At 32.8% G+C, this 72,089-nt stretch overlaps 2 pseudogenes; both read right to left on the bottom strand.

Annotated features, from left to right (window-relative positions):
- Positions 1-1,006: 1,006 nt before the first annotated feature.
- LOC149555333 (putative receptor-like protein kinase At1g11050 pseudogene) lies at positions 1,007-1,552 on the bottom strand (annotated as a pseudogene).
- A 43,809-nt stretch (positions 1,553-45,361) lies between these two features.
- On the bottom strand, positions 45,362-45,904 carry LOC149555332 (putative receptor-like protein kinase At1g11050 pseudogene; annotated as a pseudogene).
- Between the last annotated feature and the right edge of the window lie 26,185 nt (positions 45,905-72,089).

Below are 72,089 nucleotides of genomic sequence, written 5' to 3'. Positions count from 1 at the left end.
AATAGACAAGACTAGAAAAGATGTAGGGAACACGTAGGGTTGTATTGGACCATTTGAGTTTTATATACTAAGTATGCATTGAAATATATTAATTTCCATGCAAGGTTGGCATATATGTATATTTTAGCATACATGTTCATTTCTAGAATGATATTAATGGTAGGTTACCTGCTATGGAATTTCTTTATCATTTTAGTAGTTCTAGCTTCACATACAAAGCTCGGAAGTTTTGAAAGGTTGGAACTAGTCGAAATGAAATGTTTTATATATTACACTAGTATATCGAAAGATTAAAAATACAATCAGAAGAAATAAAACATTTGTAAACAAGGTAAAAATAAAACCAGTTTCATTTGCAGACAAAGACTAAATCACTTCAATTGCTTTGTACATTAACCTAATTTCATGAACTGAATTTCACCATCCCAAAAGGGTAAAAGCATGTTTTGTTATGCCATGCAACTGTCTTCAAAGAATAATATCCAAAATCAAGTTCAAAAAATGTACAGTGAATAAATGTGCCATCATATTATGTGTCCTACATCATAAATTTAGTGTCTCATTGCAAGTGTAAATGCAGAGAAGAAATACTAACATCAGAAAACCATTTTACTATACAATTTTTTTCGAAGGTGGTATAAAATATTTTCCCAGTTTAGGTAGCTACAGGAAAATGCATTAGATGCAGATAGAATGCATACATGGCCTCATATTTTGCTCTGACAGATGATTTGAAGGAAGGATTTGAAAATCTGAGAAAATCTGTCCCGTTGGCCTCTGCTTTGTGATTTGCTATAGACAAAGGCTTTTCTGGTATTGTGGGAATGACAGCCTCTCCCTACAACATCTTCAATGCTTCTGCCATGCTCGGCCTCAATGCCACATTTACATGAGCACACAAAATGACCACCTTAACAAATCTCTCCATTGTTTTCACCTCTTCCCTCTCCCGCATTCTCCAATCTATCACTAGATCCACTTTATTTTCTCTGAAAAGCTTCCATACCTAGTCGGTAATATGGCAGTGACAAGTTATATCCACAGCCTTTCTGCCACTCATGATTTCCAATAGTAGAACTCCAAAGCTGTAGACATCATAGAGATCTATAAGCAGTCCAGTCAGGCAATACTCTAGCGCCAAATACCCATGCGTGCCTGCTACTTTTGACCCAAAATTGACAATGCAAGGATTCATGTCATCATCTAGCAGAATATTTGTGGCCTTGATGTCTATGTGATATATCGGTAGCCGAATGCCGGAATGCAGGTAACACAACCCCTTTGTGATGCCCAATATAATCTTCTTCCTCTGCTCCCATGTCAGTCTTGCTCTCCCATTTCTAATTTTCTGTCCAAAGATGTGTTGATCGAGGCTACCATTAGCAAGGTAGTCGTAAATGAGAAATTGCTCATGGAAGACCTGTTTGTCGTCACCAACAACGTCGAAACCACGGAGAGCCAACAAATTTTGATGGAAAAAGCTGCTCATCATCTCCACGTCGTTCCAGAAATCATTGATAGAGCACTTTTTCAGTCTCTTCACGATAATCATCTGACTATTGGGAAGTTTTCCCTTGTACACATTGTCAAAACTCCCCTACTCGATCAAATTGGTGGTACTAAAATTGTTCGTTGCCTCCTCTATTCGCCGTGCATTGATTAACCGTGATGGGCGCAGGTTTTCATGGAAAGAGCACTTCATTTTCTTCACAGCAACCATCTCATGATCTTTAGCAAGTCTTCCCTTACACACTATTCCAAAACTCCCCTTCTTATTTAAATTGGCACAAGTGCTGAAATTCTTGGCATGCAATGGCGGACGTGTTGTCAAAGAGATAAAATATAGATTCATCCCAGAGCAGCTGAGCAAACCCAACTCCTAACAAACTTCTCAATGTGTCACTACACATTTCACGGTTGTTAGTGCTCGATATGGTCATAGTTTCAAAACCTCAAGTTCAGAGTTTTTGAACCACTTTGAACTTTAGTTCGAAGTAGTTCAAAGTGGTTCAGTGGTTCAGAAATGTTCATCTTGCGAGCTCATGATCGATGGAAGTTGAAGTGTAGATCCTAGCTTCTGATACGAATTGAATTTTGACATTTGAATGTGCAACATTTGCAATATCACATAAACAAATTAAGGGGCTTATAGTGTTGAGTTTGAGATACAGTTCAATACTTCAATTTGTAGTTTTAATCAGTTCAAATTCAAGACAGAAAGCTTGAAGTTCAACAATATTGGAAATGTGGCATATACAGGGAAGGACTCAAAGCTCTGACATTCATACATATAGACTGTGATTAAAATATCAGTTCAATGGAGCTAGAGAAATAACTATTGAAGAAGATGATATTGAAGTTTGTATAAGTCATCAATGGATAACTAAATCAATCATGTTCAGGGCCTACATATAATGAAAATTGGTGATATCCGAGTTGAGGACAACTGCCTTGCCATAAAATGGTGATGTCTTCGTTATGATTATAATGTTTCAAAGGAAATATAGATGGATAAAAGAAAGTTATCAGATGCAAAATGAATAAATATATCATTGTCAGATTTTCAAATGTTTGCTCATAAGGCTCTTGCATTTACACAAGGATTATGATGGTATTCTATGTATTAGATATTATAGGGAGAGATACTGAAATTCTTGAAGGATCGAGAGCAAAACCCATGCCTTTTTGGGTCCTTATGATAAAAGCCATGAATCAACACATTAAAATTTTTCCTTGCAAGAAGATGAACCTATGCCAAGATGAAGCCTTCATGCTTCTATGATTAGTTGGGCACCAACCAAAATGGAAGAAGAAGCCACAGCCTTTGTAATCTGCAATAATCCCAAATCCACATTTGTGGTGTCAGATACCAGTGTGGATGATTGGCAAAGGGTATCCAAGATGACACATAGTCAACCGATAACCTTCATCATTAAATAATTTTCACTGGTCCCTCTTGAAGGATGCTCGAGCATGGGAATTGATTATTAATTTTAGAGGCTCTTATGCATGAGCCTTTCCAATCTCCCCAAAAACAATATGCATTAGAAATCACTTCTAGAATGAAGTGGACAAAGTAAGATGTTGTGTGAACACAACTTATTGCTCTGAATGAGAATGGATGTATGTATTGGAGACTAAAGGGAGAATGGGCCACCATGGGTTTGAAAGGCTCTTTGATCATAAAATCCACAGGCTTCATCAACTTTGAAGAATGGATATCCAAAGGCTCATGTGGAGGTGTAAGCCAACTCATGTAAACATAATGAAAGACTGTGAACACACCAATGGTGTGTTGTATGATTTGATGATTCAATTTGAAGAAAAACTTCAAGTGCAGCAATTTATATGACTTAACAATTCTCATTCAAAGGTTTCCCATGAATTTACATAAAAATATGAAGAGAAGCTTGCTTTTTGGATCAAGTTTAGCAAGTCAGATTTTATGACAGTCATATAGACGCTCAAACAGAGATCTATAACTTTTGACTCAGGCATTATTTTAAAAATCGCCTCAGCGAGAATGTGGAAAACTAAGATTTGGATAACATATCCAAAATCCAGCAAGATCCAACAATGGGATAAATAGTTATGATTCCTGCACCGAGACCCATTGTTTTCGACAGAGTTATTTCGAATCCCCCTAGAATCAAAAGTATTTTCATATTGGAATAATATAATAATGTGCCACTTGTCCAAGTCTCATTTAATATTTCAAATTATTCTTATAAAACATTTACATCAATGTTTTATAAGATTATCAAAACATAAATGAGAGAAAAAGGAAGAAAGTGGAAAAATATAAACTTTAAATAAAGTTTATCATCGAAAACCAAGGAGGAAGGATAATTGAAAAGTTTCCATGGGAATGATTTGAAATAATAAATTTTCAAGAATTAGTTATGAACTGAAAAGTCTCGAGAAAAGAGCATGTTAAAGGAGCCAGCAAAGTTCAATGGAGGGGTTCCAATTTTTTGAATTTTGGCTGGGAGACTTTGAGCTACAGTAGAATAGAGGCTGTGAATACAGTGATAGGGGGGTGACACAAATCTTTCTCTTTGGAACTGAAGACTTTGTGCTTCAGCTAAGGGGAAAAATGTTCTAGATTTTTCAAGCATTATCTCATTTTCTTGTGCAGGTCGTGCGAAGCAGAGCTAGGGTTTTCTTTCTTTTTTTTCTGAACTGTGTGTCAAGAGAGTTGTATTTTGTTTAAAATGCAAAGAAAACCTCATGATTTTATTAATGGTGATTGTAATACTAATGCATTTTATGCTTTCAGAGGAGGGAGACTTGAGAGTTAATTGTTTGTCAAAACTTTGAGTTTGAGCAATCTACTTTCCACTAATTGTGATCTTTGTGTCACTTTAGTTTTCTTTGAAATATGTTGTTATATCTCCATATCTTCATTTTTGCACTTTCTCAAGAAGATGGATAATGTTTTTCTTGACTCCATCTTTTGTAGCATGTCAGGGTGAATGGACTTTGTGTCATTTACCGTTTAATTTCTTGTAGTTGTGTAGTTTTTCCCACATCTACACTGTATTTATAGGTAGATGTTTGATATCCTTTTATGCTTTCTGGTAAAAGCATTCACATTTGATTCATTAAATATTTCACACAGGGAGCTATACCCAATAAAAATTTAGAGGAAGGTTATCAATCCATGATAACCTATCCAATTGTTGGTGTTAGTTTGTCCTCTCACTTGGGCATTCAGGGTCAGAATTGCATACATTTTCTCGAAGGACAATCTGTTCACTAACAAAGGTCTTCGGAGGTCTAAATTGAATGACAGGTTGATGGGTTCCACTAAATTCTAGTAATGTAGTCGAGATTCATTGGGCATTCTGGTTCAGCATTAACTGCCAGAACTGGAACCAATAATAGCATCACAATGAACACCTCCATTTTCAGTGATACTTTCCACAGAGAAGGTTGTTACTTGATTACAGAAGAAATCAATTTCCAGTTGCTATAACTCTTATAGAACTAGTGAATAAAGGGCTAAATTTAGGGGCCAAATTATAGGTATTAGTTTCCAAATACACAACTAAATTATAGAGAGGAGATAGATTATAGACTTTTGTTATCCAATCCATAATCAGCTCAATTATAGAGACTCGATCATATAAAAGAGCTGAAGGAATTTTTAAATTTGAAATGCACGATCTGACGTCATAGATCTACAGTCCGCGGTGTCTAAAAACTATCTAAAACTTGTCCGCTATTGGATTTTGACACCCTTGTTTCGCATTTCTCGGCAGGGTCTCATTTTAGAATGTGATGTTTACATTCTCTATTATATTTTTCCCTAAACTCCAAAGGCTCCAAATGGAATGACATGTTTGTATGAAACCTTGCCGCTAAATTTGAAATAAACTCACACATTCTCTATTCATTTCTTGCAGCATGTGTTCAAAAAATTTAGAATCTTTATTTCTATCCAATCACTCTGTCTTTTCTATCTCATCGTCCCTCCCTCTCTACTTGTATTTTTTTTTCTCCCTTCATTTTTAAGGACCAGGCTAATCTTCAAACTGTACAAAAAGACAAAACAAAGTCAAATTTGTTTTTTTTCCAGATTCATTAAGGAACATTTTTTGGTCAATTTTTTTGGTTGTTTTGGACTACAAACTATCAAAATCACAAAGATCAAATGTTTTTTCAATTTTTTTGAAAATTGGTCAATTACATAGTTTGTCTAGAGGATAGCCACAGATTATTTTTGCTAGCAGCAGCTACTCATTGTTTTGTGGCACAATTTGTGGATCTTGTGGCCTCATGGATCAAAATATTTGCTTCATAGTTTTAAGCAGTGTTCTAAAAAATAAATTAAATCAACTTTTAAACATTTCTCTTGCAAATAATTCTAAAAAGTAAAATATAGGCAATAAAAAGAGGATGAAAAAAGTGTGGTGAAGACATGTGTCATTTTTTTCTAATAAGCAGTTGCTACTATTAGAATCTGAAAAGATTAATAACCCAGAAAACTAGTGCAAAGAATAAATATCTAAACTATGAATGCAAATGATGCAAAATCAAAATAGCATCATAGAGTTAGTTTCCAAGAGAGTAATGCAAATGCTGGAAGCAAAATAGCATTAAGAGGATGCAAAAACAAGAGATGCAAATACAAGCCAAGTAGCATGCTTATATAGGCTAGGAAGAGGGAGGAGGTGGCAACACCAACCAACGAGGAGCAACCATCTATCAGACTAAAGATAACAAAGTATCTTCCCAAGATAGCTAATGGATGCTCACATGTAGGAAGGTGACACCTCACAAATATTCACCTAATAAGACATGCTTTATTAAACTAAGCGAGATTATTAAAAGTGTAGGAAAAACCTAGCAAAATAGGAAAAATAAAAAACTACACTAACACCCCCCATAAGTGAAGCTTAGGTGGATGCTAACCTAGCAAAGCTATGAAAGCAGAAAAATGGGTCCCGGCAACAAGGCCTGATCAGGTACCCAATACAAGAAAAAGAACTAGATGAAGGAAACTAAGCCTCCAATCTAGGAAATGTCCCAAAGAGAGGAACAAAAAAAGAGCATGAAGCATCTCTGAAGCATGAAGCTGCAAACACTGTTAGAAGAAACTGCTAGGACCCCCACTGAAATAGTGCATGACCAAGTAGAGAAGATGAAGTCTGAAGAGCTGATCAATCGAAGAGGTGACCTCTAAAGGCAGGAATGAATGAGTGTCTATATAGTAGATGAACCATCTCACCGAAATGCATAGGTGCCTAGCCACTGCATCCGCCTAGTACATAGGAACAAAAACTGAATACGTAGATCACTCAACCGAACCAAAGAAGCAATAGAGCCAATAGGTGAACCCCCTCAAAATGGTAAATAGGGAGAGGGGTGACAGGAACACTAAAATGCAATGCCAAAAACATCTGCAAGAAGAAGAATCAGGAACACCAATAGTGCAATAGAAGTACAAGCACAGGATAAAGGTCGGTGTCACCAACACACTACATGGGCTATTGTTGTGGAAGAAAAATTCACTTGACAAAGGTGGATAAGCATAAAATGGCAAAACATCATGACCCCCCATAGCACTTTATAACTGAGTGTGAGTATAAACAAACACAAGGTGTACAAGATCTCAGATATGTAAAAGCAGGCACTTTATCTCAGTGTGTTTACAAAAAAAGGAATGCAATAGAATAGAAGCATACAATGCTCAGAAGTTAGAAAGAAGAGTGAGCCAAAAGAACAGAAGAAGAGATTCCAGGACCTGTAGAATCCAAGTAATCTACCAGAGTGCAAAAGTGTAAAACTCAAAGGAGAAAGAACCTGGAGTAGAATCTGGGTAAAATACCTCTGTAACTAAATAACTCATAGAATCAGCTTTCCAATGATATCTGGCGAGCCCAGAAAAGAGTCTGAATGAGCGAGATATGGCTCCCGAAAGGCAAAATAGAACATCTGGCTTTGACTGCCAAAATAGGCAACCAGATTGTAACAAAAATTAAAAAAACCTATACCATCATTTTCGTCTTAGAACCAGCTTTCTGACACATTTTTCAGATCAAAAAAATACATTTGTAAGCTCAAGTTATGGAAGAAAAATTGATAGGGCCTCCTCATGAAGAGCATATGCTAAAAGTGAAACTTGGGCACAATAATCAAGGAAAAAATAGCACCACTACGATCTACTCGAAAAATCATGCACTTTGAAAAAAAGAATCGCCTCGATACGAGAACGTATGAGAAAGTTATGATCCTCCAAAGTTTCCAAAATGAGAACTGTGCACAGTCACGGTTGAGAATCTGCAATTTCTGAAGAATTCATGCATGAAAATCAAAAAACAACTCCACTAATGGATAAAGCACAAAAGAATAGTCAAGTTCATAACAAGAATCATCAAAATCAGAGTCAGTATGAGCAAGAATGAGACATTTGAAAACTGCGTTCAAATCTGCGACTGCCAACGGAGAGGGGTATGGCTGTAGCTTTGCATGCTCGATTCTACAAAATATACAGCTTGCATGCAAAATCTAAAAGATACCTAGATGGTTTTTCGGGGCTGGAAATAAAACCCAGAAATCGTTTTCCTTGCTGATGTATAGAAGATGTTGATGTAGTGTAAATCAGACGCCTTTAACAGTAAAAAATGGCTCCAAAAATCAAGAAACGACCCCAGCAACCAAAATATGACATGCAAATGCTGGATCAGCTTCCTAAGTCCATTAATGGCATGCTGGAACCTGCAATACTGATTGAAAACTCCAAATATGCAAGTTGGTTGTCAGATTTGATATTGAAACCCTAGAGAAAAATCATTTTTGTCAAAACTTTTCTGATTCTCAAGATCATCCAAAGATGCAAGAGAAGAGCATACTTCATTTTTCAAAAACTACAATAAAATTTATTAGCTCCCCCCGAATCTCTCAAATAAGGAAACTAAAATCCACTCTTGCACATAGAAAGCTCTGATACCATGTTAGAATCTAAAAAGATTAATAACCCAGAAAACTAGTGCAAAGAATAAATATCTAAACTATGAATGCAAATGATACAAAATCAAAATAGCATCATAGAGTTAGTTTCCAAGAGAGTAATGCAAATGCTGGAAGCAAAATAGCATTAAGAGGATGCAAAAACAAGAGATACAAATACAAGCCAGGTAGCATGCTTATATAGGCTAGGAAGAGGGAGGAGGTGGCAACACCAACCAATGAGGAGCAACCATCTATCAGACTAAAGATAACAAAGTATCTTCCCAAGATCGCTAATGTATGCTCACATGTAGGAAGGTGACACCTCACAACCATTCACCTAATAAGACATACTTTATTAACCTAAGCGAGATTATTAAAAGTATAGGAAAAACCTAGCAAAATAGGAAAAATAAAAAACTACACTAACAGCTACTTATTTCCAAACCCCCCCCTGCACCCTCCCTTCCCCCACCCCCATCTTTTCCCACAGCTTATTTTTATTTGCTAAATAATAGTTGCTCCACAAAAGTAGGAAAAGATTTTGAATTTTTATTTTCTTACAATTTTTACATTGCATGGGAACACATTACTACTTAAAATGAAAACATGGTGTAATTGTATCTTTTTTTTCCTCCCTCCATTTCTAAATGCCTCATTTTGTCTTTCTATTTCCATTAACATGGAGGGAGTCATTTCCATTTCAAACATACAAATAACATTTTAATTATTAATTAATTGAATATATATATATAATTTTCACTATAATCTATTTAGTTGTAGTTATTATTAAAATTAAGAGAATTTTCAATAGACAATTGATGAATGTAAATATTTTCAACATATTTTTAAACATTCTTTTAATTTCTATTATCTTTATGTTATAACATTTTTATGGTATATTTATCTAATATATTCAATAGAACATTGGTTGAAGTAATCCCCAAAATAACACAAATAAATTTCTTGATGCTAGAATCTAATATGAATTTGTTATTTGTGTGCCCATATATTTATTATATGTTAGAACAAAACTGTAAAATAAATAAGCTTACCTAAAAAAAATTACAATTGATATTAAGCTAGTGTATATCTACTTCCTAGCAATTATGTATTCCCTAATTATCTAACAATATTCTTTTAACCACTAGATTTTGCACATTCACAATTTTTTCCTTTTTATTTGTAAAAAATAGGATAAGATAATAAAAGTCTAAAAATATTCTTTCAACCACCATATTTTGCACATTTACAAAAAAATTTCTTTCTATTTTTAAAAAATATATCATCGTAATTAAAATAAGATACTAATAGAAGAGTAAAATAAAAATCTATGTATCAATGTTTCTATTATTTCTAACTAATTTCTAGAAATGTTTTAAAAATATGATAAAATGTAATTCTACAATAAAATAAAAATATTACAATTATTCTACAATTTTATAATTGGATATATTTTATTTTTTGAAGATTTTTCTCCCTACCAACCAAACTATAAATAATAATTTAAAGTTGAGAATTCATAATAATTGCTTTAGTAGATATTTAACTAAAAAAAATTTTAAAATTGGTTTATTTCAATCCAAATCTTAGTCAAATATGTTTTTAAAAAATTGTAATTAATATTTAAGAATAGTTAGTATTAAAAAAATTATTGCCTTCCAAAAAAGTGATATGTAATTATACAATATTTTGTATTAGAAATTTATTGCCTTCCAAAAAAGAAATTGATATTAATTATTTTTTATTTTTTTGATCAGTAAGAGGTCAAAATCAAGGTTAATTATTATTATTTGTTGTGATTATTAGTTAAGCTTGAGTAGATTTGAACCTAAGACCTCTCAATTAAGAGGCTGACAATTTACCATTATGTTTATGTTGTAGGCTCTTGCCTACATAATAATGTAAATTATTTGATATTATATAATTATATAATTAATTTATATTATCTATTACATTTATGGGAGAAATTTTATAATTGAAGTTAAATTTAATGTTTATTATCATATAAATCTATACAATATTAAATCATATTATATTTTAAAAATTTAATATTTATTTAATATAGTTTTAAATTTCACTCATATATCATATTTGGCTTCTATCTTATCACTAATGAAAGTAAATTCATATCAATGATTGATGAACTTTTATATTTGGCTTCTATCTTATTTGATATCTTGCATGTTTTTGTCTTACAGAAATATTTCAATAAGATTCTAGTGAAGCTTTGGATTGTGATACCCCAAGAAATCATACTTTACATTGATGACTTATGCATATGTTGATTGGATGGATGTATTGAAGAAAGGAGGAGAATAGCTAGAGGTATATTTTTTTCCTTAAACCTAGGTTGATTTCTTTGTCAAGTAAGAAATAAAATATTGTGTCTATGTGTACTATTAAAGTTAAATATATTGTTGTTTATTTATGTAAGACTCAAATATTATAGATAAAAAACATTGAAGTAAATTCAAATACTATTTGATGAAACTATTTCTCTTTTATGTGACAATATCAATGTTTTTATCAATGCTAAAATTGGTTTTTTATAATGGACCGTAAACCCCACTTATTGTACATAAAGATATAAAATTTAAGTCCCAAAATTAAACAAAAATCTAGCCAACAAACACACTCATAGCCACAACTAGTAGAACCTGGCAACAACTAGTACCAAAACCAACAATTTACTAAAAAATGAACAACCTAACTAAAGCAAAAAAAAAATAAGGGACAAGAATAAGGTGGAAAAGTCTAGGCTAATTCTTCCACCTTATCTTTCAATTCTTATTGCATTCTTTTTATCTTCTCTATGACCTCTTTGATGTATTTTTGGTTAGTTTGGATCTCGTTCTTTTGCTTCTTCTTTGTGTTGGAATGGGTACATTTTCCAGGTCTAGCCTCAACGTCTTCCTTCGCAGCATCCTCAAGGTTGAGCACAACCTTCACCTCCTTATCCTAATCTATGTAGCTTAGTACCATGTTCAATTACACTTGATCATAGTATCTAACAAATCCTAGAATTTGTTCAGTATATCCTTAGTCACTTTTTCCATTTTTTAAATCTTCTTGCTCATCTCTTCTATTATCTCCATATTCCCCTTCTATTCACCCACCTTCTCTTTCTACCCTTTCTTGTCCATTTTCCCTACATCTCCTCAAATTTCCCTACTAACACTCTATACTTCAAATTTAGCATTTTTAAAGAGTGTAAGTCCATTTCTCCAATCCTAGCAAATAAAGAGAAATCGCTTTAGCAATTTGCAGAACACCATGGGGAGGATCAACAACCAGGTTTTTGATGTTATCCTCATTTAGCTTAACATTGATCTCCTCCTCATCCACCACTTGAAACATAGGAATTATTTCCTTCCTCTTCTTCTTTTCCTCCCAAAAAGATTTATCTATTTTCTCAAATTGGTTCATGCTAGGAGATAGGCCTTCATTGTCTTTCCCTTCAATATCTCTCAGAGAGATATACACACCATGATCAATAGATTATGCATAATCAACGAGCGTAATTGCTTCTCTAGGTTCTTCATCATCCTCTTCATTCTAAGGGGACAAGTTTTTCTTTAATTTTAGGAGTCACAGGGGTTCTCAACTCATCCTAAGTAACCCAAATATCTGTATCTTTTGTCAAAGGAGATGTTATCTCATTTTGAGTAGAACACAGAGAGTGAGGGGATCTTAGGAGATTGCCACCTCCAAACAGTCTTTCCACAGATCAAAATTTTCAACTTCTTCTAAGTTATCCATTTCCATCTCCTCTTTCCCATGTCCTTCAATCTCTTGTTTCTCTAATTCATACTTACTATTTTCTTTATTTTCATAGCCAAGTTCAACATAATTAACCTTAGTCTTCATGATTTTGTTGGAACTAGGGGATTCTAGCCCTGATTCCCCTAAAATCCTTCAACTGTTCCCCATTTTTTCCCTTGGCCCTAGATTTTTACCACTATGTTCTTTACAACTAGATCAGGGATAGATTTTTTAACATCAATATAAATCATTCTCATCAAACCCTCATACATTATGGGTTTGTTGGGATTAGATCTCAAAGCACTAATACTATGAGAGAAAGAACGTGCAATAAATAAAAAAGGAAAACACACCCTTTTTATATCTAAAGTGATTTAAAAGCACAAAGTATTAAGTATGGGCCCTATCATATCTCCCATCAAGAAAAATATATTCCATTACAACAATAAGAACATGCCTCCAAAGTATCTTAATAGATACAATAACATTAATACCACCCTCCCTTTTAATCAACTAACCGTCTGTTTCTTTGGGGAATTTCTTAACGGTCATTTCAGAATACTTAAGATCTTGGAAGAAAAGCTTAACTTTTTCACTGAGCCTTATAATTTCTACCATACTTGTAACATTGAGTTGCAATTTTCTGCCTCCCAAGTTGACTTCACCATTGTTCCAGCCTCTTAAGAAAAAATCTATGACCTTTGGTTTCACCATTTTTATCTTCTCCATATAAGAAGTGAGACCCCCTTCTACTAATTTCTCCCACATTTCCTTCTCTTTCATTGATTTCTTATAGCTATCAGGTTGCCTTTTCCTAATTTTCTATCATGTTTAACAAGTTGTAGAGCCAAGTTCAAAATAATTTACAATCAATGAAGCCTCGCCAAAAAGAAATGAAACTAGAACTACCCATAAAATGTGGGATAAAATTATTATCACACCATTCTAGCTCAAATGCTTCCCAAGATTATTACATTTTGTTTCCCAAAGTTCTTTCATTCTAAATAGAAATAAATGAAAGGTATTTTTTCTTGATCATGTCTTATCATGATTAATTAGCCCCTTAGTTTCATAATTAACCTCATACTCGTGGCTCCATGATGAGATGATTCCCTTTTTAATTTCCACATGGGAAAATGAGTCCACTATTGTACTCACCTCTCTAAATAAGTAGGATATGTAAATGTTATCGAATTTAACTAAAAGATATTTTTCTTCCTTGATGATATTATCAATGGACCATGAATGAACCAAAGCTTTAGAAAGACAATTTAGAATACTTAGTGAGTCCCCTTCAAACCATATCTGCTTAGCTTTGATATTATTGTTGGACATATAAGAGGAGTAACTAAGAGGGGAGGGGTGAATCAATTACCACTAAAAAAACTCCAAATCCCTTAGATGCCAATACAAACTTCTTATTAACTCAATCCTAGCTCAATTAGAACTAAATATTAACTATAACTCAGTTGACAAAGTAATCTTGAGACAGTAACGTGTATTACCCTTTAGTAACTTAGTTGTAGAAAGATAAAGAAGTAAGAAAATAACATGAACACAAGAGAACCAAGACTTAATGTGGAAACCCAATTTGGGAAAACCACTAGTGCAACTAGTTACAACTTTTTACTCTTCTGAAGTGAGCCTTGTTAGGAGCCAACCCTATTAAAGGTTACAAAATACACTATTAGGTGTGACCTTGATAAAGAATTTGAAGCACCCTATTAGGAGTGGCCTTGTTAGAAGTATTAAGACACTTCAATCTAGAAATGCCACCTTGTTAGAGGATTTACAAAATGACTGTTAAGAGGTTTTGTCACTACTACAATTGTTAGAGAGTAATAATGATTGACCTGATTAGTGAAGCAATTGATTTGCAAATTCAGATCATTGTTCTAGTTTATCCTCTGGATCCTCCATGATCAAAATAATCTTTGTAGCTCCTTGGATATTCTACATCCTTAGGTAATGGTTTGGTAAATATGTCAGCAATATGCTCCTTTGTGTTCACATATTCTAGTCTTACCTCTTTATCTTGAACTAATTCTCTCATAAAAAGATAGTTGATTGCAATGTGTTTTGTCTTGGCGTGCTTTACTAGATTTTTGGATATATTGATTGCACTTGTGTTATCACAACAGATAACCATTGGATCCTTGATTTCTTCCTTCATTCCTAACAATAGTTGCTTGATCCAAATTATGTTGGAACAATTAACTATTGTAGCAACATATTATGCTTCAGTTGTAGACTGAGAGATGTCTTTTACTTGTCCATGATACTAACCTCTTTCCAAGAAAGAATGCTCCTCCACTAGTTCTTTTCATATCATTAATTCTTCTAGCCCAATCAACATTTGTAAAGGATTTCAACTCAAATTTTCCTCCTCTTTTATACCACAGACCATATTCTTGAGTGCCTTTTAGATATCTCATGATCATTTTAACTGCCATCATATGACTTTCTCTAGGATTTGCATAAATCCTTACAACTATATCAACTACTAATGAAATATCAGATCATGTGTGAACAACATACTAAAGTTCCCCAATCATAGATCTGCAAGTAGTTTGATTTATCTCTTTTGAATCATCATTCTTAGATAGTTTATGTCCAGTAGACATAGGTGTTCCAAGTAGTTTGAAATCTTCCATTCCAAAGGTCTTCAATATCTCCTTGATATATTTTGATTGAGTAAGGTAAATGTCATCCTTCATTTGATGGACTTGCAAACCAACAAAGATTTTTATCTCTCCAAACATTAACATTTCAAATTCTTTCCTCATTTTTTTAGAGAATGACTTGCATAAGTTATCATGATTTGCGAATAATATATCATCCACAAATATTTCTGCTAACAATGTCTTATTTTGTGGTCCTTCTTTAATATACAGACTATTTTTATCATTGGTTCTTTCAAAATAAATCTTTACTAGTTATCTATGTAGCCTCTCATACCATGTTCTAGGAGCTTGTTTAAGACCATACAAAGCTTTGTGTAACTTACAAACCATGTCTCTTTTATTTGGATCAATGAAACCTTTAGGCTGATCAATGTAAAATTCTTCCTCTAGAATTCCATTCAAGAAAGCTGATTTTACATCCATTTTATACACTTTGAATCCTTTAAATGTAGCATATGCAAGTAGTGTTTTGACCCCTTCAAGTCTAACAATAGGAGAAAATATTGCTCCATAGTCTGTTCCTTCTTCTTGAGCATATCCTTTACGCACTAGCTATTAGAATTAAACCACAGACATAAATAATGATTACATGCAAATATAACCAATATTGGAAAATAATAGATCACACATAAAATAACACAAGACACCAAGATTTAACGTGGTTGACCCAATCTCTGGGCTACATCCACCAAACAGAAAGTCTAATATTATTACGATCTAGTGATTACAACTTAATTACAATCTATAATCCCTTACAGCACAATACCACCGCAAGAACCAATTTTTGCATCACTACAATGAAACAATCCATAACCCTAAGCTCTTTTATACAAGTATCTTTTCTTCTTTAGGGTTAAAATTAATAATTATATGTCAGCCCAAAATCTTCATAAAATAGGGCCCTAAAATATTTTTTTGGAGTGATGCCCTAAGCCCTAAAGAATTTATGAAGTATGTAAAAAACTTCCCTGATCAGTCACCACAAACTAACACTAGCCTTGTCTTATTTCTTGATACTTCATCATTTACATTCATTTTGTTTCTGAATACCCACTTTGTACCAATTACATTTTTTTCCTTGGGTCTAGTAACATGAGTCCAAGTTTTGTTTCTTTCAATTTTCTCAATCTCTTCATTCATTGCCTCTATCCAACTTTCGTTATTTAATGCATCTTTAACAATTCTAGTTTCAAATTCAGTAAGTAGACATATAGGTCCTTTATTTTTTTCCTTTCCATTGTGCCTCCTATCTGATCTCCAATTATTTGTTCAAGTGCATGATGTCTTCTAACATATCTAGCAAGTACAAGTTCCTTTCTTCTAGATTTTGGATTTGTTTCAATTGGTTCACCATGTTCAAAGATTCTATGAATTTGTAGACTATGCTTAGATCCCACTATCTAAGACTTAGTTTCCTCTTACTGTGACTTTGGTTCCTCTTTCTGGGACTCGGTTTGATTTATCTCCAACTTGGGTTGCACTGGCTACAACTCAGGTTGCACTGTAGACTTAGGTGACTCGAGTAGCACAATCTATTGTGGTGGAGCAATCTGTTGTTGACCAATCACATTTTCTTGTGTCTTTGGTAAAGTATCAGGCTAAAACTAAACAAAAAAATTATATTCTTTAGGTTCCTTTCTACTTTGTTCTTTACTCTTTTATGAAAACTCAACAATTTTTACATGTACGCTTTCTATAACCTTGTGAGTAGCAAGATTCAAACATTTATATGCTTTGCTCTTGTTGGAATAGCCTAAAAGTATGCCTTCATCACTTTTTTCATCAAATTTTCCTTTCCTTATCTCTTTCAAGATATAATAGTTACTTCCAAATATTTTAAAATAATAGACATTGGGTTTATAGCCATACCATAATTCATAAGGTGTATGATATGTACCTTTCTTCAGTTGAACTCGATTCAAGGCATGAATTATAATGTTGATTGCTTATTTCTAGTATTTGGATGCAAAAATTTTCTCTATCATTAGTGTTCTTTCTCAATCCATGATGGATCTATTTCTTCTTTCTTCTATGTCATTTTGTTGAGGTGTACCTTGTACAAATACTTGTCTTTGATTCCTTTATTGTATTTTGCAATGTTTTCATCTTCTTTCACCTTCATTTGATCAAACTAACCTCTTAGACTCTCTACTTTAGCTCTTCTCACATTATCATCTCCTCCATAGATATTTTCTAGCTTATTCCACATTTCATGAGTAGTAGTCCAAAATCTTTGACTTCGTCAAATTTAGAATAGTTGATAGAGGAAACAATATCAATCATCATTGTGTTGTGATTCTTCATGTCCACCATATGATCCATAGTTAAAGGCTTAATGTTCTTGCATAATCCATTCTTGATCTATTTCTCCTTTCAGTTGTTCCATTCTAAGGAGGGGTCCTTGTTGTTGACATCTATCTTTTTATTCTTCTATCATTGTAGAATGTATTGAACTCCTATGAAATGAATTCACCACCTATGTTAGATCTCAAACACTTTAGACTCTTTCCTATTTCTTTTTCAACTCTAGCTAAATATCACTTAAATAATTCAAAAAGCATCAAATTTAGCTTTTAGAAACATCACAATCATCATTCTAGAGTAGTATTCCACAAATAGAATGAAATTTTGATCTCTACAATATTTTTAAACACCAATGGGTCCACATAAATTAGTATGAACCAATTCCAAAATATCATAAGTAGTACATTTTTTGCTCTTAAAACTAGACTTAGTCATCTTTCCCAATTGACATTGTTTACACATAGCATTGTCAAGCTTCTTAAGTTTAGGCAACCCTCTTACTTTCTTCATCTTACTAATGTTCAGAAAATTGTCAAAGTTCACATGATATAATATTTTGTTCCATAACCAAACATCTTCTTGTTGTGTAAACAAACACGTCTCATTTGATAGGTCTAGATAGAATAAGTCACCTCTTATGTGCTCACTGGTTCCAATTATCTTACCATCACCATCACGTATCTTGGTCTTTCTAAAATTCAACTCTATGACATGATTTATTTAGTTGTGAAACACTCAAAAAATTGTAGTTAAGTCCTTCAACCTAGTAAATATTGTCACATGTTATCTTCTCAGTCAGTTAAATAGTACCTTTACCTTTTATAACACATGGGATATCATTACCAAATTTAACACATCTACCAATGTATGGACCAAAATCTTCAAAATTATCTTTATCACTAGTCATATGATTGGAACATTCACTATCAATTATCCATCTATAACTTTTGTTCACATAAGAAATTAATACAATTTTCTAATCTTCATTAGAATCTTCTTTCATAGCAGCATAGACAACTTCATCATCATCACTCTGAGATTCATTATCAGTCCTTTCTTGAGAAATATAGCAAGATTTCTTACCTTTTTCATCCTTTCTTCTCTTATAGTCTTCGTCATCTCTTCTTCCTTTGTACTTGCTTTCCTTCCTTTCATCCTTATCTTCTCTGTCAGGAAATCTAGCAAGAATATGACCAAATTTGTTGCACAAAAAAAAAAACATGATAGGTAATTTACCTTTGTATTCACCTCTTCCTCTTTAAACCCTTTTTGCAATGAGGGCTTCAAATTCATTAATCTCATCATCAGAACTATCACTTTCACTATTCACATGTTTTCCTTTCTTCTTGCTAAGAATTAGTTGTGACTTGAAAGAAGATTCAATAGTAGCAGCTGTATAGTTATCAAAATTAGACATCTCAAATGTAGTAAGTCTACCAATTACACCTTCTAAGGTCAAATTGTTACTTGGTATGCATCTCAGTTCTTGGATTGTAGAGAATCTAATGGCATAGATAGGGAGTATAGTCCTCAATACCTTACTTATCACTGTTTCATCTTTGATTTCTCCATTTTCACCTTGAATAGCATTAACAACATCTTTAACTCTTGTGTATTATTATACTATGTTCTCACCTTCCATCATTCTCATGTCATCAAATTCATCTCTCAAGCTTTCCAATTTTTTTCTTAGAATATTGTCATTGCCTCCATATGTGGTCTTCAATCTGTCCCACATTTTCTTTGCATTGTCATGGTCTTTTAGATCATCAAACTCAGCATAGATTAGGGCTAAGGAAATTTCCAACATTCCATGGTTGTGTTCTAGCTTCTATTTCAATTTTTCAAAAGTCAAAGGAGTAGTTGTTTCCTTTGCATATTCATTGTCAAGAAAATTGACAACAACATCACTGATTCAAATTGTTTACCATGACTAGAAAGAAAATAGTAGGTTTTGATCTATGTGATTACAACTCACTTTTGAGTTGTATATGTATGCATGTGTGTCAAATTCTCATCAATTTATGACTCTTTCAATAGATATTGATTTCGACATCATAAGGAGGTCCAAGAAGAAACAATCAAGAGGGTCCAACTAAATGTAATTTGTTTTTATCTTAGTGTTTAGTACCAACTTTAAAACTATAGTGATTTAAGCCCAAGACCCATATATAGACAACCTAATTTTGATTAATAATTAGAGGACTTTAATGGAAGATAAAATCGTAAGCAAAAATTTAGATGACAGTGCTCTAGATGCTACAAATTTGGCAACCAATTATTCTTTCTTCATTCAGGATACCACCAACAAGATTTGGTCAATCTTTGAATCTTTGGAGAAAAAAAAATGTATGATTAATAGTTGAAAATAAAGACTTGAGAGCATAATTAGAAGTACTAGAAAGTTCTCTAATATATATAATATCCACTCTATCGTCAACACAAGTATTTCCATCTAATATGAAAGTATTTATCAAAAATTAAAGAACTGGAAGACTAGATATAATAAATAAAAGAAAGTAAATTGTAAATTGTATAAGGATGCCACCAAAAAGATTTAGTCAATCTTTGAATATTTGTAAAAAAAGTATGAATTTTCTAGCTGAGAATAAAGAATTGAGAGTATAATTAGAAGTACTAGCAAGTGCTCTAATATATATAATATCCACTCTATCTTCAACACAAGTATTTCCATCTAATATGAAAGTATTTTCCAAAAGTCAAAGAACTAGAATATTAGATAGAATAAATAAAAGAAATTAAATTGAAAATCATATAAGATGGTGATTAATATAACCGCCCGATAAGTGAAAATTTTGATGATTCCCAGAATAGGTAGCTTTCTATAACTTGGAGAAATAGAGATATGATCATGTCATCATGATATGATCTTGATAACTAGTGGAACTTTAAAGATTCCTTGAAAATGTGGGAAAAATAAGTTATGCATATAGAAAAACTTGAGAAGAAATTTAAGGAGAAACAAAAGATAATTGATCAAATAGAATATGAGGTGATGCCTAACATTTATGATGAAAATGATAATGGAAAGACTTCAAAAAAATAGAGATAAAATTTTAGTACTATGGGTGCAAAGGTGGTATATCTAACTTTTAAATATTAGACTATCATCTAATTTTTGGATGAAAAGAATGCTTTTGAATTGATATGTCATAAATATCAAAAAATAATCTAGATAATTCCTATGTGTAAGGTACATTAAACATAATAAATAGATTGTTAAGATTCAAGAGTTTTAATGGCTAGAAGATATAACATATGAAACTTTTGGGGAGGGGGGAGGGGGTGGGGTGTGGATTTTGAAGAATAAATTCACATGTACCATTTTAATGAGTCAAACTAAATAATTTTGTAGTTGACATGATTTTTAACACTTCCCTCCAGTAATATCAATTTCTATCTTTTTGGTTATGAAAATTGTTTTCTACCATTGGAAGTTTACTTGTTTTTATCACAACAAGGTGGACATAGTTTCTCTTTCTCTAACTTCATTTTTTTATAATTCTTAGATAACTAAGAGTGAGGGTGAATCAATTATGTCCACTTATCCTACACTCCCTTCAAACATTTTAGTACCAATAAAACTTCACAAACAACAAAAGAAATCACTCGATGATGAATCCAATTTCACATTTAACTCTTATAATCAATTTACTCCAAATTGCTAACTAATTGTCTGTGTTATTACTGAATATCAGAATTATAACTTTATTGTTACCTAGTTGTTATTGAGTTTTATTTATAAGTATATATCATGAAAATTCAACTTGCAACATAACAACATTCATACATTTGACACCAATATTTTTAACATGGAAACTTTGTAAACCAAGAAAAATACCTAGGACTAACAACCAAAAATTTTTAGTCTTCTGAAGTGAGTTTTGCTAAGAGCCAACCTTGTTAAAGGTTTACATACACACTGTTAATGTGGCATAATTAAAGGATTTACACCAAAGATCACCTAGACCTTATCACTCCTTGATCCTGTCTAAAGAGTGGCCTACTCTAAAGGACTTTAAAATATCACTAATTGATGTTACCATATAGGATTTTATAGACTTGTTAGATCTGTTGAGTTAAGAGATATTTTAGCTACAATTTTTAGAAGTTAATAGCTCAAATGATATGTTTAGGTTCAACACTACCTTGCTTGTTCAGATCTTTATTCTGCTTGGCCATTTTCTGATCTCTTTCTTTTGATCTCTTACTACTTGATTCATGCCTTCTCACTTTCACTTTTCACTTAACTCTTCTTGGTTATCCTTTCTTCTTTCATCTTCTTCTTTTTATTCAATAGTTTGCATCCATTCAGCATTCAATCAGCAATTTCATTAGCAACCAAAAACTTGCTCCAACGTCTCCTTAAATACTAATCTATTTTCTTCTAGAGTTTTCTACTTAACGACAATTTTCAATCTCATATTCATACCAAATACAATGAATCTAGACACTTGGAAAATAGAACTTTGTGCTCAACCTTATCCTTCTTCAATCTCCATCATCAAATCTTCATTGTGTTTTTCCAACTGTAGATCTCATAACAAAATTTGACTTTAGCCTTCAAACTTCTTGAACATTCTTAATTTTACCAAAATTTAGCCTCAAATTCCATCTTTATAAAAAAATTCTTCTAATTGCTACTCGGTAAATAGAACACTTTACTCAGAAAAAGAATTAGTTGGTTAATACTACATTTTTTTTATTAACACTAATCTATTAACTTTCCTTGCCAACTCCTCAATGATAATTGTAATCACTTAGTGAACACTATCCTCCTTCTTTCACCTTTCCACTTAGTGTATCTTTTATAGCTCATTACATTATAAGATTACCTGATTGTAAAAAAAATCAAATCCACATTACATTTCATTGTCGAACTCATTCAAGTGCTCATTGAATACCACACAAATCAATACTTTGTCATCATCATACTTTCTTCAAATCATCTTCATGAATCAAATAATATGGTACTCTACTGAATTAGCATAATGTCTAATAAACTAGGACTTGAGATCAATGGCAACATAAAAAGTAATATGATTCTTTTAGAAACATTCATAACATTCTTAATTACATCATTAGTTGGGACTAACACTAACAAGATTTTTGGGACATAATTTATAATTGATTGTCAAATTTATATTTTACAAGTGTACAACTAGCTTTAAGATTTTCTATTCCCTTGTTATTAAGAGGGGGAATTTGGATCTATTGTACCTTCTTCTAATACTTCTAAACTTTTGTTGAATTTTTTTGGTAAAGTGTCATAAATAGTTGTTTATAGTAAGAATACATAACTTGAATTGTTGACATGAGATTATTTTGAAGTGAAGAATTTGTAATGGAACAATCATTGTTTTGTCATTGATGTCAAACTTGCTACTTATTGGTAAGACAATTGCTTACTTAATTTGAGTACCATCATTTGTTTGACCGATAAAGAGGATTTGATGAAATGAAATAACAAGAGCACCTAGAGGAAAGGTTGAGTTATGGTATGAAATAGGAGTACAAATATCAATTAAGATAGTGATGATATAGTATATTGTTTATCTACTTAAGGCTACAAAGGTTGGATACACTAATTAAGTCTAGAAGAATAAGTAAGAAGAATTGTATCTACCAAGCTTGATCGAGTGCACAGTAGGTGTTGAGCAAAGTTAGTGCAAACTGAGTAGAAAATTAGTTGGAGCCAAGAAAAGTGAAGATTCAATGTATGCTAAGTGAATATAGTATAAGACAAGTAAAGTTTAGTTGATGTCGAGCATTAGTAAACTTTAATGTTTTCCAAGTAAACTAGTGGAAGATGAGTGGAAGAACAATATGGAAGCTGAGTAACAACATATTGATCGCGAGTGCTAGTAGTCATGTTAAATTGTAGATTTGAAAAATTTGAGCCAAACATTTTTTTTCTTGAATTATGTGAAGCGTGTGGAAGATAAGTATGATGAGTTGATGGCACAGAATTCAAAGTAAACCATTTTGTGAGAAATTCAAGGAAGATTGAGAAATTTTCTAGAGAATCCAAATGGAAACATGGGTAGATTCGTTGTATCCTACCTAATCCTACCTAACCCTAAACATGGACCATTGTGGTTAAGAGGCCAAAGATCCTAAATCTCTATTTATAGAGAGATCTGGTCAAAAGAAAAGGTTGTCATGTGTGAGAACCTAAGGAAGACAACGAGTCTAAAGTATTGCTTCATTTAGTGTCCAAATAGAAGAGACTGCAAATGGCACATAAAGTAAGAAAGCTTAAGAGTATTAATTCTTGAAGGGAAAACAAGTGATCAGAGCTAAAGTATGTGAAAACCAAGAAAAATGGAGGACTAAAATAGAGATATGTAATCTACAAGTGAGTTGTAATTTGTTATCAAATCAAGCCTTACTATTACTTTCTAATCATTGTATTAGTCCAAGGTAAATCCTTTGGATTAAGGTTGGCCTAACAGTCATTTGTAAATCCTTTAACTAGATGGCATTTCAAATGAATGATCTAAAGTCCTCTAACAAGGCTCACTCCTAATAGGGTGATTGAAGTCCTTTAACTAGGTCACATTTAACAATGTGTATTGTAACCTTTAATAGGGTTGGCCTTTCACAAGGTATCACTTCATCAGAGTGAGAATTAGTAGCATGATATTGGTGGTTTTTCCCAAACTGGGCTTCCACATAAAATCCTTGTGTCAAATGCATTATTGAATTTGTTATGTTTCATATTTATATTTCTGCAAAGTTGTTTTGACCTAGGATAGTAACATAAAAAGTTTCAGTATTATATGATCTAATGGATGCATGCATAATAAGGTTTTATGGATATGAGTTTACTAAGCATTGAAAAAATTTATTTGTACATCTAGACCTTGGGTAACTAATTCACCACCTTGGCCCCCCTCCCCCCCCCCAATTATACTAAAGAATTTCAACAATTTGTATCAAAGCCATCTGCTTAAGAGGACTAGTTTGAAGGTACTAGAATCCAAAGATCAAGATGCCAAAAAGAGAGGTACCCAAGCTTAACAAGGACAACTTCCCTGCATCAAAAATTCTAATAAAGCTACATGTTAGGAGGTCTTGGAGGTCTTGGAGATCATGCATAATCTACCATCACCATTAAGCATGTCAATCCTATTGAAGCCCTAACTGTTGATGATATGTAAAAGAAGAAAGAACACAATCAAGTAATGTTGGAGATTGCCTCTACCCTAAGTTATTCTGAGTTTGATGACATCAAGGGTTGTGATTTTGCAAAGAACATGTGAGATTCTCTTCGCACCATTTATGGAGGTGACACAAATGTTTTGAGAGCAAAATCTAAAAGTCTTAGAGGTAAGTTTGATGATATGAGAATGGAAGAAGGTGAGAATGTTGCTCAATGTTGCTCTAGAATAAAAATGTTGTTAATGTTTTAAGAGGAGTTATTTATAAGATAGATGATGATAGTAGATTAAGCAAAGTACTAAGAAAATTTATACCCATCTATACTATTATATTTTTTACCATACAAGAATTGAGATGTTTATTAGGTTCTAATCTAACTCTGGTGTCTGGTAGGTAGGCTTACTACCTTTGAGCTCTCTAATTTTGATAATTTCAAACCTGACAATGTTGAATCTCCTTTAGGAACTAAGTTGTCATTAAAGGAACCTAAGGAGAAGAAGAAAAAGGTCAAATATGTTTCTAGTGACAATGACACAAATGAGGAGGATGTAGAATAGCTTGAAGCATTGCTAGCTAGGAGATCTCACAGAGGCAAAGGAAAATTCAAAGGTAAGTTACCTATGATGTGTTTTAGTCACAATGAGGTTGGTCATATTGCTGCTAGATGTCCAAAGAAGAAGAACAATAGAAGTGGAGACAAATACAGAAGTAAAAGAGATGAGGACAACAAAGATTACAAAGATAAATGCAAGAAACCTTGCTACATTACAAAAGATGATACCAAAGATGGATCTGATGATCATGATGATGAAGTGGTGTATGTTGAAATGAAGGATAAATATGATGAGGATAAGGCAACTACACTGGTGTTTTATGTGAATAAGAGTGACAGATGGATAATTGATAGTAGATGTTCACATTACATGAATGGAGATAAAAGTAAGTTCATTACCCTGAATTATTATGATGGAAATAGTGTAAGGTTTGGTAATGATGCACCCTATCTAATAAAAGTAAAAGGTTCTATCAAACTCATAGACAATATTTTGTGTGACAATGCTTATTATGTTGAAGGACTTAACTATAATTTTTTGAGTGTGTCACAGTTGAATAGTTCAGGTTGAAAGGTTGATTTTGAGAACAAGACAACTAAGATATATAATACTAATGGGAAACTAATTGGGAAAGGTAATCAAACTAGAGGTAATATATATTTTATCTTGATATGAATGATGCTACTTTTCTTGTTGTAGAATTTGATGATGCATGGTTATGGCACAAGAGGTTATGTCATGTTAACTTTTGATAACCTAGTGAGTATTAGTCACATGAAAAGAGTTAGAGGTTTTCCTAAATTGAATAAACCTAACAATATAATTTGCAAAAAATGTCAGTCAGGCAAGATGAAAAAATCTAGTTTTAAGAGTAAGACTCACACCTTAAAAGAAATTCTTGAGATTGTTCATACTAATTTGTGTGGACCAATTAATGTGAAAAGCTACAACGATGACAAGTACATTGTCCTATTTGTTGATGATTATTCTAAGATAATGACAGTTATGTTTCTGAAATAGAAATTTGATGCTTTTTAAATGTTTAAGTGGTACTTAGGAAGAGTTGAGAAGGAGACATGCAAAGCTTGAAATGTCTGAGATCTGATAAAGGTGGAGAATTTACATTGAAAATGAGTTTGAGATGTTCTGTAAGGATAGGGGAATCAAAAGACAAATATATGTACCTAGGAACCCTCCACAAAATGGAATTGTTGAAAGGAGAAACAAATCTGTAATGGAGTGTGCTAGGACACTCATGATGGAGAAGAATGTGGCTTTGAAATGTTGGAGAGAGGTTGTTAGTATAGTTGTCTATACCTTGAAATGTTGCAAGTCAAGAAAGGTACTCATTCAACACCTTTTGAATTATGGTATGGATACTCACCCAATGTGAAATATTTTAAGGTATTTGGAAGAAAGTACTACATTCTTAAAGATTTTGGGAATGGTAAATTAGATGCTAAAAATGAAGAAGGTATATTCCTTGGCTATTTCACAAGAAGTAAAGCTTATAAGTTTTTCAATACTAACACTAACAAAGTTGTGGAAAGTGCAAATGTGAAGTTTGATGAATATACAAAGGTACATGAGCATGAACCTATGAAGGAACCAGAGGAATATAAGTCTTTTGTATACTTTTATGAAGGTATGTCTACTGATGAAGATGCTGTAAACCAAGTTGCAAATCAACAGCAAGTTTTAGTGATTGTTGAGACACATACAATGAATGCCAAGTTGCATTCAAGAATCAAACTTCAGTTAGGTCTCGAGTTGCAGATTGAAGTTGAGACACATTCTAATTCTTAGATAAGTTTACATGTAAGAGATGTTGAATTAAATAATAGAGAAGTACATAGTGATTCAAAAGTTAAAAAACCTAATAAGGAAAGTAGAGAAGAACCAAGATTGTCAAAGTATGTCAAAATATATCACCTTGCTAAAAAAATTATTGGAGACAAAGATGCTAGACCAATGAAAAGAAATAGGTTGAGAAGTGATGCATGTTTGTTGAGCATGCATGAGCATAAGTCAATGAAAGATTCCTTAGAAAATGTGGACTAGAGTAAAGCCATGAAAGAATAGATTAAATAGATTGAGAAGAGCAAGAGATGGACTCTAGTTCCCAGACCAAAGGACAAGAATGTGATAGGAACCGAGTTGGTGCATAGAAACAAGTTACATGAAAATGGTAAAGTCACAAGGAATAATGCAAGATTAGTTTGCAAGGGGTATACACAAGAAGAAGGAATATACTATGGAGAAACATTTTCTCCTATTGCAAGATTGGAAAGAGTAAGAACTCTGCATGCTTACTTTTCATACAAAGGTTTCAAAGTTTATCAAATGGATGTGAAGTCAGCATTTATGAATGGCACGTTAGAATAAGAGGTCTATATAGAATAGCCAGAAGGATTTGTTGATGTTAACAACAAGAACATGGTATGTAGACTACACAAACTTTATATCATTTAAAGTAAGCCCCAAGAGCATGGTATGAAAGGCTTCACAATTATCCTATGAAGATTGGATTTGAAAAGACTAATGATAACAACAATCTATATTTGAAGATAAAAGGAGGTAAAGGTATTTTACTAACTAAATTTTTTGTTGATGATATCATATTTGGAGGTCAAGATGGATTATGTAAGGCATTTAAAAATGAAATGAAGAAAGAATTTGAGATGTCTATGTTTGAAGAGATCAACTTCTTTTTTAGTTTGCAAGTATATCAAATGAAATATAGTATATGCATCACTCAGTCTAAGTATGTGAAGGAAATATTGAAAACTTTTGGATTGGAAGATTCAAAATTAGTTAGCATGCATATGGTGATAGGTCACAAGTTATCAAAGAATGATGATTCAACTAATGTGAATCAAACATTGTACAGGTCTATGATTGGAAAATTGCAATACGTAGTACATATAAGACCTAACATTGTATTATATGTTAGAGAAAAAGGTTAATTTAATTTTATTAATTAAATTAACTTTTCTCCCTTCATAAGGTTTCGCTTTATGCACCTTTTGCATTCTCTATTTAATAATTAATTAGTAATTATTAAATAACTTTTACCTTTTAGGTTACCTTTTGTAACTTTTTAGGTTACCCTTTTGGGTTTCAATCTCCTTCTATAAGGATTGATCTTTCATAATAATTTACATATTTTCTTTATCTAAGAATACAATTGCATATTTTTAGAGGAAATCTTTGCTTCTTCTTGTCTTTTCTTCCTTGCGACAAGTTTTCTACATGCAAGTATTCAAGGACTTTGTGGATTTGATTTGTGTATTTTTTCAAATCCTTCATGGTATCAGAGTTAGAATTGTTGAAGCTTGTTTGGTATTTGGAGAAAAAGAAGAACGAGGGTTTGATAGATTAGATCTAGAATTTTTTTGAGTATTTCTTGAGAAAATAGGGGGGTCACTAATATTTGGAGTAGTTTAAGGCTAAACAGACTTTAGAAATGGATACAAAAGGCATTAAAACCCCTATTTCCATATAAATTTTGTCTATTTTGGACAACATTGATCTGAGAGGCAAAAAAAATTGTCCAAAAGGCTGTAAGGCCTCCTACCTGCAATCTAAGATGATTTTTTAAAAAAATTTAAAAAAGAGCTCGCAGGCCATTTTTTCGGCCCGCATCCCCTTTTTCCAATTGGTAGAGCCTTTTTTTGGCATGAGCATCACTTCCTACCATCATTGTAGCCTTTCTTGGCTATCTGCTGATGCTCTTATTAGAATCTCCTTCGTCGCTACCAAAATCTCCTTCATCGCCGCCAGAAGTCTTACTACTACCGCTAGCCGAGACCTACCATTGCCACCACTACTCTAGCCATGCCACCATTGTGGCCACCACTACTCCTCTACCAATGGCTCTACCACCCTTCAGTCCCTCTATCTCCTCTGCCCATGTGGCATCACCGAAACCTACCACATGTCAGGTGCCATGTCATCTCTTTTTGAGCCCATTGCCACATGGATGACACATGGCACTCTATTTTGGTTGTGACAGCTATAGGCCATTAATTTTAAAGCATTAAAATAATGATGTCAACACTACATTATCTCTCATGCTTACCCTTTAGGTCCTCTTTTGACATACTATTTTTTTTGGCTGTACCTTAAGCATACAGAGGTATTTTTTGATATGGAAGAAGTGTCAAAAGCTGATTCTGAGATGGAGACAACAACACATGAATTTTTGGGTTTTGATGCAATTTGGTTGCCTATTCGGGTAGTCAAAGCTAGATGTTCTTTATTTTTCTCTAGAGGGCATATCTTGAGCATCTCATCCCCATTTTTTGAAAATGTTTTGGAAAGCTATTGCCTCTTCTTGTCTTTTTCTTCTCTATGATAGGTTTTCTACATGCAAGTATTTGAGGGATTCATGGATTTAATTTGCATATTTGCTCAAATCCTTCATTATATGTTGGGATTGTTACAAGATTCTCTGCTAATCCTAAGGAGAATAATTTGATGGTTGTTAAGAGAATTATAAGAAATCTAAAAGGAATAGAAGAATATGGTCTATACTACAAGAAAAATGAGAAGTTTGAGTTGAGAGCCTACACTGATGTTGATTGAGCTAGAAACATTGATGACAAAAATAGCACTAGTAGAGGGGCATTTTTCTTAGGAAAGAGTTTGGTCACCTGGACCACCAAGAAACAAAATTTTATATCTCAATCTAGTATTGAAGTTGAATATGTGGCTACTACAGTAAATTGTACAAACATTGTATCGATCAAATAGCTACTCAAAGGTACAAAAGAAGAAATCAGTGAACCTGTGGTGCTTTATTGTGATAATACAAGTTCTATATATATCAAAGAACCTTGTGATGCACACAAAGACTAAGCACATTGCAATCAAGTATCATTACTTGAGAGAGTTAGTTCAAGAAAAATAAGTGAAGATGGAATATGTGAATACAAAAGAGCAGATAGCTAATATTTTCATAAAAGAATTATGTAAAGATACTCATGAGTATCTAAGAGGTAAACTAGGAGTAATACCTATATCCAAAGCTACTTAAGAAGCATGAGTAGTTCCCTGCATTAACCAAGATGAATATTGTATCTTACAACTTGATGCAATAGTTACTACTTTAGGAGCTTCCTAAAGTAATTAAAGAGCTCAAACAGAAGATTGGTCACAACTTAGGTGATAGAGGGAGAAATTAAAATTGTTAACATCTGAATGTTGAGATGACAAGTCTTTGGCATTGTTGTCAAAGAGAGAGAAATAAAGATTACCAAAAAGAGGGAGAATTACTTTAGAAGGAGAAAGAAATATGAAATATCTACTCAAAGGGAGATAGTGTACCTAATAGTTACTATTGAGGGAGAAATGAATAAAAGAAATACATCTACCTAGTAAGAGGGAGATAGTACTAAGGTAGATATAAGAATAGAGAAAACATATTAGAAAGAGGAAGTGATTAGAGAAAGTCAGAAGGGGAAACCCTACAAGATGATAGATGAAGGGAGTCATAAGGAAGAGTTGAATGTCTGTTGATCAAAATAGAATTTTGTAGCCTATATAGAAGATAAAAGCTATTGATAGAGGGAGATATTTCAATACAAGGAATTATTTTATTTTTGGTATAATTTTTGGTATTGGTTTGCCATGAATGCCAAAGAGGGAGATTGTTCACATGAGATTGTTTTGAGGTGAAGAATCTATAATGGAATAATAATTGTTTTGTCACTGATGTCAAACCTGCTACTTTTTGGTAAGACAACTACTTAGTTGATTTTAGTACTATCATTTGTTTGATTGATAAAGAGGATTTGATCAAATGAGATAACAAGAGCACATAGAGGAAAGGTTGAGTTATGGTATGAAATAGGAGTACAAAGATTAGTTAAGGCAGTAATGATATAGTCTATCTTTTATCTACTTAAGAATGCAAAGTTTGGATACACTGATTAAGTCTAGAAGAACAAGTAAGAAGAATTGTGTCTCCCAAGCTCAACCAAGTGCATAGTAGGTGTCGAGAAAATTTAGTACAAACCAAGTAGAAAATTAGTTGGAGCCAAGCAAAGTGAAGATTCAGTGTATGTTGAGTGAATAGTTGATGTCAAGCATCAATAAACTTTAGTGTTTTCTAAGTAAACTAGTGGAAGATAAGTGGAAGAACAATATGGAAGTCCAGTAACAACATATTGATGTCGAGTGCCAATATTCATGTTAAATCATAGATTTGACAAATCTGAGCTGACTATTTTTTTTTCTAGAATTATGTGAAGCATGTGGAAGATAACTATGATGAGTTGGTGGCACAAAATTTAGGGTAAACCATTTTGTGATGAATTCAAAGGAGATTGAAGAAGAATTTTCTAGAGGAACCAAATGGAAAAGTGGGTAGATTCATTATATCTTACCTAACACTAAAATGGATGATTATGGTTAAGCAACAAAAGATTTTAAATCTCTATTTACAAAGAGATTTGGTCAAAAGAAAAGGTTGTCATGTGCGAGAACCTAAGAAGGACAAGGAGCCTAGGATATTACTTCATTTAGTGGCAAAATAGAAGAGACTGCAAATGGCATGCAAAGCAAGAAGGCTTAAGAGTATCAATTCCTAAAGGGTGAACAAGCTACCAGAGCTGACGTGTGTGGAAGCCAACCAAAATGGAGGATTGAAACATAAATATGTAACCTACAAGTGAGTTGTAATTTGTTATCAGATCAAGCCTTATTGTTACTTTCTAATCATTATATCAGTCTAGGGTAAATTCTTTGGATTAAAGTTTACCTAATGGTCATTTGTAAATCCTTTAATCGGTGACATTCCAAGTGAATGATCTAAAGTCCTCTAACGAGGCTCACACACAATAGGGTGATTGAAATTCTTTAACCAGGTCACATTTAACAATATGTATTGTAACCTTTAATAGGGTTGGCTTCACTTCAGAAGAGTGAGAGTTAGTAGCATGTTACTAGTGGTTTTCTCCAAATTGGGTTTCCACATAAAATTCGTGTGTCAAATGTGTTATTGAATCTGTTACATTTCATATTTACTTTTTTGCAAAGTTGCTTTGACCTAGGATAGTAACCTACAAAATTTAATTATTGTATGATCTAATGGATGCATGCATAATAAAGTTTTATGGATATGAGTCTAGTAAGCATTCAAAAGTTTTATTTGTATATCTAGACCTTGGGTAATTGATTCCCCCCTACCCTCACTTATTCTAAAGAATTCCAACAATTATATTGCATATACATAATAATTTATAGTGCTTATTCATAATCTTAATATATAAATCTTCATAATTTAGATATTTTAAATGTCACCACAATATTTTATTTACAACTATTTAAGATAAAATGGATACACTTCACATGTTTCATCTCTATGGTGTCTTTGTGGAAAATGTTCATTTTGTTTTCTTTATAAGGAAAATACTTTAAAATATCATTAGATTGCATAAACGAGTTTTTGGATGTAGCATTAAGAAAATAAGTGTAGCATTATATTAGGATTTTCAAAAGGGAAAATTAGTAAGGCATTAGTCTCATGAACTCATTTGATTTTGAGTTAATCTGCTAAGAATTTGTAAATTTCATGTTTTAGTTTTAATTTATAGCCCCAATAAGGTCCTAGCGAAAAGGTAATAAATGTCTTGATTTAAAAATAAATCTAAATCAAGAAACAACATTTTTTATAATATTTGATAAGTTAATGTACGGTTTCATGTTCTCAAAATATGATAATAAAAAAGAGAAAATTGGTTGAAGAAAATAGCCAAAACAATGGATGAATTAACATTTTCTCAATTTAATAAGTGACAATATTTTTGTTGGTATTTTTTTAGTAACATGTCTTGTTCTCTTTATCACTTTTGATTTTAGATATATATTTTTCTTTAATTATTTATTTATTTTAATTTTTTCGTAGTCTTTATATATTTTATTGTCTTTTTTTTTTTTTTTTGTGATCTTTCTCTCTTTTCTCTAATTTTCTTCTTGGTTCTTTCTTGTATTTTGTTTTTATTGGTTCTATTCTTTTTCTTTTATATTTAAAATTAAAAAAATATAGTTTTCGTTTGGTTCCATTTTTTCATTTTATTTTGTCCCCTCTTCCCTTTTTGTCCTTGATCTTTAGGCATCTTTTTGTTTTTCTTCTTTTAAACCCCTTCACCCCTACCCTAGTCTACAAAGTTTGATCCAAAATGTTGATTTAAAAACTCCAACACAGTCACTTCTAGAAATTGTTACTAAATACCATAAATATTTTTAAAACACATCAGCTAGTATTGTCATAGCCCACTACCCCTCTTTGTCTTGCAAAACCAAAAGTAAAGAAGGATCTAAAGTTAGGGTTGATTATTGTTTGTTGGGAATTGATCCAAGGTCCTTGACTATAAGAAGTGGTTATTATTTAGATTGTTTTTAGAGAAATAAGTTAGAAAATACCAACAAACCTCTTCTAACAATCAACTATTATTTTGAAGTTCAATCAAGTTTAATTTGTATTCATAGTTCTAGTAAAAAGAATCACTAAGTACTATATTTAAGTCTATCTTAGAGAGGGTCTTATTTTTTAATATTTAGCTTAAATTAATCTTTTTAAAAATTAAATGTTAAAATAGTTTGATATTACTAACGTGTTCAATAGCATTTCCATAAATTTCAAGAATTATATGTGAACAAGTTCAAATTTCTATTTCAGTCATAAATATTATAAAATTTTGAAATAAACATTTCCTAAGCTTATTTTTATATATTATTTGATTGTAAAAAAAAGTTTTAATGGATTGATAAAAATAAATAATTTTCTATTTTTAAAATATAAAATTAGTCATTTAGTTTAATTGGTTGCAAAATGAGTTTTCATTGTGGAGATTCTTGATTCAAATCTCAAGAGGGACATTTTGGTTATATTTGTGTAGATTCTAAGTTGTGACTCTTGGTCTTTGCAATTGTTATAAGCTTGTAAGTGTCGTGTTATTCATTAAAAAAAAAATACAAGATTGTTAGGTATCTTGGCATTCCCTTCTCTATGGAGCCTTCTCTTAAAGATATGTGGCTTTGGGTTAAGGAAAAAATCATCAAGAAGTTAAATAAATGGCACAACGCATCTTTATCTCTAGTTGGTAGGGTTCAAGTCTATCAAAAAATCCTCTCTTCTTACAATATTTATTATGCCTCTACCTAGATGTTCAACAATTACCATATCCTTGAAATTTGAAAGGCCATCAGGAACTACCTCAGGTTGGGTAGGCAAAGGTAACAAGAAGCTCTGTGTTGTTAAATGGGAGCAGTGCCATATTGACAAGCTCCTTGTGGGTTTAGGGTTGAAGGATCTTAAAACTTGTGGCTTAGCTCTTGCCTCTAAATGGATCTTTCACTCCAAAGATAGGGATGATCCTTGGAAAGTTCTTGTCAAATGTAATATTGAAAGAGGATTCCCCAAGAATGCTAAATTCTGGAAAAACTTAAATTTTGTGACATGATTTGAGGCAACTTTCCTATTGTGATTCAAGGCTTTGTTGTTTTTAAATCCATTTGGAAAGCGTTAGATTTTGTCAGAGTTCCCACAACCATATTAGATATGGATATGATTGTGAAATCACTATATTGGCTGACAGTATTTTTACGAGAAGAACCCATGTTGGAATCTAGCTTGATAATTTCTTTTGTACTCTTTTTTGGGAGTAGTCACACTGCCTTCGCTATTGTAAATCATTCCTCAAAAATATTTGGAATTGGTGAAAAGTTTCTAAACCATCTTTGGTGAGGCCCATTTTTTTTCCGAGCAAGGGAAGGAGTGTCACCCATGGTGTTGAAATTATTTTACATTAAAAAATAGTTTTTAATTGTAATAAGTTAATTAATTTTACTATAGTACTTTAATTGTTATTTGCAAAGAACAAAATAAATTTATAATTAAAAACGTCACTATACCAAAATACGTGACAAACTTAAGTTCATTAAACATTCTCTTTTTTAAAATATCTAATCAAAACTTTTTAATTTCAAATTATTTGTGACATGACCTATACTTTAAGAAGCTATGCAAAACATTCTTAATATCAAATTTTCAAGTATTAACCATTTATCAATATTTAATAATGTTATGACTATAATTTAAATAATTGAAATAAATTATTCATTTTTTCTAATTTTTATTTATAGATTTTCTTTAAAACAAAAATAAGAATTTATCAAAAATTTAAAAAAATTGTTATATTAAATATCTTCAAATATCAAGTGGCAAATAATTTCATTTATATAATACAATAATCATGCCCTTAAAATCAGACTACAAATATTTTAATTCAAATTAGTAATCCTTCCAAAATTAAAAGAATAGCTTCCATATTGGGGTGGTTGGTAAGTTTAGGAACTATGATGATAAAGTAAATTCTAGAAGGTGTTAAAATAAAATGTAGTTGAAACATTGACAACGTGATTGGAAATAGTAAAGATGTGAACAACGTGATCATTTGGTATATTAAAAAACAAAGCTGTGCATATTGTTTTTGAATTGTCAACCAGATGTGTTGTCTCAGTATGTAGAGAAGACCAGAAACATATGAAATTGGGTTGGAATAGGGTTTTCAAGCAGTGGTAATCACTTGTTCTATAGATCCCAACTTGTTCAAAGGACCATGGTTCGAATCCAAAGGATCAGGGATATCTTCAAAAAATTAAGCTTCGAGCTCTGTAGCTCTTTCTCCATGGAATTTGTCTATTCAAACAATGAGACTTGATGTAATTTGTCTATTTAGACAACGAGACTTGGAATTGCATGCAACCGACTAATAAGATTGGACTATGGATTTATCTATTGAGCATGGCATCAAAAATAGATATTGAATTTGTAGTCAATTTTGACAATTTCTTGGATAATTTGAGAAAATAGGTGTACAAATTTTCTACATAGATTTTCTATAGTTGAAAAAGAAAAATAATCTAGTAGAAATTTCCATAAATAATTTTTATGTTCAATTTTTGTGTGGAAAGAAAACATTTTTACCCCTAGTAAAATTAATATTAGCCAATCAAGAAATAGGAATTGTTGTTTAAAAATAATTAAAAAATAAACTTAGTTTTCAACTTTAGGAAATGACTAGTTTTGGCTCTAAATATTAATTGTGACCATCACCAAAAACATTAGACTAATAATGTTTTCCTCAACCTCTGGTAAGCCATCATTTATGGAAGGAATGACCCAAATCCCAAAATTGTCATTTGTATACACAAGAAGTACATCTCTCTACTTGCAATTTCGTATCAAGTTTTCTACTACTCCTATTTTGGTTTTATAGTAGGCACTATATGAATGATCTAAGGATATCTATGCATGGATACAAAATATTTCATTGCACTAAATGTTACAATTGGAACACATGCCACAATGCCCAAATGGATTACACATCCTTTTATAATCATGTCCAACACTAAAATTATCGTTACAAGGAAAACCCATTGATATTTTGTTTTATTCATTTTTGGGTACTCTCAAAATTTTGAAAGATTATATACATATAATTTTTTTGAAAAGATTCTAAAATTAGATATGGCCTTAACATTCAAAGGGAAATGATGGTTTCTTGAAAGAGAAAGTTTACTATTGAATTGAAGCCTTTCTCACTACATAAAGATCAACTTGTCCAAAAAGAATGAAAATGTCTAGTTCCTATTGGAATATTCAATCAAAAAATATCCTCTTAATGTTTACATAAGGCTTATTTATTAGTAGCAAAAAATAAATCAAAACTCTTTTTGAATGACTACTTATTTATTGACAACAAAAATCCTTATTTTTCTCTTAAAAATAAAAAACAATCACATGATTATATAGAAAACAATGTAAGAATAGCTCTAAATGACTTGATCTAGTTGTCTCAAATATATGCACTACCCCATATCCAATCTATTTCTACTTGCATTTACACAACTTTAATCATCTCATGTTGTCCATTACAAACTTCTTTACTATCAATATAACTCTCATATTCTCATCTTATAAACTTAGACATGCTAACAATAAAACAAGAGTCTTAAAAGACTTAATCTATCTGCCCCATATATACTCGCAACTCTATATCCAATCTATTTCTATGAGGATTTACACAACTTTTCTCTTCTCCTTTCCTCCATTAAAGGGGCAGTCATACTGTATAACAACAATCTCAATGTGTAAATGTATGGATATCATTTCTATACAACACAATAAACACTCAATAAACTTAGATAAAATAGGTAAATAAAAGAAATAAAAGTGACTTTCTCTTGCAACTCCAACAATTTTACCAATGATTTATCTTTTATTCTACCAGGTTACCAACACATTGAAATAGAATCAATTGTTTTGGTTTCTTTGGCAATAAATCTTGTTGCACTTATGATCACTGCTCACCATCTAAAAATTGATATGGCATTTGATGATTCTCTCTAAATAGACCTGAGAGGTATAATCTTTTTAGTTGCACTTATTTGTGAAACTCAACCACTAAATTGTTATGAATTTATCATACCCCTCCCCTCCAAAAAGAAAGGAGCAAATTTTTCAACATAACAGGAGTATAAAGAAACATTCTAGATATACTAAAAAAATCATATATATTGTTGTAAAAACTATATTGAGTTATGACATTACAAAGGTGTTCTTATACATCATAAAGGAACCAACAATCATGAATAAAATGGAGGTGGCATTGAACTATTGAATCACATTGAACACATTTCTCTCCTCAATTCATTCTCTAGGTTCAATGTCATTTTCATATTTTCCCCTTAAATATCCAAGATGTCATCATTGTCAATCTCCTTTACCATTCTTCATAATCACAATATCTAGATTTCTACCTCCAAATTAAACAACTCTTGAGAAATGTAGTTAGAAAATTTCTCAAAATTGTGGCAACACTCACCATTCTACCAATACAAAATATCTTCTTAGAAATAATCGTACAAAATTTACAAGTTGTACAAATTTAATGAAACTCCAACAAATTGGCTACAATGCAATTGAGAAAAATTGCTAATATTATATCCAAAAGAAAATATTCAAGTATATGACATGAGTTGAAATAGCATTAATACACATTCAGTATTCCTTTTGCATTGAAAAGCCAAAATTATAGATAAAAAATATGAAAAATAGTGGTTCACAAATTTTGCATACATAACAAAAAAAAATAGTATAACTTCAACCACAATAAGCATCTAAGAAAACAATGCAATAGATCAAGCAAATTTTGGTCTCCGCCAGTACTATCAACAACACATTAGCATTAGGCAAGAGCTTGCAACAAAATGGTAACTTGTGAGCCTCTCATGTGGGAGGTCTTGGGTTTAAATCCGCTTAACACATAAAAATAATTAATTACAATAAATAAGAATAATTAATTTGGGCAACTCTAGTTGCTCCTATTTAGGCTTTGTAAGTATAAGTAAACCACCCCACTCCAAGAAGTCATCTCTACCGTTCTTTATTCAATCCATAAAAATCATCAACTCTAGAAACTGAATGCCCATTGGAAGATGCACAAAAAGTAACTTTTCCCAAAAACAAGAAAATATTAAAATATAATTTTAAGTATAAGAATAGATCAATACCCAGAGGCAACAAACCATAAGGTTGATCCAAATAAGTGTGATGTTTAAAAGTAGAGAAGATATAAAATAATGTACCATATTATTCCTTCTTATGGTATTTGATAGATAGATTCCACCAAGGCCCACAAATTTTGCACAACAATCTCTTGTTCCTTACATTCATTCAATTTCAATTGGGTTTCTATGTTTTCACTTTATAATCTACGATGGACCCTTCATTGGTGTAAGAAACTAAGTATTGTCTACTTCTATAAGACTGGTCTCAAAATCATTCTTCAATTCTACTAGACGAAACAGTATAGCAAAAACTTAATGACAATATATTGCTCACTTTTTAGCCTTATACAAAAACCTAAATTCATAATTTCAACATTTTCTCTAAATGCATATGGATTTCCTCTTACAATTATCCTAACAATCAATCTTTTCCACCATCATTTCTCACCATCAATTTTATTGTTCGCATTAGGGTGGTTTATAAACTTCACACTTTTTGGCATCGATATAGACCACATGAACATTCATTATGTAAAGTTGAGATGCCAAAATGTAAAAATATCCGTATTCAACCTTTCTCAAGTGACACATGCAATAGTAGTTTACTCAACCTTTGCGACCATTCTCCATGTTATTCCTTCCTCATGGCAGCTTCCTTCACGTCATCTACACATAAAGAAAATTATAACCTACATTTTACTTTACTTCTTATTATTGTTATATTTTACAAAATTATTTTAACCTAAAAATTAATTTTAATTTGTAATATATAATTTTCTTAATAATTATATAATGAAAAAACTTCTAACATTAAATTTATTAAATAATTATAATAATTTGCTAATTTACAAAATCTAATTATTTTAATTTTTAAAATTGCAGTAAGAATTATTGCTGCAATTCAATTATACACAGATTTTCTATAAAAAAATATAAAAATACAAAAAAAATATAAATATATATATATATACACAGATTTTCTATAAAAAAATATAAAAATACAAAATATATATATATATATATATATATAAAATGAGATTACACATATAAGGCACATTGCGTCTCTTGTTCTTCACCTGCGATTTGATGGAAACAAATCATTTCATTTAGCAGCTTTCGACGTTTCAGGAAAAAATAAAACGGGAAATGAAAACATCCAACTATACAATGAAAAGCTGCTGACATATTCGATTATAAGATCCTTCAGCTCTATAAGATCGAGTCTCGATTATGGATTTGGTAACAAAAATCTACAATTTAGCCTCTCTCTATCATTTAGCTGATTATGTATTTGGTAACATTTTTTTCTGTAATTTGGCCCCTCCTTATAAATTTAGCCCATTATTCACTCGTCGACAGAGAGTTGTAGCAAACTGGATATTGATTTCTTCTGTAATCCAGTAACGATATTGTCTGTCATGGCGGCCATGGCTATGATCTTGTTCTGCAGCATGGGAATCAGTGACTGGTGCTGTGCAAGGGCCAAAATTAGGCGTTTTGCGAGAATTCACATGGGCGTACTGCGGTTCAATATAGTGCCAATCAAGGACGCAACCAAGAATTTTAGTTGCGCCATTATAATCGATCAGGGAAATTTCGACGGCATAGTGTGTAACGGAAGACTTGCCGAAGCTCATGAGATGATTGCTGTGAAGAAAATGGATTACTCTTTCCATGAAAACCTTGGCCCAGTGCGGTTCAACGCGCGGCAATTGGAAGAGGCAACGAACAATTTCAGTTTTACCAATTTAATCGGACAGATGATCGCCGTGAAGAGAATGAAGAAGAGATGATGAGCAGCTTTCGCCACCAGAATTTGTTGGCTCTCCGTGGTTTCGACGTTGCCGGTGACGGCAAACAGGGCTGCCATAAGCGGTTTCTCATTTGCGACTATCTCGCTAATGGCAGCCTGGATCAACACATTTTTGGGAGAGCACTGTCGTGGGAGCAGAGGAAGAAGATAATAATCGGCATCGCAAAGGGGTTATGTTATCTGCATTAGGCTTGCAACAAGGGAAAGGCAATCTCATTTGGGGTCAAAAGTAGCAGGCACGCATGGGTATTTGGCGCCGGAGTATTCTCTGACTGTACTGCTGATAGATCGTTGTGATGTCTATAGCTTTGGGGTCGTGTTGCTGGAAATCATGAGCGGCAGAAGGGCCGTGGATACGACTTGCCAATGCCATATTACCGATTGGGTGTGGAATCTTCTCAAGGCATCCAATAAAATCGATCTAGGGATAGATTGGAGAATGCGGGAGAGGAAAGAGGTGAAAACAATGGAGAGATTTGTAATGGTGGGAATTTTGTGTCCTCATGTGAATGTGGCATTAAGGCCGAGACTGCAGTTCCCACAATGCCAGAAAAACTCCAACCTGTAGGAATTCATAGAGCGGAGCCTGACAGGACAGATTTTCTGAGATTTTTAAACCCTTCTTTCAACTAGTCCGTCTGGACAAAATATTGAACTCAAGAAGACTGTGTATTAATATCATTCTTTCATATACGATATCTTCTTTTAGCTTCCATTTGCAATAAGATACCAGATGTTCGAATTTTAATGATTTAGGAGGCACACTATTTTTTCAGCTACTAAATATATGTAGCTATATCATCAAATGTACAATTGCTGGACTTAATTTTTTACGTTAGACATTGAAAACCATAATAACAACACACACTTTCGTCCTTTTGCGGAAATAAAACTCAGTTCAAGGAATTAGGGTAATGTACAAAGCACTCAGAGCGATGTAGTTTTGGTCTGCAAAGGAAAATCTGGTTTTATTTTTGGACTCTTTGCTCATGTTTCTTCTGATTATTTTGATCCGTCGATACGCTTACATAAAGTATAAAACATATCATTTTGACAATATATAAAATCTACAACTTCTAATCTACAATCGCTTTAATATCGAATAAGTCTAGAGCATATCTGCCATGTACTACAATATAGGTTATATCCCAGGCTTAACATTTTTTTAAAAAATAATTATATAGTTTTTCTTTTAATGTTAGATTATTTATTATAAATTTTATTATTGAAATTTTAGCTTAAGTATTTGAATTTTAAGGGTCTGTAGAGGGAGAATTCTATAAAAAATAGAGTTCATATTGTTAGATTTTAAAATAATATGTAAAGAAAATTTCTTGAGAAGTGTTAAATTATTGAGAAATGATTGACAAGTGACAAAAATCAGGTTTGTAGGAAAATTTCTAAAAGTTAGGCACTCTTATTTTCCAACAAAAAATTCTAAATAATCTTGTGTTCAAAAAATAAAATTCTCACAAGACCTTTACTTCTCAAAAACATAATTTAAATACCTTGCATGGCTTTGCCAATAATGTCATGCTAGCATATTTTTATTGGATAATAATGTCAAGAATAGATTTGTAGTGTTTTAGAAGGTTTTGAGCATGTTGATTATTTATAAATAGCATCTTCTGTGTTTTTAAGATTCATTGCTTTAAAAGTAAATCTTGCATAGATAAAAATTTCTATGTTTTAAAAAAAATTCATTGGATAATACTCTCAAGAATGGAGTTGAAGTGTTTTAGGAAGTTATTTTAAATTTAATTTTTAGCATTTTGATATTTTATAATTAGTATTTTCTATATTTTTAAGTGTCTTCATTGCTTTAAAAGCAATTTTTGCATACTTAAATATATTCATGTTTTAAAAAGTTTTGATCACTTTAGAAGCTATATATGGAAATATGCACTTATCTTCTTTTTGTCAATTTTGCATGTAATTGAGTGGTGTTGCAATTATTTTGATTTATTAAAAAAAATCATTTGAATGTAGAATAAAATTACACATGCTTGTTGAAAATTTGTATACCCTCTTTCTGACATCAAAGGTTTAGAATTTAAGAGAAAGACGCAATATTATATTTAGAAAAGAGGGGTAATTAACTTATTCAAAATAAATCAAGACATACAAAGAAAAACCTAAGAGCGACACAATAAAGCTCAAGGCAAAGACACAATCAAATTGAAAGAGGTCACAACTAGTCAACTTTATGGAATCTATATTTGACTTATCCACATCCTCTTTATATTTTTTCCTAGATTCAATTGTGTCATTATTTTTGCATCAATTTTTCGGATCACATTCTATGATTCATCATCATGATAAGAGAAATAGAGTTTCATGAGAGAAATAGAGTGTCACTTTCTCTTAACCTAATGATGGATCACAAAGTATGGTCTAAAATGTTGATGCAAAAATAATTACACAATCAAATCTAGGAACATATAAAATTTGATAGTTTCATATGGATTGTGGAAATAATTTTGTTCTTATCCCCTTTATAATCAATCTCAAGAGACTTCATAGTCCATACCCTACCTGCTTTAGTTCTCAGAAGTTCATTTACTAAGAAAGCTACTACATTTTTCTACTTCCTCAAAGTATGACAAAAAATAAAAAATAATCCATCTAGCACTATCAATTAAGGACTTATCTTACTAGTACAAATACTTACCAATTAGCTTCCTCCAAATGTTTACTATTTAACATATTGAGTGCAACTTGAGTGACAAAATAATCTAATTTTAAATCAAGGGAGAACCCTTTTCTATATCACAAAGAATGGATATAGAAGGAAAAGAAGAGCGCAATACTTCACTATTGTTCCTACCAACACCATTGATTCATGCATGTCCACATTTCCTTCTAGAAGACTGATTCATTTTAACTTTTAAAAATCCCTCAAATGGATGAACCACCTTCCCTATTTAATAATTTTATGTTTGGCATACCTTAATTTCCTTCTTGCTAAGGGGTTAGCCCTACACTCAACAATATCCAGATTCCATATCATAACTAGATCACTAGGATCCATAGGTTCACTAACAAGTTACATTTTGAAAGAATCATTACATGAATTATCTAAACAATAATTCTTCATAGAAGAACACTTATAATTTCCAAATCTTGAAAGATCCAATTTATTTCTAGCCACAAGTTCCAAATGAAAATGAACCTTCAATTTATTTCTAGCCACAAAATAGTCAATGCTCCCCTATATATTTGTGACAAGGAACTAACTACCTCCCATGAGTTATATAAGTTTAATAGTTGTATTAGGCATTGATAGGTTGATCTTTTGATGCAACGATAACGACCACTCTAACAATGATAACCCATCATAATCAAATACATCACATGTAAAAATAGCAAAGCTATCAAACATTTATATTGAATTAAACATTGCATGTTAGATAGTTTAACTATTTTCTACTTTGACTCAAATAATTATCTTGGAAAAGTTATTAATTTTCCATTATGAAAATAAAAAATAAAAATGGGGTTATGATATTTTGCCTTTTTTATATAACTATATTAAATTATATTATATATTAAAGCATCTAAGAAAGCAATTAAAAAAAGTGAACTTATTTTCTATTGATTCGTGTTTATATGATGTTATTATGTGATCATTAGTCCTTTCTCAATCTTGTAGCATATTTTCTTAAGAAAACTATGTTTGAAGTCTAAGTAAAGGGAGCATTATAGTAGCCTTAGGTTATGAAATATGATAAAACACATAATCTATAATGGCACTACAACTTGCATTCAACTCAATCATCTAAATACAAAGAAATCTAGAAGCATATGCTCTCATGCAACTGAACATTCACTAAAATATTGAAGTAATTGTGCAATGCAATACTAGAAACATAGAGCAAGATCATGGTGCAAGATAAGTTGTTGGTGGTTGTTGTCATGAAGGACATAAATCAATTTTTGAGAAGGGATTTGATTTGATATAACAAATTATACAAAATGAGGTTTCTTGGAGTTGTGTTGTTGTCCTTGTTTCATGTTGAAACACTATAATTATATCATAGAAGAAATCTTTCCTCCAATTATTATTAAGAAAAAAATACTGATGCTAAAAAGGTCTTGTTGTTAAAATTATATCTAAACATTTTAAAGGATAAAATTAGAAATAATTGTTAAAAAATATACTAACTCAAATGAACATTTTAAAACCTTTTTTCATTTATTGACACCTAAATCTTTATTCCTATATTTCAAGTAAGCAATCAATTTAAGATATAAATACATTCTACATTAAAATAAATATTTTATATTTATTGGTCTTTGGTTTGTTTCATAAGGCTAATTCAAGTAAAAATTGTAGATTAGATAAATTTAGTAAAATGAGGTTTCTTGGAGTAGTGAAGTTGTCTTTGTTTCATGTTGAAATGCTATAATTATATCATAGAAAAAATCTATCCTCCACTTATTTAAGAAAAAAAATCCTAGCTCTATAAAAGATCCTCTTGTTCAAAGTATATCTAAACATTTTAAAATATAAAATTAGAAATAATTGTTAAAAAATATACTAACTCAGATAAACATTTTAAAACCTTTTTTCATTTATTGACATCTAAATCCTTATTCCCAAATTTCAAGTAAGCAATCAATTTAAGATATAAACACATTCTACATTAAAATAAATATTTTTTATTTATAGGTCTTTGGTTTGTTTCATAAGGCTAATTCTTAAAAATGAAGTAAAAATTGTAGATTAGATAAATTTAGTAAAATGCATGAATAATTGACAATTCTTAATTTTTGAACACAAAAATTTCAGCCTAATACTATTCGAGTTCCAGTTCCAAATGAGTAAAACTTCTTTATGAATAGAGACCACGGCAAGAAAAATAAAAAATAAAGAACACTGTATTTCTTAGTAGCTCATTTCTCTCTCAGAAATAGCAAGGATATCGGCATCTCCGCTGAGATGTTTCCATAAAAAACATGACCAGCAAGGAATAAACAATTCATGTATTGGACCATCATGGGTTACAACCCATAAGCGCCACCTATCTTCTAATGACAGACGAGTTGAAGGAAGGATAACTCTCTATAATACTGAGAAATGCCTTTCCATTGTTCGCCGCTCTGTGATTTGCTACTGGCAAAGGCTTTTTTGGTATTGCGAGAATGACAGCCTCTCCCTCCAACATCTTCAATGCCTCTACCATGCTTGACCTTAAAGCCAGATTAACGTGAGTACACAAAATACCCACCTTAACAAATCTATCCATTGTTTTCACCTCTTGACTCTCGTGCATTCTCCAATCTATCAATTCAACTATTCTACTCATTTCCAGGAGCTTCCATGCCCAATCAGTAATAAGGTATTCAGTCGAACATTCCACAGAGATATCCAGAGCCCTTCTGCCACTCATAATTTCCGACAACACAACTCTAAAGCTATACACATCACTTCGATCTGTAAGAATTCCATACAGAGCATACTCCGGCACCAAATACCCATGCGTCCCGCTTATTTTTGACATGAGATAGGATTCCCCTTCACTCGCCATCCTTGCCAACCCAAAATCAGCAACACAGGCATTCATGTCCTCATCCAGCAGAATGTTATTGGCCTTTATATCTCTGTGATATGTCGTTGGCCGAATGCCGAAATGCAAATGACATAACCCCTTTGCAATCCCAATTATAATCTTCTTCCTCTGCTCCTACGTCAGCGTTCTCCCAGCGGCGTTTCTAAAAATGTGTTGATCGAGGCTGCCATTGGTGAGGTAGTCATAAACGAGAAACCGCTGGAACCCGTCTTTGTCGTCACCGTCAATGCCAAAACCTCACAGAGCCACCAAATTTCGATGGCGAAGGCTGCTCTAAATCTCTAAATCATCATCAAGAGAGCACTTCTTCATTCTCTTCACAGCAATCATCCAACCATCGGGGTGTTTTCCCTTTTACACCATTCCAAAATTCCCCTTCTCGATTAAATTCATGCAACTGAAATCATTCGTGGCTTTCTTGATTTGCCCTTCATTGAGCCACACTATGACCATCTTTAGCTTCACGCTGTTGATCAGAAGGCTTTTGTTTATTAATCTCTTAAAATGCCTGTGCTTCATCCTCGCCCTCCACCACTAACGAACGATTCGTATAATGCTCATAGCCATGGCGGCGTCTACATCACCATGATCTTGCAATGGTCGAGAATACAGCTGGCTTAATGATGGGTAAAATGGCCTTTACCAAAATCACCATGAACGCCTCCATTTTCATTGACATTTTGAATTGAGAATGTTGTCGCTATATCAAGTTGCTACAGACTCAGTCCAAAAATGCCCTTTCATGTTTGTGGTTTCATCTTGGATGCTCAGAATTATCCCCAATTTTGTTTCGAGTGGGTCATTGCAGCTGAATAGGACAAGGTGTCGTAGCAAAATATTTGAATGTTGGGCTTCTAGGGACAAGTGTTCTTCACTTTTCAAGATTGGTCAATGATCGTGTTGACCATATTGATGGATGGTAGCCACCGATTCTATAGAGAGGGAATTTGTTGGCTTTGAAATGGCGTTTGGAGTATTATATAGAAGAGGGAAGCTTACGTATTTTCTCTTGACCAAGGTTCGAAGATTAATTGAATTGTAAACTAGCTGGCAGCCATGCCTCCCTCTACAAAGGATCGAAAGGAAACAAAACTATATATTCTATCCCAAATTGCAAAGAGGCAAAACACAATTACTTTGGATCCATGCTTGAGATGTAAATGTATTTAGTTAGGGCTCATTTGGCAATGGGAATACCATTGGAATAGGCATGTGTGTAGGGAAGCTTACGTATTTTCTCTTGACCAAGGTTGGAAGATTAATTGAATTGTAAACCAGCTAGCAGCCATGCCTCCCTCTACAAAGGATCAAAAGGAAACTGAAGTATATATTCTATCGCAAATTGCAAAGAGCCAAAACACAATTACTTTGGATCCATGCTTGAGATGTAAATGTATTTAGTTAGGGCTCGTTTGGCAATGGGAATACCACTAGAATAGGCATGTGTGTATCTCTATTCTCCATTTGGGTGCAATAATGTTGAATTACGAATAGGAATACAATGGGAATAAGTATTCCAATTTTATCCAAAAAAGGGACATACGCAATTCCACCTAAATAGGTGGAATAGGAATTTTTATTCCTATTCCATTTATTACTTTGTTAGAAAATATAAAATTCTTGGTCTGTGCCCTCAACTTTACATTTTCCCTCACTTTTGTTTGCTGCTCATTCTCAGCTCACGTCCGTTGGTAGTAGGTGAAGGAAACTTTTATCCTCCATTTTTACCAAGTATGGAGTAGGGTTTCATTTCTTTTTGAGTGCACGGTTCATCATTATTCTTTTTAATGTAATGTGTCTGAATACGGTTGTGTAGGATTTTGTTTTACGGCATTGGTAAGAAGTTTCTACAATATTTTAAGGGCAAAGAGGAGCAGAGTCCACAACAAGAGTGGGATGGTCAAATTTTGAGGTATGTAGATTTTGTTGTTTTCATAACATTGCATTCAATGAAGCCCCTTACATTCTATATTCCTTTGGTGCACATGCGGTGTACTGTTTGTTTGTTTCTAACATTATTAATTTGTTTTTTATTTTTGCATTAATAGTATTTGTAGGTGAGTTTCAAATCTCATTTTTATGTATGTATTTTGTTACTCTTCCTCTTACAGACCCCAATGGATATGGATAGAACAAATCTAGAATACCTCCATTGTATATGCGCTTTTGATGATTTTTATCCTTCCTACTTTATCCCTTATTTCTATCTATCTTTCCATCTGAATGAACTTCATCTAGGTGATGATTCAAGTCTCCTCTTGTCTAGTTCCTCAAGCAACCCTTTTTCCAGACCCAATAAGCTAGTGCATGACTTTAGCACAAATGGGTATATTCTACTACTAAGCTCTGAAACTTTTTGTTGCATTTGACATCATAGTATTATTCCATTTTCATACAGTCTATATAGAGCATACCATTTGATCATTACATTCCATTAAAATGAATCTTTTTCAAACATTTTGTCCATTATTTGATGTACACCTTCTACACTTGCATACTTACTATACATGTCTACTAGATTAGTTCCCAGAAGAGGGTTTTGAGTAAGACTTGTCAAAACAATCTGGGCATGGACTTTCTTGACCTAGTTCTAATATCTTTACAAGCTTCTAATAAAGTAAACAAATTAACATTACAGAGTTATATTTTTTATTATAGATATTGCAGTTCTCGAGTTTTTCATTCAGTATAAGTAACGACATGATCATGGATGCAATGGTGAGAGTATTCTCTCTTCAAATTCCTCCTTTTACTATTATTTCTTATTAGCTACCCATATTGGAACTCATTTTATTTCTTTCTGATTGGGATCAAACATTTTCTATTCTTCTCTTTTGCTAATCTTAATATATTCTTCAATTTCTAGTCTTTACATTTTGTCCATCAGGATGGTAGGATGAGGATGGTAGATCATGCTCTAATACTATTTGTGACAACCCATCTTTAACCTTATAAAGATTTCCACCTGAGAAACACACTAAGGATATTTCTTATTGCTTATCTTAAATAGGAGTTTGTTCCACGATTTTCTTTTTTGTGTATCTCTAACTTTCATAAAAAATGAAGAAACCCTAATTCTATTTTAGCTCTACCACAATAATGTTTTTGTTGCCTCTAGATTTGGATTGCAGGAAAAAAAAACCTTATACAAATTTCATATGATATATGCAACTTCGTATACTTCCAAGTGACATAAATTAATACCAAGGCCAAACACTTGTAATGTTCTATAAATACTTAATGTGGTTTTAGTATAGGGTCCCCAACCTACTAACTTTATTGGGCCAAAATTGTAGCTCATAGAAAAAAATATGTTAGCTTTGGTAGGAAAGTGCAATGAAGAGCAGGATGAGCATAACCATCTTATTGCTAGCTAACTCTCTAGCAACAAGCTAACTACATGTGTCAAACACTTTGTGCCCCTTTTTAATGCTTTGATAATTTGCATACAAACCCATCATGACTCATATAGTTATGTCCCATCATGATTTCATTGATATTGATGGAAATCTACTTTCAATTGCATAATTATTTTTATTAAGCTCCATATCCTATTATAAAGTTGACATTTGGGGCATAGTAGGAATGTGTAGATTATTTATTTCAAATAAAGGCTTTTAGCTTTTAGTTGTGTTTTTTGGAAAATATTCAAAACTAAAATTTTAATTGGGGGATTTCACAACTGGGAAACTGACAAAAGTTATCATTGTATCATTGTTTGATTTCATTACCTAATAACCTGGACAATAACATGATCCTAATAGAGTCTCTATAGGAGACACAGACCAACTCCCAATGAAATACAACCATCAAAATCAGGAGCTCAAAACTAATGAAGAAGATATAGTCCAATGAGGCGGATAAACCCAGGGAAAAATTGATGTTGATTGCTACAGGTATGAAGGGCCTCTCTCATGGCTACCGTAAACATTAACAATTGTTACCTTTAATCAGTCTCCATAACTCTTGCTCTAATTTGTAGATTAGGTGACTGAATTCTGACAGTGCTCAAGGTGTCCTCATCATAATTATAACCATCTTCTTTATCTCCAACCTTGTTTTCATTGCCTTTGTTACTATTGACTACAAAGTTAACACAATACAATGGTAGGGACATGTAGATCAAAGTCCCTCTCTTGAAATAATGGCATTAATCACTTCCAAGGTTCATAATGGATGGGTTACAACCGCATTGGATAGGTCAAGGAAGCTAATGTGAGATGTCATAGTTTATTGCTGGAAACAATTTCTTTCCAAGGTTCTATTCATTGTCCCTTATTGATTTTCTAAACTTTTGAACATGGCATTCCTCTCTAAAGAAATCTACAATATAAAAAACAAAATCTCAATCTAAACTAGCAATTATTCTAACTTCAGATTTAAACAAAATGTAAAAGATAATGATGTAATGAGAGATTAAAAGGAAATAAACTAAGTTACCACATTCACCCACTGAAGTCCAAAGTTGAGAGTCGATTTGGTAATGGGGAATCCCTGAGCCCCATGTTGTTCATGATTTTGATATGTCAATGAGAAAACAAACAAATTGAATTGACATCTTCCTTTCTCCGCTCCTAATGTAACTCAACTTCTAGGCCTCAAACTGGAAGGTGTTGAAGTATCAAAATGATGATGAATTGAGTCTTGAAAGTTGTATTTGTTCTCCTACATTGTATCTAACTTTGTTGCTTCAGTATCTTTTGTTGCTGCTCTCTCCAATTCTAGAAGATCTTTAGTAAGGAGTACATATAGTCCATTCACCATATGAATTAGAATCATCAAAATTGATGAACTCATGTGAAATTAGTGAATGAACTATATTTTCCACATCTGCATCCTTTCATAGTTGACTTTGAAAACAAGCCATTGTACACCCTACATTCCCAAATCAGATCCTTTGTTGAAATCTTCAAAAAAAATTATAGAGACTTTGCCCTCATCAAGTTCTCAATGATCATTTTAATCCAACTTTTAAAAAACCATAAAACTCTAGGCAAGACACAACACACACAATATTAGAACTTAGAATGTCTGAGGATAAAACCTTTTCATACACTAGAACAAAAATACTGCTCATATGCTAGTAAAATACACCATCAAAATATAAAAAATATTGCTCATATGCTCTTATTTGTCTAAATTTTTTAATTTGATAGTAAAATTTTATGGTCACTTGTATGCACAACATCAGAGGTTAAATTCTCCGATGACAAGTAGAAGAGGAGTCGATTGTCATATTGAAAAGGATCTAAGTTAACATTGATCAACCACAAATACAAGAGACTAAATACAAATTGCAATTAATCAATTTTTGGTAATAGAAATTAATCAATCATTCAATCTCAATTTAAAAAATAAGCTAAACATGATGATGCTCCAATGCTTTGTACAAATGCCCATGAATCCATATGACTGAAATAGTATCCAAACATATATTTGCACTTGCTAGTTAGCATAATTGATTCTAAAACTAATTGATATTATTGACAGTTTATTTGTTCTTTTCCTTGCAATAACTTTGTAGTAATGTTTTTAATACCACATGAAAATTATATGGTAATATCAACTAATAACTCCATTAAAATGTTATATGGCATTTGATGGATTCTACTAATGATATACAAGTTTATAGAAGCATTGTAGGAAGATCATGCTCTTGCATGTACTTTCCATTTTGCTTGTAGCCCAAGTAGTATTCATAGTAGCAACATCAAAAGATGCTAGAAGACACAAGCACAAGCAAAGAAGGGTTGCTTGTTCTTTTTATAAACGTATTATATATTCCAATGAGATAGATTTCCATGACCAAATATGCATGACTATGGGAGCAGTCTTCAAACTTGCCAATATTCTAAGGAAAAAAGGGAGCATTAAAGATACGATAAACATGAAATTGGAAGAACAACTAGTTATGGTACTACATACTCTTGGCCACAATCTAAGGATTCATAAGATTGACCATAAATTTGGTCACTTAGGAGAGACAGTGAGTCACTACTTCCACAAGGTCTTGAAGGCTATCATATCGCTCCATACCAATTACTTTTTGCCCCCTTCTTCAAATACTCCTCTAGAAGTTATTGGGAAGGACCATTTTGATCCATACTTCAAGGTAAATCTCATATTGTCATATATTTTTTTTCTTGAGTCTATTTTTAAATATATGAAAATGGTGTTCCACTCGATATGGAAATTGAAGAGGATGATGATCAGGATGGGATAAATTTGTCAATTCTTGAAACTTATGGGATGACTCAACGAAATAGAGATGACTGGGGATATTTTCAAGATGAAATAGCATGAAGCATGTGGGAGGCCTATAGATCTCAACATTAGTTTTTTTGTATAGACATTAGTTGTTCTTTTTACTCCCATTTACACATTTTTTCCTCTCTTTTGAACAACTACAATACTTGAATTGACACTTCGTATAGACTATTGATTCATTAACTTTGATATTATGAAGTATGAATTGAAAATAAGAATTATTGTTATGCTTTAAAACTATTGATCGAGTGATTTAAAACTATGATTTATGAATTACAAATTAGAATTACTATTATGCTTTCAAATTGTTGATTGAGTGATTTAAAACTGTGATTTATGAATTGCAAATCAGAATTACTATTATGCTTTCAAATCACTCATTGAGTGATTTACAACTGTGATTTATGAATTGGAAATCAGAATTATTGTTATGCTTTCAAATTTTTCCTTGAGTGATTTAAAACTATGATTTATGAATTGCAAACTAGAATTATTGTTATGCTTTAAATTTGTTGATTAAGTGATTTAAAACTGTGATTTCTGAATTGTGACTCCCAAATATTCTTATGCTTTATTTTAGAAATCTTTGGAACCTATGTAAAATAAAAACTCCGGGCTATTTTGTACCCACTATTTTAGAATAGGTAGTTGTTTTGTACTCGTTATTACTAACAACTCATTACTTATTGCAAGTTTTGCAACAATATAATATTTACTTATCTCAAAGCTGAAAATATATTTTACTAATCTATTGACAAGCATACATGAGGATGTTTGTATGCCCCCCATTGCTACCCTCATTTCTATTTATTCTAGAAGTCCAAAAGTGGTATGGACTAGAGAGATGGAGTGAAAACTTCTAGATTTTCTCCTTGAACATGTTACTCTAGGAAGGAAAGGTGAAGGAGGTTTTTAGAAAGAAGCATGGAAAATGATTGAGAGGAGATTCAATAAAGAGTCAAAGTTGAATCTTGGAAGAGATAACTTTAGAAATAATTTGAAAACATGGAAGTCACTGCACAAAATAATGAAAGAGTGGAGAAATAAAAGTGGGTTTGCTTGGAACGAGACAACTCATTGCACGGATGCCAAGGACAGCGTATGGGATGAACTTTTGAAGGTAATTTCCTCTTCAAATTCATGTCCTATTCTAATTTCAAACAAATATCTAATTATTTTATTTTTCCAATGTGTAGATAAACAAATTTAGGATTGCAAAAGTGTATAAGAGGTAGTCATTCACCTATTTTAACGAGCTAGCGATCAAATTGGGAAATGACATGGTGGAAGGAAATGTGGCTACAATAGTGCAAGATGCTAAAGATGGTAACCTCTTTGATGAGGTTGTTGATCTGGGTGATGACAAGGAAATTAATATGCCTCTGAATTTTGTTGATGATTTACATGAAGATTACCTTTAGTCAAATTAGTCCACTACATCCACTAGAAACATTCCTTCCACACCAATGATAAGGAGGCCAAAGAGGAGGAAGGCAAGCATGGCCACTTCTTTGGATGTAATATTTGAAAGAATCCATGTGATAAGGGAGGGAATCAATAAGTCGCGCACCATCAAATTTGGTAAAGAGGATATTAAGAAAGATGCTACAAATTTTGTTTCCTGCCTTAAAAGCCACCCCCAAAATTAGTTGAGAGACTATGATTATTGCATCTGATAGTTTTATGCAATAACCAACAAGATCTATTGGGTTCTTCAAGATTGATGACTCAACAAGGGAAGATTCTATTAGATATAAATTTGGACAATTGTAATGGCTTTATTTGAAAGAAATATTTAAATGTCAATTTTATTTTTCTTTCTAGATGGAAGAGGGTGTCATACTTTTGTATTGAACTGTTGATCCAAAAAGGATATTGTAATTTATTTTTGAAATCTATTTATGTTTCATGTCATTTTGATATTGTAATAGTTGTTTCAAACTACTGTGGCAAACTGTGAAATCAAATTGCTTCACTTGTGTAGATGTTGTTCAAACATATGTATAGCTTTGTCCATTGTTCAAAAACACAAAAACAACACTAACCAGTAGCTTATAGTAGTTCCTTGTAGCTTACCTATACAATTAGAACAAGACTACAAATGAACTCACATTTGTGCTTGAATTGTAAAGGCATCTCAATAGTAGAGCAGTGCGATATTTTTATTTAATCTTTCAGATTATGCCACAAATTTATTAAGTGTATTGTATTAAGCTAGATTCATTAAAATTCCATCATTTTTGCTAACTAGTCCTCAATTTTAGCCAACTACTAGAGAACATAGACACTATATTTTGTAAAAGTTGTACTGTATCTACAAAAAGAATTTAAGGCATCTCAAAAGTACCCCTATAAATTTTGAAAGGGTTGATTCCCATTTTAAATTATCCACAACTCACATGTACTAAACTATAGCAAATTGGATGGCTCTCTCCATGCCAAAAGTAAACAAATTTCCATGTTCTAAGGAGTGTATTCTCCATTTCCTAGGAGAATTATAAAGCACAGTTGCTAAGGCTTGCTTCACATCAAGGCCTTCGTGATTCATGAGGAGCTCATGGAATTTTGCTTTGTTGTAGTATGTCTAATCAAATATGAGCATCTAAGGAAAAATAAGGTCAAGTGAACTTTATTCATCATAGTGGTATAGGAAATTTCAATATTTTCCTTTAAACTATAATGGAAGTATGATAAAAAACTAAAACAAGGTCAAACCTTACTCAGAACATACAGAAATAACAAGGACATTTATGTGGAAATTCACACTATGTCTCTACATTACTAAAATCTTGGTGAGATTCATGTGTGGCAAGCACATAAAAATATGGTATTTTCCAACCATTGTGTGAATTGAACTGGAAAATAGAGTACCCATTTGTGAATTTATGAATAAAATCCTGGAGTGGGGTCATGGCTCCTGTCTAGCTCAATAGTTTATGTTTCAACAAGAAATTTACGAGGAAAACATAGGCAACCTTAACAAACTCACACTTAAGTTGTTTCATTTTGCAATTTAGGGCATGACCGGTCTATTAACAATGAAGATGCATATGAATTGATTGTTTATTTAGACCTTACTATTAAGAAATTTCAAGCTTTCCTTAATCTTGTTTGACACAAGAAGAGAATCTCTCTCTCTCTCTCTCTCTCTCTCTCTCTCTCTCTCTCTCTCTCTCTCTCTCTCTCTCACACACACACACACACACACACACACACACACACACACACACACACACACACACACACACACACACACACACACACACACACACAGCAACACGAAAGTTAAAAATATTTATTTAATCTTATAGCGCTCACTACTTTTGGAAGAATGTGAATAAAACAACAAAGAAACATACCTTGTTCATACATCTACAAGTAGTTCTCCCAATGTCTATTTCAATTCCAGCCATACTATGTAGAATCAAAACAACACTACCCTGTAGCTTAGAATAGTGACCAAAATTGTAAAATTAAATGCTTGAAATCATTAGAGACAAATAGTAGATGTCAACTCAACACCTGTTAGAATCAAAACAACATCAAAGGCTAGAGTATTTGTACTACTAAACTATAACACACTCTCAAAATTAAATCCATTAAAACTAGACATGCATGATTGAAATCAGAACAACATCAAAGGCTAGAGTATTTACTACTAAACTATAACACACTCTCGAAATCAAATCCATTAAAACCATAGACAAAAGTACCCAATTGACCCATTAAAAGCACAAACATAGAAAATAGCCCATGAAATAGTAGGGTGCTAGGTTGCTTTCATTATTTGTCTTGGTTGAAATAATTCTTTTTGATATGTTTGTGCTCAATTTTGAGATATTTTTTGATTCAGCTTTGAGTTATAAAATGTGACTAGAAAAAGTTCAAATGATCATATAAAATATTTAGTTAAAGTCATTATCATTTTATAAATTGGATTCTTATGTAATGAATGTATGTAAAATAATATATCTTGCTAATTGAATATTTCATTTTATTTGTATTTGTTCAAATTTTATATAGGGTTGATGGATTTAAATTTCCCAATGTATGAGTGTGGTGTTGGCCATGTAGTATTGAAGACCTTGTGCACAACAAATAATCCAAAGTATAAATTCTTTTGTTGTCCAAATGGAAGAAAGTTTATTACTAATTTTTGTATATGTTTACATTTTTTGTATCAACTAATTGTTGTGGACACTACTAATTTAGATTTTATATTGCAAGGGGATAGTGGTTGTAATTTCTTTCAGTGGGTCGATGATGTTCCACCCACATCTATCATAGCTAAATCTATAGCACATGAAATTGCTAATTACAAGTTGTGCAGGGTCCGAGAGAGGGAAAACATGTTTCTTTGAGGCATCTTAGGAATTATAATTGTTTCAATCTTACTAGTCTTTTGGGACCATATGTGAGTAAATGTAGTCAAAAGGCAAAGAAACTATTGTACATTGTAATTTATTTTATGATTTTGAATAGAAATGGTGGACATACTTAATAGAAATTTGAGTATTTTTTTGTTTGGAACTCATTTCTGATCGTATTGTGGTGACTAATTCTATTAAAATGATGAATAAATCATATTAGTTTCATTACTATTTCAATTGATTGTGTCTAATTTTTTTTAAAAAAATTCCATAATTTAACTTCACTCTAAAAAAAATAAAATAAAATCTTTTAAAAAATAAAAGTAATCCAACTCATTAAAATGTATAATGAAAAAAAAAATCTTATTCCAATACCGCTTTTGCACAACGAAACGAGATTATACATTTTCCCAATCGAATTCTGAGTGAACCAAACTGAGAAGAGGAATACATATTTTGATTTTCTATTCCCGAAATAACAAACCCAGAATAACTATTCCTATTCCACTTGCCAAAAAAACCCCTTAAGTCGATATGAAAAAAGGAATAAGTGAATAAAATGAAAATGTAGGATTTGGTTTCGACATTTGTGACTATAAAAAGTGGTGAGTCAGTAACTACGTTTCATGAATTAAAAAAGTATATGTGAATATGGCTCACTAAGACTTCTTTACTCAACTTTTAAGTGTTCTAATGTGGATTTCATTTTGATGATTTGTGTTTTTTTAAATCTTTTTAATGTATAATTTTTTAATTAAATTTTAATTGGTTTTATAACTGTGTATAAGTTTTTTCAATTGTTTTAGCTTATCTACTTAAAAATATATAATGTTCTTATTGTCTATTGTTAATTACATAAATTTCTAATTTTTCTTAATTAGTAGTTGCACGCTTTTGTACTTTTACAATGATAAGTAGATAGGTTCTTGATAAAAAAATTTATAGGTAGGTGCTTGATAATTTAAAAATATAACCTCATGTAATAAATCCAATTATAAATAATTTATAATTAAAAAAATCTTTTAAATAGAGAAAAAATATTATATTTATTTATATTCAATTTATAACATATGATTATATTTAAAAAAATTCTCCACTAAAAAAATTGTTTTGAAAATCAATTAGAGAAATAAAAATAATAATATTAAAAAAATAGCAAACCTATTACGTCCTCCGAGAAATATCCTATTGGCTAAATGAATTATAAAAACTAAAAATTGATATTTAATATAAAAAAAAAATAGTAATTGTCATCAAACACAATGGCGAGCTCAGAGGGGTCGGTGGAAGGGCAGGATGGCAGTGCTAGTTCGAATGTGAAATTACCAAGTGGGAAAATGGCAATGGTGAGCATGATGTTGGATGTCCACAAGGATTTTTAGGGGTGTCTTACCTTGCTACAAGCTTTATTCCTAACAGTATTATGTTCCCATAATATCTGGGAGTTTCCTCTAAATTTTCCTTGAAGCATGTTGTTGTGGTGACTTCGGCTAGAGTGTATGAGATTGTGGTCCCACTTTCCTCATGTGTCACTTCTGGTTCTAACAAGGGGAGTCCCATGGATCCTTTGGATGTGGACTATGGGGACCCTATGAATGGGACGTTCAAGTGGTAACGAAAAGATTGGGGGAGATTATCTGGGGTCACCTTGAATTACATACCTTCATTTCCTGTCAAACCTGTCAAAGTGGGATGCTAGAACAGGGAATTCTTGATTTATTTTCCATACCCTCTTTTGGATTCTTCTATTTCAACTTTGGAGTTGATGCTTATAGGTAATTTTCTTGAATCTTGTCTCAATATTGAGGAAGTTCATTCCCATGTTAAAAAATGGTATCTATAATGCCAAGTTGAGATTGTGGCTCTTCCCAAGGGCTTCATGTCCTTCAAATTCGTTAATAAATAGGATTGTAATCAGATTCTTTTCTACAGTCCTTGGATGATTGGAAAAATGGCCCTATCTTTTCAAAATGGGCTCCTGCATGTACCTTTGAGGACAATTTTTTTTCCTTTGCCTTAGTTTGGGTCAAACTCCCTGGGTTACTGTTGGAGTTTTGGAATGAAGCAATTTTTAAAGGCATCATAGATTGCCTTGGTCAATTTGTGGTTGTTGATTAGTGTACAATAGGTAGATCTAGGCTAGTCTCTACTTGTATTTGTGTCAACGTTTGTAGACTAGAAAACTTATCATCTAGTATAAAAATTAACTCAAAGTAGGGGCTACTCAAATAGGAGGTGGAATTAAAAACCCTTCCCTTTGTCTATTTTATTTGCAACAAGATAAGTCATTAGGCTAAAAGCTATCCTAAAAAATTGAAAAGGCTCCTCAACCTCATCTTCCCCTTGGACAAAAAAAAGGAACATGGATCCTAAGCAGGGTCCTCTCCCCAAGAACTCTGAGGTGGAGGTTTCTAGTCAAGGAAATCAAAGTATTCAAGTGTCTTTCTGAAGGTAATGGGTGTGGAGGATTCTCTTATGGGTCCCAATCTTGCTAGTGGGATGTTGCCTCAAAGATCTCTAAAATTAGGTAACCTCTCCTCTAAGGTTGTTGCTAATACTTTTGATACTGAGTTGCAATTAGAGTTTATGCCTTCTTAGAGGGCGGGTCTTTTGGAGGACGGGGTTCTATTTGAAGATGGTTTGATGGATTGGAAGAATTTTATAGGGAATATTTGGCAAGATTTTTTAGGCCCCAAAGAGTTGGTTGAGGGTGTGGTGGGTTCCCCTTCTTCTAATGTGCTCATCCAAAATTTCCAAATGGTGCTACCTAGACCTTTTGTTTCGAGTGTAAAGGTAGTTGTGAACTTTTTGGAGCTCAAGCTTTAGCCCTGGAAGCTCTCTAACTTAATTGAGATCCTTTCTAAGGTCCCAAATAATTGTTTCTCTCTAGAGGGCTAGTGGTTAGAATTGTCAATTAAGCAGAACTCTTTTCTTTCCTCTAATGAGCAACCTTGGCAGTTTGTGAATAATAGGAGAAAAAGTTAAGCAATGAATGCCTTCTTTTGTCAATAAAGTGACCATGAATCTTATCAAACTAGATGTGGGAGGAAAGAAATCAATTCTTAGAAAAAAGAATGAAAAGGAAACTCGGGAATCACCTAATAAGGAAGATATTGTGGCTAGAAAATAGAAAACCATTTAGGAGATATGCTCCCCTTATTCTAAATGAATATTTTTTCTAGAATATTAGGGGATTGAATACCCCTCATAAGCAAGATTTAGTGAGGAATGTGATTTGGGATCATAAATGGGTATGTGCAAGATCATGGTCGACCAAACTATGGCCTTAAGTGGCAATGAAAAACCAACAAATGAGGGTTATGTCAACTTGACACATAATGTAAAGTGGTTCTGGACTTTATATCAAAAAGTTGTAAGAAAATAATCGGTAGGAAATTGAATGTAGTTTCTAAACTACTAGGCCTTATTTGGAGAAAAAAATATTTAATTGAACAAAAGTTTGGATATTAATGCAGTACTACAAAAATTTTAGGGCGAAAATAAAAAGTAGATGTATTTCTAACAACCTTAAGAAAAATCAAATGATAATATTTTTTACTATAAATATAGATATAAAAAGTAGACACATGCGCGAATGTGATGCATATATTAGGTATTTTTCTTCCAAATAAATAATTAAGTATGAATTTTCTACTAAAAATTTTTCGAGAAAAAAAAGTCCCGTGTCTGACCACCTTAACTAATTGAAAACTTTGCGAAAAAAAAAATCCCCTTATACTAAGCAAAGCATAGAATGTGATGCAACTTTTGGATTTAAAAAATGTTATACCGTTTGAAAGTTATAGCTATTTTTTAATCATTATTTCAATCAGCACTTTACAATCATCTTCATTGAAAAATAACTAATAAATACTTGTCAAACTAAAAATTTGATAGTAATTATATTCGTGGAATCTCGAGAGTGTTATAAAAATACCCTTTTCATTTCATTCAATTTTGATGAAAATAACATTGTTAGATGGCTACTCGAAGTCTATGTGTGAGTGAAACCCTTCTCAAACATGTTTTTTGGGTTGACCAAATAGGCTAGGTAAATACCGAGCCTAATTGAATACCTGAACTCAAATCAGGTATCTGATTATTGTGAATTTTCCAATTGCAAATATGGAGGGAAATTTGAGAGGAAAGATTTTCCAATTGCAATTTTGGAGGGAAATTCGAGAGGGAAACTTTAGAGGGCTTTAGAAGGAAATTTATTTGGGGGAAGTGTGGACATTAATATTATTATTACATATAATTATGATTATTATTATTAAATATAATATAGTTATAAATATAATAATAATTATTATAACTAATTATAATATAGTAATATATATATAGTAATATTATATGATTATTGTTATATATAATAATATATATGGTTATTATTATTATTAAATCTATAATCTAGTAATATATATGATTATTATTGTTATATAATATAATAATATATTATTATTATATTAAAATATATAATATTATATTATTATTAAATATAATATTGTCATGAAATGCATCAAAAGAGGTCATACGTTAACCTATGACCCCTTTCGACACATTTCATGACAACATATGTCCCTAGAGCCCCTAGTGACCCCTTTCGATGCATTCTAAATGGGTCCCTAGGGGTCTTAGGGCCCCTAGAGATATATGTTGTCATGAAATGTGCCGATAGCGATCATAGGTTAACCTATGACCCCTCTCGATGCATTGGAACCAACCAAATGTTTCCCTAGGCGTCCTAAGGCCCCTAGAGACATATGTTGTCATAAAATACATCAAGAGGGCTCAACCTATGACCGCTCTTGACACATTAGAACCAACCAAATGCATCCCAAGGGGTCCTAGGGCCCCTAGGGATATACGTTCTCATGAAATATGTCGATAGGGGTCATAGGAACCTATGACCCCTCTCGATGCATTAAAACCAACCAAATACATCCCTAGGGCCCTTAGGGATATATGTTGTCATGAAATGTGTTGAGAGGGGTCATAGGTTAACCTATGACCACTCTCGACACATTAGAATCAACCAAATGTGTCCCTAGAGGTCCTAGGGCCCCTAGGGACATACGTTGTCATCAAATGTGTCGAGAGGGGTCATACATTAACCTATTACCACTTTTGATGCATTGGAACCAACCAAATACATCTCTAGCGGCCCTAGGGCCCCTAAGGACATGCATTGTCATGAAATGCATCAATAGTGGAAATAGGTTAACCTATGACTCCTCTTGATGCATTAGAACCAAACAAATACATCTCTAGGGGTCTTAGGGCCCCTAGGGGCATACGTTGTCATGAAATGTGTTGAGGCCCCTCTCAATGTATTAGAACCAACCAAATGCATCCCTAGGGGTCTTAGGACCCGTAGGGACATACGTTGTCATAAAATGCATCGAGAGGGGTCATAGGTTAACCTATGACCCCTCTTGATGCATTGAAACCAACCTAATGCATCCCTAGGGGTCCTAGGGCCCCTAGGGACATATGTTGTCATCAAATACGTTGAGAGGGGTCATAGGTTAATCTATGACCCCTTTTGATGCATTTCATGACAACCTATGTCCCTAGGGGTCAAGAGGGGTCATAGGTTAACCTATGACCCCTCTCGATGCATTTGAATGAACCAGATATCTCCCTAGGGGCCCTAGGACCCCTAGGGACATAGGTTGTCATGAAATGCATCAACAGAGGTCATAGGTTAACCAATGATCCCTCTCGGTGCATTAGAACCAACCAAATGCATCCCTAGGGGTCCTAGGGCCTCTATGAACATACATTGTCATGAAATGTGTCGAGAGGGGTCATAGGTTAACCTATGACCCCTCTCGATGCATTGGAACCAACCAAATGCATCCCTAGGGGTCCTAGAGCCCCCAGGGACATATGTTGTCATGAAATGCATTGAGAGGAGTCATAGGTTAACCTATGACCCCTCTTGATGCATTGGAACAAACCAAATGTGTCCCTAGGGGTCCTAGGGCCCCCAAGGACATATGTTGTCATGAAATGCAAAACCTATAACCACTCTCAATGCATTTGAACCAACCAAATGTGTCCCTAGGGGTCCTAGGGCCCCTAGGGACATACATTTTTATAAAATGCATCAAGAGGGGTTATAGGTTAACCTATGACCCCTCTCGATGCATTTCATGCCTCTAGGAACATAGGTTGTCATGAAATGCATCGAGGGGGGTCATAGCTTGTCATGAAATGAATCGAGATGCATTACAACCAACCAAATGTGTCCCTAGGGGCCCTAGAACCCCAAGGGACATAGGTTGTCAGGAAATGCATCGATAGGGGTCATAGGTTAACTAATGACCCCTCTTGACACATTAGAACCAACCAAATGTGTCCTTAGGGGTCCTAGGGCCCCTAGGGACATACGTTGTCATTAAATGCATCCCCTAGGGTCCCTAGGACCCCTAGGGACATACGTTGTCATGAAATGCATCAAAAGGGGTCATAGGTCAACCTATGACCTCTCTCAATGCATTGGAACCAACCAGATGCATCCCTAGGAGTCCTAGGGACCCTAGGGACATACGTTGTCATGAAATGCATCAAAAGGGGTCATAGGTTAACCTATGACCCCTCTCGATGCAGTGGAAGCAACCAAATGCGTCCCTAGGGGCCCTAGGGCCCCTAGGGACATAAGTTGTCATGATATGTGTCGAGAGGGGTCATAGGTTAACCTATGACCCCTCTCGACGCATTGGAACCAACCAAATGTGTCCCTAGGGGCCCTAGGACCCCTAGGAACATAGGTTGTTATGAAATGCATCAAGCCTCTCAACGCATTAGAGAACCAACAAAATGGATCATAGGTCATAATATTAATAATAATAACATATATTATTATATTAATAACATAGGTTATAACAACAATAACAACAACAACAACATATATTATGTTATTATATTTAATAATAATATAATATAATAATCATATATGTATTAATATATATATATATATATATATAATATTTATAGATTATAATAATAATAATAACATATATTATTATATTTAATTATAATATAGTATAATAATCACATATAATAATAATAATAATAGGTCATAATAATAAATAATACATAATAATAATCCTATATAATATTAATCATCATACATTGCCCATAATTCCCTCCAAAATATTGGCATCAATATCGGATATCCGATCTGAAATCAAATATCCAATTTATTATCGAGTATCTTATCTTAGATCGGATATTTGATTAAACTAGCATGATTTTCCCAATATATTCCTTATCACTGCAAACCTAACAACATTTCTTTTTGTGGGCCATTTTCACGAGTTTTGAGAAAACTGACATTTTGGGGTCCACATGATCAAAAAAGGTTTGATAATATATCATTAGGTGTTCGATATTGTCATCTGAATGAGAAGTAGTAGTCATCGAAAGGCTAAATACAAAAGGAAGGTATCCAATGAAGACATTGCAACATGTAAGGAAAGGGACAACGTAAATCACTGAAGGAAAAGACAAGGTATGTTAAATGTCAGTCAAGTTGATGATGAATTGGTCGAAGGTGAAATCATAGAGTTAGATAATGAATATGTGCAGTTGGGGAATGAAAATGTACCAATTGATAACGATAATGTTGTGATTGAAAATTTAGAGAATGAAAATTTGGGGGATGAAATGCTACCAAGTCATAATGTAAATTGCATGATTGACCATGCCAAAAATGAAAATGCATAGGAACCTTACATATCTCCTAATTATAATCGACATGAAGGTTCTAGAACACCAAAATGGATAATTGAAAATGATGAAATGATTATTACCAAGTTGGAAGGGAAAAAATTAGAAAGAACCATTCAGTTATGGGCTTCAAGACTATATAATATTTTTTTCGGCAACAAGACAGTGGTTGAGCAATGTCAGCTTTTTATGCAATTATTAAAGACACAAAAGATGAGACCTATGCTTTCCAAATTGAAGACTCGTATCAATAAAAAACTGAAAAGAAATACCATTATTGTGAAGAATCTTTTCAGTGCTCTCAATAGCACTGAGAAAAATAGCAGGGAGAAGGATAAGAGAGTTGCTCAAAGGGTTATTACAACCTCTTTGGTAAGTCATCATTTGAGAAAGGGTAGATATATGAGACAAATTTGTATTGACTTGAATCTAAATTGTACTACTTTGAGAAGAGCACTTAGTAGACGAGAGAATTAATGATCCTCTTCAAAATGAAACATGAGCTTTTGGTGGGAGAGTTCCACATTCTAATAAGAAGCTATCCGATGATGTGAAGGAAGAAATTACACAATTTTGACACTCTAGCTGAAGAGTATCACCCAATGCTAAAGACATGTTGAAGTTGAGAATTGGCATCACAGACCACATGCCGCATCCTAAACATTATCTGGAGGTAAGTCAAACTATGTTGCTTAAACAATTTAGAGAAAGTCATCCAAGTCTTCATATATCACAAAGGGCTTTTGAATCTTTGAAGCCATTTTATTGTGTGCCACTTAAAATTCAAAATACATGCTATTGCAAATATCATGTCAAGTTTTCTATGCAGCAAGAACTATTATGCTTCATCCATTCTACTTTGCATAGTAAAGAAATGTTGGAGAATTGTGATGCTAATTGGCTTCCAAAATCATCAAGAGACTTGCTAGATCAATTTTTATATCATAGATATTTTTTATAGAAATGCTTTCTTAAATGAGAAGTGTTCAGAATGTGGTGGCTTATCCAGGTTTGACAGATGTTTCCATGAGGGGTGCAAAAAAGATCTTGGTAAGGAAATAGTAAAAAAAAAAGGTATATGAAATGGTCAAATACACATTGAAGAGTGGGGATGAGGGCTCTAGATGTGAATTGGTTGCAAAAAAAATTAGTGTGGTTAGTTTTATTTTAAATTTCAAGACAAATCTTTTCTACAAGTATACAAGACATAGTCACAGGTCTCAATGATCGGATCAACAATTTAGAATGTGTAATGAGACTTTTCCCATTGGCACTATTGTATTAGTTGTTGAATTTGTTGAGAACTACATATTACAACCTCAAAATGAGACACAATCTCAGTATTAATACTCAATTAAAATTGCTATTTTCATCCACATAACATTTAGACATGCCCCTAATAGTGCGGAAGATAATTGGAAGATATTAGAGAGTATCATTTTTCTATGAGTGATGATAGATCTCACTCTCACAAGTCTGTGCAACATTTTTTCGAGAATTATTTTGATTTCTTACAAGAGCATGCAATTGCTATGGATAGACATATCATTTGGTTAGAGAACTATATAGGTCAATTCAAGAATGCTCTCATGTTTTATCTATTGTGTAGGATGCACATAGGGAGTGGGGTGCCTCATATTTGAAGTTTTTTTGAGTCTGGCCATGGGAAAGGGGAACATGATAGAGGAGGGGCATGTGTGAAGAGAGCTCTAGTTAAGGAGCAACTAAAGATTTCAAGAGTGGATCTTCTTGATGCTCGTAGCATTATTGATTGGTGTAGTTTAGCATTATCACAACAGGGGACTCTTGATTTAGTAGTACACAGGTTCTTTTAGTTGGTTGAGGAAGGGTCCATAGGTGATAGATCAGATTGTGCTACGGTGAGAGACTTATCAAAAATGCATTCACTCTAGAGCTTTGATTCTAGTACATGGACCATTTGGACATGATAGCTAGCTTGCTTTTGTCCTAGTTATTTTCAGTGTGATTGGGATCACTATGAGTCGAATGAGTGGGTGGACACATGGGCTCCACATTATCTTACTCCATTATCTATCATACCCTCTATCAAAAATGATGACATGGAAAGTTTACTTGAGCATAACCATCTATCAGATCTTCTTTAGCTAGGACATGTCTTTGCATTGGTCGCACCACAGGGGAATGATGAGAAATCTGATTATTGGTTAGCACATTGTGTAAAAGGTAAACAAAAGCTTGCATAACCGATCACAGATGATGATGGATTCACATATCCTACTGGTTCAATAGTTGTTTTTGGAACATGGTTGTAGCCATACATGCATAGAAAGAATGGAATTCCTACAGTCAAAGACTATCAGAGACAAAAAATAACTCTCATATGTTCACATCTTATTATAGCAACAAATGTAAAGTTGTTGAAGCATCAAGGAAGACTAAAAGTAAAAGAAATTTTTACTATTACTAATGCTGATCACAAAGCCTTGTTGGAGACTCTAAAATAGAGAGAGGAACAAACTGGAACATTCAACTAGGTATATTTACTTCTTATCTTATTTTCTTCATAATGTTTTAGTGAACCTATTACCACACTCATATATTTCTCATGTCCTTAGGTGTCTCATGAGTGAGTCATTTCTTAATCATGAAGTTGACCTTTATGTTCCAATTAACTTCAAGTTCAATTTCACATTCCCCATTGTCATTTGTGTATCAAATTCCACATTCATTGTCCTAAGTAGAATGTAGGGAGAATGTGTCGCAGGATAAGCTTTGTCAAACTATAAGTGCACCGCCATTACCCTGTATAATTTTTCTTGTGCTTTCTTTTGTTTTGAAAGGTTTCTGTTTGCATCTTTTAGACCCTGTCACCCCATAGCAGGCCATGACATTGTTTTGCCCCAAAATGTCCAAATTGGGAAAAAAAATTCTCCTTAGCTCTTTACCTACAATTTGTGACACATTCCTGGTTAACAAAAGCTTGATCAATATAATTGAAAGAGCCAAAAATACCTAGTCAAGTCCTATACATCAGAAACTAGTTAATAGTGGATTTCTTGAAGCTACTGTATTTCCTACAACTATTACATGCCCAAAGTTAATCATTGAATGCACAAACCACTATGATCCTAACAAGAGATGTGTCAAGAAAATTTTAGGAGAAGTGATAGTCAAAATCAATAGGACCAGTGTTTTCTCAACCCTTAGGATCCCTCATAAGGAACCTTATGAACCATGGACATTTGAGGAGGTAGAATGCCTATATGCTAAAAGGAAAAATAGTTGTGACAATAAAGTAGCCCAGTCTTGGCTCCTAAAACTATCGGAAGGTGGTTCAAGGTTTCCCAAACCATTAACCATTGAACATTTCATCAAAGAAATTGCATACATTGTTCTTTTGTTGAACATAGTAAAAGGAAATTAGCATGCATTTCATTGGGAGACATGGATGTATTTCTTCATCCAAAAGGTTGTTGAGGGGGATAAGTTCATTGATTGGGCTGAACTAATTGTTGAGAATTTACACAAGGGTTTAGTGGTTGTCAATAATTTTGGTCCATTTTTTCCTATCTTCCTTTTTAGTTTATGTCTTGGCAGCATCTAAAGAATGGGAAATCCTTCTTCATTTTCCATGGATAGATGAAATGCCCATTTACCAATACTATAGTGATCTCTAGGAAGCTACTTTGTGTAAAGAGTTCAAAAGAGCAAATGATGTCTTTCTGGGAAGGCTAGTTTTTGAGCTTTAGGGTCATGAAAATAATAGACTATCTGAGGAAGCAATGCAAGCTATACAAGTCTATGGCTATTTTTATCTTCAATTCACTAGGTTCACATACCTTAGGATGGGTGGTTATTCAAGTGAACCATTGAAGCTACCTCATTATTGCTTAGACTTTGTTATTTTATCTAAAATGTGTAGACAATTTGTCTCATTCATGGAGTCTATTGAAACTACCAAGAGGTCCTCTTCTATTTTCTTTCCCATTTAATTTGGCCACTACAAATGCCCTATTCTAAAGTAAGCCATGTTGACAAGAGCATCATTGACACGTCTATATTTAAAACCTTTCTTCCCTCGAGAAAATTTTGATTACATAGGATTTGTCAAGAATAATTTTTAAAATGAAATTTCTTTTGTTCACATTCCATAGTTAGAAGACTACTAGGAAAATTGTCCTGATGAGTTTGAAGTAAGAAAAAGGCTATGGTTGATATTAACAATTAAGAAAATTAATATGTTTAATGTTGATCTTGACACATGTAGGCTAAAAGAGGAAGGTTCAAAAGAAGTGATTGACCTATTTTATATTGACCAAATTGAATGCATGCCTATTCCTGAGATTGATTGGTGAAGAAGAGAAGAAGATGATTTATTCTCTCACACTAAAGATGTGCTGGCTAGGACTGAAAATTGGATTTTAAAAAAAAAAAATTGTCACCCCTGATCCATTTGGAAAGTCTTCAAAAACCAAAAGTAAAAAGGCCTCCCAAAAACAAAAAGCTATCACTAACCAAGGTGTTCATGGTCCCATTGCAGGTTCAGTTTAAGTTGAAGCTAAAGCAATTCCACAATCACTGCAACTTCAAGTTCAACCAGAAACTCCTAAGGCTAAAAGGGTGACCCATTCGAGCACAAACAAAGCATCATCAAACAAAAGAAATAATACGGTGACAGTTGATCTTGAGACTAAAAAAGAATCACCTATGGTAGACAGTGTACCAGAACCGCAAAAGTCACTAATAAATATTGATAGGCAAGAGAGTAATCTCATCTTGGCTTAGTACTCCCCTGCAACCGATAAGGAACTAGTTACTCCCAAATGGTTGGAGACTTCTATTGAGAAGAAGCAGAGCATGGTGTCTCTTTCAATGCCAATTGATAATTTTGTTAATAAATGTTTGGGGAAAACACCTAACATAAAGAAAGCTAGGATAGAATCAAAAATCAAATTTGACAAAAACTCAGGGCACTGGTTGGCTGAAATAGCCATGCCACCAAATGGAAGTTTGCGAGAATCTCTAACCCCTCAAGATTACCAAAGAACAAAGGTTGACTTGGGAAAAGAAAACCATGAAGTGGATATGGAGTTATTCGAAGCCTCAAATAAGAAAATTGCACGTAGGGTGTGGAAGGATAGACAGGATAAACAAGAGATGAAGGACATGGCACAATATATCAATGCCATCCTTCACCCTAAAGCAAAGCCCATCATAAAAATGTCAGCAATTTTAGATATGTCCTCTACAACCAACCAACAATCCCTTGATAATTTGCAAAAGTGCAAAGCGGTTGCAAAGACAACAGGGGAGTGGGTGCAAGGTGTCCTAGATGACACTATGAAACACATAAGTCTCTTGGATAAGGCTTCAAAAGATATCTTTTCCATCACCAAAAAGGTAGACCTAAGCAATGAAGGGTACGAGAAAGAAATAAGAAATTGGGAAAAGGTGGTAATATGGTTGGAAGATATCCAAGAGTTTCGACTTCAAAAATTTCAAGCTGAGTGTCCTATAGTTGGTTTAGATGAGAAAGCCTTGTATTTAATCAAGGATTGTATTGAATGGAGGAATGAAGCATTGATACAAGGTGTAATTGAAATCAAAGAAACCCTATAAGAGTTCAAGGTCGTACACCAAATAATTTAGGGAGATCTCAAATGGTCTGGCAAACACTTCATAGGTAAAGAGGATGACTCTGTTGCCCAAGCAGAGGAAGTGATTGAAGAAGTCCAAAAGAAATTCGAAGAGTTCCAAGATAAGAAGATACCAACTAAGTAGGACTTTTTGAACATAGCCCACATTGAAACCATGTTGATAATCAATTTGAAACACTTGGAAATGCATGAGGAAAAAATAGTGGAATTGAAAAAGGAGAAAGAAACTTGGAAACAGCGAGTCGCTTACATTGGCCTACCTCATCAATCCATTATTTTTGCATTTTCAAACTCCTACAAAGCATGGAAAGCAGTGACGAATGCGGCTGGCATGGATGGTGCTACTTGATCATAATGCATAGTTATAGATAGTCACTTAGTTGTTCTTTTTTATTTTTACTTTCTTGCATTTGGGTTAACACAATTGTGTCAACTAAAAAACTATTTTACTCTTGGTGGGATAATTTTGGCAACTATCTAGCCCCATGCCTTATATAAATGTAATAATTGGTATGGCATAGGGTTAATCTCCAGCAAATTGATAAACAAAACTATTTTTGTTTTAGGTTTAATCTTAAGTTTCCAAAGATAGCATTTCAAATTTTCAGCAAACATAAATAGAACTCTATAGTTTGATTTTGTTAAAGGATTTTGAAGGTAGATATTAATGTCTACTTCTTCGAATCTATATTTCTAAAGATACTATTTATATAAAAATATTTTGTTGTGTTTGTCATTTATTCTAAGATTACCTATTCAAAATTTGAGAAACTGTGAGAAGTGAATTTCATTTGATCTGCCTGCTTATTTACTTGACTTTCAATTATGTGGATAATATTGATAGTTAAGATCAAGTGGTTCTTTAGCATTAAAATATACTTTATATTGATGAAATAGAATAAGTTGATTTAGCACTTTCAGTAGATTATGTTTTGAAAAGATCTTTCCTTTGGGGTAAAAGATTGAAAAACTATTCTCTTTCAATAAAGGTAGATGCACCTATCTTATTGAAGAAAACTTATAAGTAGAGAATTCCTTAGAATTCTATAGGAATTCAATCTATTGGTATGTATTTTTCCCCATTTTGAATATAAAACCATTTGAGAAAAACTATTTACTAATAGTTTTTGGTGACTCCATTGGGGAAGACTAGAAATTGTTTTATCTCATCATGATATTTTCCCAATACTTCAACTAGGCTTAGGGTTTGATAACACTAAAGAGGACATTATTTTATATCTAAGTGCACGAACCTAGAAATTCAAAACAAGCCTAGAATAGTTTACACAAGTTAATTAGGTACTTGAGAGAGAAGAAGAAAGGGTAGAACTCATTAGATGAGTACTTGTCACTAATGAAGAAGCAATGGTTGACGGATTAGTTCCAAGACTAGTCTAAGTATTGAATGTTTATTTTAATTGTGTTAAACTAGCTAGTAAAAAGTATACTCAAAGTGAAGAAAGGAAGGCATTTATTGATCAGTCCTATGAATTTGTGAAGAGTCTTAATTTTTCTCTTAATCTCTCTAACAAGCGCAAAAAGTCTGTTAAGAGCAAAAGTAGACCAATATCTCCTAAGAAGCCAACTCCTATAACCGAAAGCCTCCAAGCTCTAATCTTGCTAGGGACATTAATACCTTCTCATTTTAATACTCAACCTTGGAATTTCATCCCACCATGAATGGTTGCTAACCCATCGGGTGCACAAAGAGGTCCCCTAGCCCTTTGAGATAACCTAAACCCTCTTGCTAAAGGTGCCAGAGAAGTATTACCCAAATTTAATGGAGATGGGAAGAAAACCACTGATGAAAATCTCAATGCCTTCAACACTACATGTGCAGTTCTTGTTGTCGCTCATGAGGACATAGCTATGAGGCTATTTGTACAAACCTTAATTGAGGCTGCTGTTGATTGGTTACATCATCTCCCACAAGGGTCCATTACTAACTGGAGTGATATGCGAAATGCTTTTGAAAATAGATTTAAATCTATTGATGATGAACATACCTTACTACTCCAATTAACCCTGTTAAAAAAGGAAGTACATGAGCCCATGAGAGATTTTGTAGCAAAGTTTAATAAAATAATTCATAAAATTCCTGCTGCTAAGAGACCTAATGGCGAAAACTATAAGGGTTTCTTTATTAATGCAATGCCTCCAAATATT

The sequence above is a fragment of the Cupressus sempervirens genome, chromosome 5 (genome assembly GCF_028749045.1).
Source record: "Cupressus sempervirens isolate cs-2001-9-10 chromosome 5, ASM2874904v1, whole genome shotgun sequence".
Taxonomy (NCBI): Eukaryota; Viridiplantae; Streptophyta; class Pinopsida; order Cupressales; family Cupressaceae; genus Cupressus; species Cupressus sempervirens.
The sequence above is the reverse complement of the archived record's forward strand: the minus strand, read 5'-3'. Positions and strand labels throughout refer to the sequence as shown.